At 37.9% G+C, this 72,089-nt stretch overlaps 4 protein-coding genes across 4 annotated transcripts; 3 read left to right on the forward strand and 1 right to left on the reverse strand.

Moving 5' to 3' along the window:
- Window positions 1-5,355: 5,355 nt before the first annotated feature.
- On the reverse strand, window positions 5,356-7,421 carry LOC143543803 (geraniol 8-hydroxylase-like). Its single transcript, XM_077036041.1, has 2 exons — window positions 6,536-7,421; window positions 5,356-5,977 (listed from the first exon to the last, which is right to left on the reverse strand). The coding sequence occupies exons 1-2, from the start codon at window positions 7,409-7,411 to the stop codon at window positions 5,375-5,377; spliced, it is 1,479 nt and encodes a 492-aa protein (XP_076892156.1). The 5' UTR covers window positions 7,412-7,421; the 3' UTR covers window positions 5,356-5,374.
- Window positions 7,422-21,828: 14,407 nt separating this feature from the next.
- On the forward strand, window positions 21,829-24,195 carry LOC143543804 (glyoxylate/hydroxypyruvate reductase HPR3-like). Its single transcript, XM_077036042.1, has 2 exons — window positions 21,829-22,260; window positions 23,576-24,195. Exons 1-2 carry the CDS (start codon window positions 21,829-21,831, stop codon window positions 24,092-24,094), a joined length of 951 nt encoding a protein of 316 aa, XP_076892157.1. The 3' UTR covers window positions 24,095-24,195.
- An 8,814-nt stretch (window positions 24,196-33,009) lies between these two features.
- On the forward strand, window positions 33,010-34,478 carry LOC143543805 (expansin-A7-like). The gene is made up of 3 exons (XM_077036043.1): window positions 33,010-33,277; window positions 33,375-33,684; window positions 34,166-34,478. Exons 1-3 carry the CDS (start codon window positions 33,082-33,084, stop codon window positions 34,476-34,478), a joined length of 819 nt encoding a protein of 272 aa, XP_076892158.1. The 5' UTR covers window positions 33,010-33,081.
- Window positions 34,479-59,246: 24,768 nt separating this feature from the next.
- Window positions 59,247-60,221, forward strand: LOC143543822 (uncharacterized). Its single transcript, XM_077036058.1, has one exon. It carries the CDS (start codon window positions 59,247-59,249, stop codon window positions 60,219-60,221), a length of 975 nt encoding a protein of 324 aa, XP_076892173.1.
- The last annotated feature ends 11,868 nt before the right edge of the window (window positions 60,222-72,089 follow it).

Below are 72,089 nucleotides of genomic sequence, written 5' to 3' on the forward strand. Positions count from 1 at the left end.
GAAAACCATTTATTTCTTGTTGGAGCCTCACTTGATGAAGAACGGTCCTTAGGAATCCAAGTAAAAACTTGTTCCTTGGTTTTTGCAATTTTGGACTTTTCTTTTGTTTTTGGTGAATCCTCAGACTTTACAGTCTTAGGACCCTTTTTGATTTTGAATCTATTTTCCAAAAAGGTGTCTTTTTGCGTTTTACTTTATTTAGTTTGGATCTCACATCCATTTCACTTGGTTCACTATCAGCTTGACCAGTCCTTGAATCAGGGCTACTAAAAGCTCCTTTTGGGGGACTGACTAAGCTGCCTTTGAATATCAAGCTGTTGCTTGAACCAGTGCTTTCAATGTCTTGCAAGGTGAGAAGAGTGACCACACACAAAACAACACTTTCTCCTAGGAGCGCCATAGAACTCATCTGAATTATAATGTGGTTGGTGTGGTGGGAAAGATGATCCTTGGAAAGGAACATGATTATAAAACACATTTGTGTAATATGGATCAACAAATTTTGTTGATAATGACCATAGTAGTTGTTATCACAGGAGTTGTATAACTGAGGATTTCTTAATTGATTGGTAGTTTGAGAAAATGATCGATTATTTGGTGGAACTTATTTACACGAAGTGCTTGCCTTTTCATTTTCAAAAACTTTACTTTCACTTGAATTACCCTCAGTCTCACAACTTGATGATGAACAACTTGATATGTTCACCTCAACAGGTCTACTTTCATTAACACATTTTTCAACAAAAGTTTCATCACAAACGGTTTCATAATCACAACTCTTGTTCGTTTCCATCGACCCACTTTCTTCAACACAACCTGCTGAACATGATGAATCACCACTAGAATCAATAATTGCAGGTATTGGAGCAGTTGCTTTAGAAGCTGGAGGAATAAATTTTACTGGTTTTGGTACATGACCAATTCCATATACCATCTCTTCCTCGGGAAGAGTGTTATGACTAAAATGGGGCAGGCTAGTGTAATTATCATTCATGGGAGGGGGTACAGTTGAATAGTCATAGCCTAGACCCAACTTTTGTTTAGCACTCCTCTGTGCTCCAAGAATCTCATCTAACTGACCAGATGTTATTTCAAATCTTTCAACTGCTTTTTCGTGTTTCTCAGAAATTGCTTTGTAAACTGAAATTTCATTTTTCAAATTTTCATTTTCATCTTTCAACTTTGAAACTATGTCTTTGTAGTATACAACTTCCTGTTGTGTTTGAAAGATTTTTAGTTTGAGATTTGCAACATCATCATAGTGTGTTTTGATCTTAGTTGTGTAAATCTCATCAGCTTTAACATATTGTTTTTTCAGACTTTTCAACTGTGAGTCCTCTTTTAAAACAACATCATAGTTTTGTCTATAGAACTCAACTTTATGAATGCAAGCTTGTGTTCACGGATTTGTGTGTACCTCGGGAAGGATATGACATGCATGACTGCTTTCACCTGCAGCACTTGTCCCAACTTTATTACTTGTCCCAACTTTATTTTCTTTGGACTGATTGTTCATTTGGAGCTTATCTTCCATTATTTCAAAAGACTTGATGGTAGAAGCCAACTCTGAGAGTGTTATGGTGTTCAGGTTTGTGGTTCTTTTGATGGTAACCACATTGATGTTCCATGTATAAGGCAGTGAATTCAACAGCTTCATGTTGATCTCAGACAAACCATTGATGATACCGACACTTCTCATTTTAGTGACGAGTGACTCAAATCTGTTGATGAGAGAGACAACCGATTCTCTTTTAATATGTGTAAACATGTCGGATTCTCCTTTTAACATTTTCTTTCGGCTTTCTCCCATATCCAGATTTCCATCAAGCTTAGGGTCGTAAGACATTTTTTTTAAATTATTATTATTATTATTTATTTATTTTTTAATTTGACACGACCCGACCGACTCGACTCAAATGACTCGACTCAAAAATTGACTTGAAAAACTTGAAACTCGACTTGAAAAACTTGGCTCAAAAAACTCGAGTCGACTCAATACTTGACTTGAAAGACTCGACTCAAAAAACCTCAACAAAAAAAACTTAAATTTGAGTTGATTTGCATACTAGATCTGCAAATCTCAATTTCTTTTTTGTTTCTAAACACCTCTAATATACCATCATCGTCCCCTTTGACTTCGAGCTTTTCGCAGCCGCCTTCTTCGGAGCCTTTTTACTCGGAGTAGTCCTTGAAATACCAGATCTCAACTCCGGTCACCCATTATGCAGATGGGGATTTGCGATTAGTTTGGATAGTGGATGGTGTTTGGTTTGAGTTGGTGGTGTTTGGAAGTTGCGGCGAAGAGTGGGTGGTGGTGGCGGAGGTGTTCTTGAAGGGAAGGATAATGAGAAAGAATGCGAGATGGAAAGTTGCGAGTTGCGAAACGGGGTTGCAGGACGGATGCGAGAGGGACAGTGGTTGTGAGATGGGTCGGAAGATGGATGCGATTGAACTGGAATGTGGATCCGATCGTATAGGAAAAAGGCGTTCGATTGGTTTTGAAGGTGGATGGATGCGAATTGTTTTGAAGGGAGGATGCAAATTGTTTTCTTTTTTTTTCTGTTTTTTTTTTTTGCGAATTGTTTTGTGTGATGAAAACTTTGCTGATGCCACTTTCCACTTATCCCTTCCATTGACCCATAAATATGTTGACCGCTCAAAATATTGTAGATCTAGTATCCGTTGGACGTATCAAGCTTAGATTTGAATATTTTCGAACCAAGGTTAAACCATACAAAAAACACGATTTTAGATCTCACTGTTTTCGAACAGATTTAAGATCCAACAAACTCCTTCCGGTTAGGCTTTTCTAACCGGTAATACTGTTATTTAATTAAAGTTGTTGGTAAAAAAAAGATCCAACAAACTCCTAAACCAAGTCCAAGCTCAAATCCAACAAAAAACTAAGATCAAAATCCGAAAAGTTTGACCCAAAAACCACAAAAAGTTGAGCCGAAAGCTCTGATACCACGTGTAGGTCCTCTAGATGGATCTCACAACTTTACTCTGATCAATCCGTGTTGTTGGTTAGCGGAAATCACCGACAACACTCGGATCTCGGATCTTAGTTTGTTATTCTAAAAGAGAGGAGATGAGATGAGAGGTTTTGGAGAGAGAAACTTTATTTCAAATCTTTTAAGTTGTGTTGGAGTTATGTTTGGAGAAATGGGTAACTGACCATTTTATAGGGTACTTATTTTTTCAATACTACAAAATAAACGTACCGAGTATATACTACTATAACAACTAAAAACAAATTAAAACAACATATACAATTCTAAAAACAATATAGAATATTGACCCTACACTAGTTAAATTTGATTAAGATTATAAATTAAATGATTGCAATAATTCAATAAATACTTTAAATAAATAAAAGTACACAAGGACAATAAGGTCATAAAATAAGTTCTCATTCCTACCATTTTTTTTAAAGTCATGTCATATAATTACCAAATTATGTGGAATATTATATGTAACAAATTTTTATTTTTACATTCCGGAATTATATAACTATATAATTTCTCGAGCGGGGTCTTGTCTATAGATGCCACCACCTCAGCGAGGCTGCCGAATCAAATGGTCACAAGGACCATGTTTAAGTGCGAGCTTGGCTAGGGATTCATGTGGTTTTGGTCCAAGTTCAATGAGGCTGCCGTTGATGGGAAGGCTGACAGTGCTAGGAGGGAATCTCCTTTTCCCGTTAAGGTTGATCCCATGTAGCTAGGAAGAGTACAAGAATGATTGTGGGAAGTGTTATGACCTTCATAGTCTCATTGACGATTTGATTGTTGTTATTTAATTAAGTTTTTTTAGCAAGTAAGTGTAGTTAGGAAAAATAATTATCAAATAGGGGTACTTTGAAAAATAATTCCTAAAATGAGTGTTTTCTAATTTAATGTTCAAAAACAGTTAAAAAAGAAAATTCAAGCATCTCCCATTACTTCATCTTCTCCGGCTATAACCCTAACGATCGAAATTAAGAACTACATGCAGTTGAAATAATAATTAGTCGGAAAAGACTTATTACCCAACAAATTGTTTCACATGAAGACATCTAATAATCAAACATTCAAATTAATTAAAACCAAATATGCATACATTCAAATATTTTTGTGAATCCCGCAATTGGCATTGACACGGCCGTGAATAGCCGGAAGAACACAAACTTGTCGCCACCGTGAACCGCCATTGACATCCGTCTAACCGCCGGAATCGAAATCGACGTTTGCAGAGGCGCGGCGGTGAACACTCTAAAGAACACAAACTTGTCACCGCCATGAACCGCCTTGACAGCCGCCTAAACTGCCAGAATTAGTATCGAGGTTTGCAGTAACGTCGCCGTGAACTGCCGGGTTCTACATCGGAGATGATGAAGTAATGGGAGTTGCTTGAGTTTTTTTCTTTTAATTGTTTTTGAACATTAAATTAGAAAACACCCATTTTGAAAATTACTTTTAAAAGTACCCATATTTAGTAAATATTTTTCCTAACTACACTTGGTAAAAAAAACTCTCTATCATTAACTCTTTAGTTTTCCTCATTTATTGTGTATTATTGAAACTTCTTGTAATGAGAAGTATACTCTATACACACAACCTTTCTCACTTAATTCACATGGTATCAGGACTTGTCCTCCCCTTCTTTCCCTCTAACTCCCACCACTGGTTATCTGCTGCCAATTATTTGGCATGGAAAAATCAGATGGTGCCCATTCTTACTTTCCAGAACTTGCTTTCTCATGGTGACGGCTTAACCATCCCAAACGCTTTCTATACTTCATGGACTGCTGATGATTAGAAAACGCACTGTTCTGATTCTTCATGCTGCTTTATCCGAGGAAGCCATCTCTGAAATTCTGGAACTCACATCGGGTCGTCCCATTTGACTAATTCTTGAAAATGCTTATGCCAATGCTTCTATTTAAAGGATTCAAAACCTCCTGGACTAACTTAATTAGACAAACTATAGGCTAGTCCACTTTTCTATAACAAAAATATATAAATGCATTCAATAATTCAATTTTTGTCTTTTTTTTAGACAAGATGAATGCAAATTTTTTTTCACATAAATGTACGGGGTCCTTTAAGATACTTAGAAAAAAAATATATATGCATTCCATATTACAAGATTTTCCAATATATTATATTGCGTTTTGTATTACATAATAGCTCATGGCATCTTGATATATATTTATAAATTATGAACATAAATGCTAATGCGAATAATAGAATTGCAACACCCAACATACACTTTTACACATGCTAGCCAACATACAACATACAACTTTACTTGTTATAGCAAACAAGTAAAAACTAGGTTGAACTGAACCTTGTTTGTCACAACTGAATGTCCATTTCACCTTATCTAGTCACTAGATTAGGGGTATAGGGGTAGCAACAAGTGGTGTTGCTTTAAGCAATGCAAGGCCATAAGTATCACTCATGTCCATTTCTTCTGTAGCATGAGGAAGCTCCCAATCAAAATGATACACAAATGCAGCCACAATTAAACTTAACATCCTCTCAGCCAAAGGCATGCCCGGACACTTTCTTCGACCCGATCCAAATGGTATGAACTCAAAATGTTGCCCCTTATAGTCACGCTTATCTTCCAAGAATCTTTCCGGCACAAACGCGGTTGGATTCTCCCAATATCTAGGGTCCCGCGCCATCGCCCATACGTTCACCACAAGTTGCGTGTTTTTTGGTATAACATAACTGCCTATTTTAACTTCAGTTTGAGTTATGTGAGGCGCTAGTATAGGTGACCCTGCATGAAGTCTCATGGTTTCCTTGATTACGGCTTGCAAGTAAGGCAAGTTAAGAGTTTTGGCTTCTTTAATCTTTCCATCTTCTTCCACTATTTGGCTCACTTCTTCACGAACTCTTAAAAACATATGAGGGTTGAGTAACAATTCAGACATAATCCATGTTGTAGTGCTTGCAATCGTGTCCGTTCCTGCTACTAACACATCCTGTAATTTAGGCAAATAGAAAATAAATAATCTCACATTTTGTGTATTGGCCGATAATAATCTCACCTTTAAAAATCACTAGCTACCAACAGTCCAACCTTTCAAGTATTTTTGTCTCAATGGTCTTCCGTTAAAATACAGTTAACGTCATTACGTTTTTTTTTTTGAGTTTCAAACCAATGTTTTACGAATTTTGATCGGAAGAAGGATATGGGTCAACTAATGTAAAACTTATCTCGAAACAGTGATTCAAATGGATTGATTTTTGTTAACTGGAAATTCAAACACGTAAAGTCATCTCTTTTAGGGGAAAAGTTAACCTAGGGTTTGCAACGATGCATAAGAGAGCAGACGGCTTTACGTGTTACCAATTTTAGTTTTTATGAATTTTTTTAAATTAAAACTACGTAGTTTTAATGAGTTTACTGTGTAAAGTTAAGCTTCTCACAGCACCGTATCTGGTTTTCCTTGGTCGAAGAATTTAGTAGGTCAATAGATCATTTTGATCATTTTCTCTTTTTTATAATATAACTTTTTAGATGAATAGATCATATTTACCACAGTTAAAGCCTTTATGTGCTTGACATTGAAATCAGCTTCAATATGATCATCACAGTAGTCCAACATTGAATCAAACACATCGCCAAGCCTCGGCAACTTCGAATCTCGGTGCTTTACTCTCTCATCCACATACCCTTCTACCATATCTTCCAACCAGACAAACGCCTCCTTCGCCTGCCGCCTTATATTCTGCGGATCAAACGATTTCAGCACGGGAAATACGTCTGCTATGTTGGACTTCCCTTGCACCTCCATCGCGGTCTCCACGGCCGTCTTAAACTCGTGAATATTGTCATGCTCGTAGGTAGAGATAACATTCCGAGAAAAAAACTTTCTCGAAAACTGGTTAAGTGCGACCGCAAACGCCAGCTCTCCTACGTCTACACCCGCTCTTTTTTGGCCCCGAAGGAATACCAACACTTCCTCCATCACACTTTCCCTAAGGTCCATGAGTGTGTCTAGTTTATGTTGGCTAGTGAGACACATTCTAATGACTTTTCTAATGGTCTGCCATGTTTCATTTGTTGGTATCCATAAAACCGCCATATCGGGGTGTTTTAGAGCGGTAACTGCGTGTGGGACAGGACGACCAGCGCAAGCCTCGTCATTGCGTAGGAGGATCTCTCTGGCGGCATCGGGTGTGGATGCTACCACAGTGGTGATACTGCCTAATTGGATGGTCATAAGTGGACCGTGTTTCTTGGCGAGCTTGGCAAGTGATTCATGGGGTTTGGGTCCAATATCGAGTAGGTTTCCGATGATCAGGAAGCCGATAGGGCCGGGAGGAAGTCTTCTTTTACGGTAAAGGTCGATAGCATGAAGGAGAAAGAAGAAGCAAATTATGGAAGAGAGAGTGAGATATAAGAAATCCATTTGTTTCTTGTTAAAATGTAGTTTGTGTCTAGACTATACTTAACTATTTATAGAGGTCGCTATAGTAACTAGAAGCTATTTCTAAAAGGATATCAAAACTTATTTTATTTTATTTTATTTAACAGCCAAATATATTATATATAAACCATTTTAAATGGAGATCAAACCCTAACCATTAATTTGAAGATAAACTGCCTTTAGATCATTCTCAACATATTCTCTACAAATATCCAAAGGAAAAAATTTGTAAAGTATATGATATGATTATAAGTAGTTATGAGTATAGAAGAGGGAAAATGTTATACGAGAAAGTTAAATTTATGGTTTTACTGTTCACATCATATAATATTTTAATATTTTCCAAAAGTGATTGTGAATGAAGGGGAGAAAAAATGATGATAAAAGTATAAAAGTGTATTATTTAATTGATTTAACTATAGTGATAGTGATTTTTAATGTAATTCTATAATATATATATATATATAGGGTAAGGTTAAAATGAAAATCTACTTGAGTTGTGAAAACCCACGAAAACCCTATGTAACATAGTTTTTTTTTTGTTACATGTAATATATGTTGTAACATTTAATACAAAACATCGAAACATCAAAAAAAAATGTTTTGCTATTTTTTAACATTTTTTTACTAATTTTTATATATGTTTTCAGGAGAGAGAAAAAGTTATATTTATATTTACATTTTTTATTCACTTTAACTGTGTACCACAAGATTTAAACATTAATTAAAAACATGTGGTTGAGAATGAGTTTCTAGAGTTTTCACAACTCAAATGAGTTTTAATTTTATACTTAGCCTATATATATATATTGAGAACCATGTTGAGTTGTAAGAACTTAAGAACTCTATTCTAGGCCCACATTTAATTAAATAGATTGGAATATGTGGTTGAGATTAAATCTGGCAAAAAAGTCAAAGTATAAGAGGGAATAAAAATGTAATTGGTTATACTAACTTTTACGTCCGTTACACATTTATAAAAAGTCGACTCGGTGCGTAAATAATTTTTACACATGTGTAATTTTTTTTGTGTAAATATTACGCATGTGTAAAAAAAAATTCGTCACATTGAGTTCTTAAAACTCAAAGGAGTTCTCATTTGAAATCTCCCTTATATATATATATATATGATAGGGAATGGATATATGGTAGGGAACTGAATGTGAATACTCTTACAATTTTTCTTTTATCTTCTCACAATTTTATTAATTATTATTGATAAAAAGAGAGAGAGAGAGAGAATTAATTGAGGCGTAGAGAACAATAATTTAATTTTTATATATTTTTTGAGTTGGTTTTTCTTGACCAAAAAAAAAGTTGTTGATTAAGAGCATTCTCAAACGATCCTCTATCCTCATCTTTATAATTACACTAAAAAACACTATATTTCTCTCTTCTGTTTAATTAAATAATATTTTTTTGTACTTTAATCAAAACAGTTTTTTCTCTCCACCCTATAATTTACAAAAAATCACTACCTTTTCCCCAAATTTACAAAAAATCACTATCTTTTCTCTCACCACCCTATAATTTACACTCAAAACTCCATCCTATAATTTACAAACTCCCCTCACAAAATTTTGAGGGATCAGATGAGAATGCTCTAAGACATATATATTTGGAGATTATATTTTTACATAAGATTATACGAGACCATCCACTATAGTTGGTCATGAGGTTGAGAAAGTGAAAGTTGTTTTCCATCTTAAATCGAGCAATGTTAGGGCTGTCAATTTATGGCATGAACCTGTTAACACAACATGACAAGATACTACACGACACGGATTTTAGCAGGTTTGAGTTTGAGCTTAACAGGTTTCGTGTCTTAAACAGGTCGACATGTTTATATTTGTGTCCTAACAGGTTAAAGACCTGTTAACCTGCTAGTAACCTGTGTAGATTTTTATTTTAACACACGCACACACATTCCTAAAGTCTTAAACCTAAAGTCATACTTACAAACGACATTTCACTAATGCCTGTTAGAACCCAATATTATATTTTTTATGGATGTTGTAATTTGCTTTTAAGGTTTTTTGTCTCAAGTATGATATGGATTTGTCATCTTTTGTTTCAAGTATGTTAAAGATTTGTGGTTTTTTGTTTCAAATATGTTATTGATTATCTATTAGTTGAGACTTTTATGCTCGTTTTGAAATTTTTGGTTTCGTTGCACACGTATTATTCATTGTGTCTTTAAACAGGTCTCTTAACAGGTTAACCTGCTGCTAAACAGGTTCGTGTTCGTGTTTGGAAAAAATGGCACAATTAGTTATCGTGCCGTGCTCGTGTTTAGCGTAACAGGTCATCGTGTTTTATCGTGTTGTGTCTTATCGTGTCGTGTCCGACATGTTATGATAGCCTTAAGCAATGTAGTTCTAAACAGTGGTAACCTCGAAACGAGAACAATTGTAACCGGGAAGAAGAAACCCGCAGGTAGTGTTATGAAGTCAAATCCAAGAATCAAACTCAAAGAGGGGCGCGTGATAAAAGGTGTGAATGATCATGGAGGAACAATGAAAATAGGTATTGAGAGGGAGTGTAAAACTTAGTGCAGTACCAACTTGAAGGACCCGAATGGTTAATACGAAAAATATGAGAGTGATATAGAAGATCTCAAGTGACGGTTTGGTAGAGATTCAAAGTTCAGAGACCAAGTTGAATAACTCTAGTTTGATTATATGTGTTATATAAACTCAACAAAAGTTTTATTTTTAGTTCGTAGTAGTAATTTTCATTCTTGTTTTTTATTAATAAAAAGAGCCGCATAAACGTTTTATGCAAGATCATGTTTGATGTTCTTGATTCACATATGACAAGTTTAACAAACTCAACTCTTTTCATGAAAGTTATAATTTTTATTTATTAAAGTTTTCAAGAACAATTTTTTTAAATTGAAGCCTTAACTCTTATCCAGAAACAATATTATTTTGAGTAATAGCTTCTTTGTGTTTTTTAAATCAAAACTACATGCTTTTTAAAAATAACCTATTAAAATAATTAAATATCTTGTTTTAGTGGAACCGATGAACTAGAAAAAATGCTATTCGAATGTAAAAATTTTACAACATAAAAACAACTCATGATTTGCTTTTTGAATATTAAAATACACGTTTGCTTACTTTTTTCAAAATCAACTATTTATTTTTTTATAAATCTTTAAAATATTAAAAATAGTTTCCTTTTATAAATATAGGTTTTAATAAAAATAAAGGTTATTTAACTCTTGAATGAAATGCTTTATTACAAAACTTTAAAAAATAAACCAATTTCGATAATAAAAAACTTTTTTTTGTTAAAAATATAAACTTTAAAAACACAAATTAATGTGCTTTTTTTTCTTAAAGATAAAACATGTTTTCCAAAATATTAAAACATCAGACGATGTTCCTATCTTTTTTAGAATAGGTTTATTTTATAAAAACTATATGTAGGGCCTGATTATGCGATAAAGTTATTTGTGTTATTTTGTTTTGTTATGGGTTGTATGTCGTTAGCTTTCGCTTTTTAGTTTATGTGTGTTTGGGCCAAAGGCCAGGCAATCAAAAGCCCATTGGACCGTAATAATATAATGATGCATGGCATATATAATGGAGGCATGTCCATGAATACAACCCAACTCTCTTTACCTTATCTTCTTCAATGTTGTAAAAGTAGGTTTACAAGGCCGAGTACTCGCTACAAGGTATGTCGCCGAGGCGAGTTTATTTAAGTCCGCCTAGTTACTAAGAATCGATCAAATGTGGCCAACCTCAGTCAAAATCGCATCTAATCAGTGAACTTGGGCCGATTTTGACCTAAAAAAAATAAAACATTATTTGTATTCCTATAATATTAAAGAGCAGATGTCATTTTTTTTAATTAATGATTAACAATTTTCAGAATTATTTATTATTTTAAAATGTATTTCTGTGATTTATATTGATATTCACCTATTTTGTTATAAATATTAGAAAACTTATGATGTTTGACATATATATAATATTCAAAATTAATTTTCTTTATATTTACCATGTTCTGGTACTCTCCGAGTACTCCCCGAATACTCTGAGTACACCCAACTCCCTAGTCAGCCGCCTAGGGTCCACCTAGCGACTTTTGCAACCTTGATCTTCTTAAGTTTCCATTCTTGGCAAATAACTCAAAGACTTAATAAGATTCGAGATCTTGGTTAGTTGTAGGTGATTTCCGCTCACCTACAACCGAAATTAATTCAAGAACACGTTGTGAGATCCATTCTAGGGGCTTACAATTAGTATCAGAGCTTTCAGCTCTACTAGGTGAGGTTATTGGGTCACAACCTTGGATTTTGGTCTTGTTTTGGCGTTTGAAGTGTGTTTAGTTTACTACCGGTTATTCAGGTTAAGCTTAAAAATTGTCAATAAGAGTGTTTGGTTGAAGATTCGTACAAAAACAATGTGTTTTGCGAGTTTGATTTCATCAGGTGCATAATCATAATCACATTTGGGAACAAATAACAATCGCATTTGTATTTCACTCGCAATCGCATTTATTTCCAAAATCGCAATTGCACATCTGATCGCAACCGCATTGGTATTTAGAATTGCAATCGCATTTGCTTCCAAATTGCAATCACATCTGGACCCCAATCGCATCGCATTACTGTTCACTCCCAGAATCGCATTTCCACCAGAATCGCATTCGCAATCCTTATGCCAATTGCATTCACATTACTGTTTACATGAGATTGCGATTCTCATACTTAGAATTTTCTATGATTTCTACCAATTTCAAGACTGTTTGACCTGGTGTTTTTTTGGTACATTTATAAAGATGTCTTACGATACAGAATTGTTGAAGAGCTACTTGATCATTGAAAATGAAGCCTGAACCGCTAATTTATTGCTATTTTTAGTCCTAATGTCATTGCAGGTACTGAATCGCAGGGTAAAGACACAGGATTGGATTCAGATTATGAGGTTGACTACCTCAATTATTTGCTTGATACAGACGTCAGTGATCCTGTTACTGCTAATGATGATCCAGTCTCATCTGTTGCCGTAAATGTTGTTTCTGTTGCTACTGCTACTGCTGATGTTGCCTAAGTTCCTAAGCTTAGAAAGAGAAAGTGGCATTGTGTTAATAAACGTGCCAGTGTCTGATGCAGGAATTATCTGTATCATGATGAATCACTCATCTTGTAATGCAAATGGCACGCCGACAGTGAAAGTTGGGCTATTCGGCACCAAAATGGAGACCTCGCCACCATGCATTACACTGAAATGCATTCGCTGCCCCATCTCGACATGAACTACTTTGTAAGGGCAGCATGTGATTATATTGGTGAAAAGGGGTTGGAGGGATGGTTCAAGAGATTTGTGCAAAAATAAGCAAAGGATGACTTCCCAAATTTCAAGCTCAATATGGGACGGACCTACAAACATTTAATAGAGATTGATCCAGCAACAGGGAAGAGAAGGAAGGCCTGGAGGAACGAAATGCCAAAAGAAGGGCGCAAAGTTTATCATGGAGAACCTTTTACGCCCAACACGCTTTCAGACTTCATTTGTTGGGACTTCGATGGTGAGACGGGCGAGGCAGTAGTCACTGCAAGCAGATGCACCCAATTCATTTCTTCTATGAGCATGAGCTAATGGGGTTTGATGAGGCAGATATTATGAAGCTATATAAGTCTCCTTTGTGCACTCTTGAAGATCCAGGTTGGCCAAACACCGATCAAATAGTTGAGAAGTTTAACAAGTTTTTTCACTACGTTGTTGAAAATCAACTAATCGATCACCCGACACCTTTGAGTACGAGATTGATTAGAGACGGGAGCTGCATATAATACTAAAGACTAGAGGGAGATTATGGAGCCTAATTATGTAAAAAAGCCTTTTGTATTATTTTGTTTTGTCATCGGTTGTATGTCGTTAACTTTCACTTCTTTGTTTATGTATTTTTGAGCCCGAGACCATGTAATCAAAAGCCCATTGGACCGTAATAATTGAATGATGCATGGCATACACTCCACCATAGATAGTGGAGGTAGCACATGCATACAACAACCGTTGCAAAAACCCACTCCCACCAACCCTCCATATCTCTCTCTCTCTTATCTTCTTAAGTTTTTATTCTTGGGAAATAACTCAACCACTTAACAAGATCCGAGATCTTGGTTAGTTGTAGGTGATTTCTACTTGTATACAATTGAGATTGATTCAAGAACATGTTTTGAGATTCATTTTGGGGACCTACACTATTGAAGTTATTTTTTTTAAATAGATTTTATATTATTAAAGGTACAGGTTTTATTTTAAAATATTTTTATGTCAACTCGAAGTTTAAACGTACTTAGCTGCCTGTTAAAAGAAAGTTCAAATGTTGAAACTTCCATTTTTAAAATGCTAGTTATTTAAAACTAATAAACAGAAAGCTAATACTTTCATCAAATCTAACTTTACTAATAAAAAAAGATAATGAGGATGATGTGGCAATCTCACATTCATTCTTGATCTAATCTTTCTTCTTATTCATTCTATCTATTTATGGGTTATGGGCAAAACCATTTTGTTAAATGGGTCATAATTTTCTTTCTAATTTTTCATCTCATTTATCATATCTATCCATGGGTCATGAGTCTAAATAATTTTGGCAAAAGGGTTATAATTTCCTTTATAATTCTCTAATTTATCATCTTCTTTATCCTACATATCCATGGGCCATTTAGGGATGACAATGAAACCAGAACCCGATGGGAAAACCCGAAATCCGACATAAATTGGGCGGGTAATACCCGACCCGTTAGGGTTTGGAATTATTTTGAAATTTTTCGCGGGTTTAGGATAGGTTCGGGATTTCTAATATACCCGATTACCCGATAACATAGACCCATTTATCCGGTTATATAACCGATGTACCCAATATAGCTTATTATATTATATATACTATATTCCAAATATATTATTTGTCAAAACTTGTTTATGTCAATTATTTAAGATATTTTACCTACATGGTAACCATCTTTGTAATCGATTAGTTATATTTTGTTAAAACCGCAGTAGAAACCCGACGGGTTTTGAGCCGGGTATACCCAACAGGTATTTTGTCAAAACCTGATAGGAAACCCGAAACCCGATGGGAAAACCCGAAACCCGACGAGTAATTACCCGATTAAAACCCGACGGGTTTGGGACGGTTTTGGATGGACTTTTATAACCGGTTATGGGTTTGGGAATACCTAAACCCGACCCATTGCCATCCCTAGGGCCATTGGTTAAAACAATTTTAACAAATGGGTTATAATTTCCCTTCTAATTTTCTAATATCTCATCTCATTATAATTATCCATGGGTAATAAGTCAAAACAATTTTAACAAATTTTGTATATTATTGTAAAATTTGCAAATTTTGTATATTATTGCAAATTTTAGCAATTTTAGCAAACTTCTAATTTCTAAATTTGAGTAATAAGTCAAAAGATTGGGTTTTGTAATTCAAAAAAGGGTAGCGGCGCAGCTTATTGCCCGCTTGCCTTCTGTTTCGATGTAATCTAAACTGTTATATTTGGCACTTTCAATTGAGATTATAGACTTCTTATTTTTTATAGTATATATTTTATTTTTTTTCTTACCTTTAATTTTGTTAATTTCTTTCAAAGAAATGTACCCATTTTATTTTTATTATTTAATAAATCTCGTGTAATATACGGGTCCAAAAGCTAGTAATGAAATATAAAAGACCACCAAGAAATAAAAAATGAAAAGGACGACAATCGTATAATTGTATAAATAATTTTTTTTTATTTTATAAGTTTATTATTTAAAATTAAAAGAAGAAAGACATGGATTTATCTTAGTTTTACCAAAATAAGATTAGGAGTAAGAAAACAAAAGGTTTGTCGATGACACCAGTTTGATATACATTTTTCAATGAATATTATTTTGATAAATATTTATTCATCAACACTCTTTCATAAAAAAATTTCTAAATTTATGTTGATATCTCACGTCTAAAATAATGTAAGCAATTATTGTTCGATGATGGTTATGGTCAAAATAAGTTGATGCTAGGGAAGAAAATGCTAGTAATGATAATTAACATAAATATCTTAGAGGTTGATACTATATACTGTCAAACCATGGTTGCCTTATGGCTATGTGGTGATTGCCTGATTGGTGTGATACAAAGTTATAAAGTGGCTCCCTTGCAACAATTATCCATAGTTGAAAAGCATGGTATAATACTATAATCTTATCTGAAAAATATGGCGGAAATCATATTTTAAATCTTATCTTTAGTACAATCTAGGGATAGTCAATGTCAAGGGATAGTCAATGTGTAATTAGTTTCCACCGACACAACACTGCCAAGTTTGAATTTACGAGGGTCGGAGTTATTCTTTGCAATAGTTATTATTATTATTAAAAGATTATTGATTGACTTACTTTGTTATTACTTATTTCTAGTTTTTTTTAGATCCACCGGTAGTTTCCTACTATGCTATGTACAGTGACCTCATGTTTATTAGTGTAGCTGTTAATATTAAATAAATTTATATTGGTATCTTATATTAAAAATTATGCACCCAGTGACTGTTCTTTTATGATTACAGTTGAAAATTTAGTTTTGATTGTATGGAAGTAAATGTCTTGATTGGTATCAAAATGGTGGTTGTTGATGCTAATGTCAAACCATGTTTGCTCATTAGATATCTAGTAGTGGTTTGTTGAATTGTTGCTCAACATTTGCCCTTTCTTGAATTTCCTCTTCTATTAAATAAAGTTTTTAATATTTTTTCTTGTTATTGACTAGGTTATAATATTAACTTCGAAAGTGTAACCGCTCTCGATAGTAGTGTTGGATCAACAATTTATCGTGTTTTTTTAACAGATATCATAAATCAATGAGATTTTTCATATATTGTTTTGACAAATTCTTCCCGTCTTATTCTGGTATCTGCTTTATGAATCATGGACCATTAACAAACTCGTTTATACATTACTAGGGCTGTTTGGTAGCCTCTTGATGGTTATTAAGAGGTTACCTCTTAATTGTTCATAGTCTCTTAATTGTTAAGAGGTAACTTTAATTAATCTGAATGGTTAAGAGGCTACCTCTTAATGGTTATCTTTAAATCATTCAAACTTAAGGTTATATTTTAACCATTAGAAAGTTATAAACCATTAAGAGATAGCCTTTAAATGATCATTAATAGGCTACCAAACAAATAAGATAAATATTGAATGACGGGGCCACAAAATTTACTTTGAATTTTACATACACTATAAAAGAATTAATACCTGACTATCAACATACAAGATCTGATGCACTGATGGTTAAAGTTAGGGTGGCAAACAATTTTGCCCTTTTAACTTTCTAGGGATCGAGTCTTTTGGTTGTTACTTACTTACTTTTCATTTTTTTAATCTTTCTTAGATATTGGTAAATACTAGCTTGATTATTCCTTGATAATGCATTATAATATATAGAGACGGAATGCAAATCCTAGAGAACTAAGGTGGACCCGTGGGCTCACACTAATAATACATCATAATAATATAATCCAATAATCCCCCGCAGTCGGAACGGAAGGAAACCAGAAGTTCAGACCGGGTAAACATAAGGAAAAAAGGAAAACATAAAACAATAATTAAGATAAGTGTGCTTCGATCGACTCGGAAATCCAAAACTTTTGCCGACGAAACCATTGCTTGATTATATTATCCGTGGGCTTCAATGATACATCCATAATCCTACAAGAAACGTGCAATGCGGCTGGGTAGCGGCTGGATTAAAAAAAAACTAACTCACTAGCAGCAAGCAAAACTACACCACAAATAAATGGTGATTTTGTTCCGTAAGAATCGAAGAGCGGCGGATAGGTGGCTACTTAGATCTGGTACCCAGATGTAGAAATCAATACCGTGCAATCAGAGAAATAGGGCGGCAGGTGGCGTTGTAAGTGGTTGGTTTGGTGGCGGCTGATCGGAGGGAACAACCAAAATCTTGGATTGCCAATGAAGCTTTATTCAAACGGGAAACATAAAATAAAATAAAATAGAAAAGAAATTGAAAACGAATGGCTAGACGGCGGCGGCAGTGGCAACACGCCGCCCTGTCTAGGTTTTTCCGTTGATATGAGTGTGATTGTAAGAGCTGAGTTGAGGTTAGATACTTTCCGTTGATATGAGTGTGATACAACTAGACAAACATTATCCAGGGCAACTGTTTTTGTAAGAGCTGAGTTGAGATTAGATACTTTCCGTTCTTTATTGCTCTACTTGATATATAGCATTCTAGAATTCTTTTTAGCTATCTTGTTGATATGAGTGTGATTGGTTCAAGAATAAAACTAAACCCAAATCAACTTGTTTGCAGGCTTAGAGTGGGACGATACGTTTATGTTTTTAGTGTGTATGAATATGTGAGGTTTTTTAGCGGGTCACCGCCAACTTGCTGTTTTTTTATTTAATGTGGGCAAATAACCTAATTAATTATTGTTGTTCGGGTCCAAAGTGAAATGTTAATGAAATTTGACAGTTTATAGCAGGTCAAAATGAACACAAAACGTGTTGGACTTATTATGGCATATGCTAAATAATGTTATTTTACAAAAGTGTAAAAACAAACATTTTACCCATATGTTGTCCACTAGTACAAAAAAGGCTAGTTAACAACGGTTTTTAGACAAGTAAAAGCGGTTCTTAACCGCTGTTGATGGGGTCGCTGTTTTTGGTTCTGAAAGTCAGATAAACAGCGGTTACTTATAAACAGCGGGTTTTATGTTTCCTTTTACAGCGGTTTCTTTATAAACAGCGGTTTCATATAAACAACGTTTTTCAAACCTTCCTTTTAAAGCGTTTTATGTTTTACAGCGGTTTTTGTACAGCCTTTTTCTAGGTTGGAGCAGTTCTAATACATTTTAATACAGCAAAAATATGCAGCATAATTATAATATAAATTTATCTAGGAACAAAACCATATTCAGCTTTCATATGAAATTGTCCAACAATATTAAAAAACACTTACATCCAAATTTCATACAAATTATCCAGATATGTAAAGTACAAGCACCAAAATACATGCATAAATCCAAGATTATCATGTATGATAATCATTGTGCCCTTACAAACATTCTAGCAAAAAGAACTGGAATTAATCTCATAATCATATCATCGAGTTCCGCCAATGTAGCCACAGTCGAGTCTTGCCAAATCTAAAAAGATAAATACTAGTTAGAATAACCAGAGCAAACCACAACCATAACGCAAATGAAAACAGAACAACCCGACGCGAACTAACCGAAACGAAAACCGAGCACCAACCCGAACTAACCCAAACCCGACAACCCAAAAAATAAAAATAATCCAAGCATTTATCGTCTTACTTTTGAACATCCAAAAAAACAGACATTTTTTATTCATTCACAGGTAAGCCCGAAACCGAACAACCCGCACATTTTTTTAGTAATATCCGAAACGAAAAACCGAACAGCTTGAAAGCTTTTTTTCATAATGGGTTAATGCATTTTCTTTGTCGGGTCATAAGTATAACTTAACTGAAAGCGACGCGTTCTGTTTTTTGTAATGGGTGAAAATGGTTTTGGTTTTGGTTTCGGTTTAGATGAACTTCATGTTTTATTAGATCGAAACGGGTGTTGCCGATTCAGGAATAAAACTAAACCTAAATCAACGAATCTGTGTTTTCAGAACGAGTCAGCATTTCTGTTTTAGCGTGTAAGAATTTTCGTTCTCTTTCGGGTCAAAAGGGGTCCTGCTGGTCCAGAAATAAAACCAAACCGAAATACCCAAACGACCCATTTGCTGTTTTACAACAAGTCAAAAAGTTTTTGAATTTAGTGTTGCAAATAACCTAATTATTCATTAAACAAAAAGGGATTACACCATAGAATAGTAACTAAGTTTCAAATTTGTACCAATTAGATCAATGATATAAACTTTTGTTCTATTTAGGTTACTTAACATTTATTTAGTGTTTCTGTCCTAGATATTTGACCTGGATAACAGGTTATCTAGGTTTTTTTTCCAAATATTTTTACATTGCATACTAAACACCTGTTAACTTAAGAGGAGTGCAAAGTAAGCACCTCTTAACTTAAGAGAAGTGCATAGTAAATACATCTTAACTTAAGAGGAGTGCATAATAAACACATGTTAACTTAAGAAGAGTGTTAAGTAAACACCTGGTAACTTAATAAGAGTGCATGTGCTTACCTCTTACTTAAGAGGAGTGCATAATAAACCTAGATAACTTGCTATCCATGTTATATATTTAGGATTGAAACACTAAATAAAGGTTAAGTGATCTAAATAGAATAAAACTTTACACCGGTGACCTGATTGACACAAAGCTAAAACTAGATTACTATTCTATGAAGTAATCCCTAAAAACAATAATAAAATTGGACCATTTGCATTTTTATGGCGGGTCAAAATGTACCCAAAATGTGTTCGGACTTATTATGACCGATATACCAAAACATGAACCGACAACACCCGTTACTCATAACAATGCAAAAATCTCTATTATCTGACATGCATATTAATTACATACTGAAGAGTGATCGACAAATAACTTATTGAACATGTACTACACTTTATGTCATTCATGACCCTATACTTATAAACGAACTGAATGAACACGAACAAGGGCATGTTGGTGTTTGCTCATTTAATTTTAAACGTACATGAACATGAACACTTAATTGGACAAATATTTATGTTAATGCTCGTTTGTTTAAAAAAATAAACATGTTCATGTTCGTTTATTTAAAATATAAACGAACAGTTCGTGAACAAAATAAACAAAAATAAATTAAACAAGCATACAGAAATGAATAAATTTAAATGAACACAAACGAACAAATATAAATAAAACCATAAAGTAGATAACTTTTCAGATAATAATTCCATTATTTTCTAATTAATGTGTAAACGAACACAAATGAGCACAAATTTTTTGTTCATGTTTGTTCGCTTATTAAATGAACGAATGGTAAGTGGTCTTATATATGATTATATGAAAAGGTAATTGGAGTTCATTTCAATAATTGCTTTAAAACATACATGAATTATCAGCATTGTCAGGTGCGTGACAAATAGCTTAGAGCATGGAAACATAAGATTTTAACATGTTTGCATTTAATATGTATGAATTAGTAGGTGTACTTGCAGATTTAAGTGATGATATGATTGTGATTTGTAGATGGCTTATACTATGGGGAGGCTAATGGGGTGAGGTATAACAAGAACAATGGCAAATGGTCAAAGAAATGTAAAGGCTAAGAAAACAAAAGGTTCAATTAAGCGGGAAAGGATGGTTAGCTTTCGTGGTTGATGGTTCTTAAATTTAACCATAATTTAAGTATAATTTAAGTATATAGTTTCTTTTCCTTTGTTTGATGGCTCACTTGTATTTTAATCTTTCATTGCATTTATTTGACTCTTCAATTTATTGAAAGGGGGAAACAGCAAATTACTCTTATATATATATATATATTTATTGATGTAGGTTGCTTAACAAAAGAAAAGTGTGAATCATGTCTATATTCTCCTATGTCCTAAGTGTATAGTTGTTTAATTTGTGTTGCAAACCCTAACACACAAAGAAATATAAAAAAAAAATTACACAAGATTTCGTCGCATCACGATGGGTTAAACAACCCCCCCCCCCCCCCACACCCACACACACATATATATATATATATAATGTGTTATTGGTATTTATTTATGAATACCATCAAGATGGTTGTGAAAGCTCCGAATGAACCCAAAATAAGCCATGGACTTGTATCTACCCCACTATATAAGGACCCATTTGGTGTGAAACCACAGTAGGGATACCTCGGTCCTAGTTGGCATCGTGGTCAGGAGGAACATCGTGCCCACCCTCGTCCACGAAAATTGTTTATGAACATATATATATGTGCACATAACTTGTTTTTCCTAAACTAACGGCTAATTTAGTGTAAACAAGCATGTCCAAGTTTTAAAACCTTGAAACCCCAGGTAAACCGGAATGACCAACCGACCAGTTTCATTGATATAATCAATTTGGTTGATTTTACTTATGAACACATTTTGGTCTAATGACATGGGTATGATAGTTAAGACCTGGTTCGAAAACTAACTTAAGAGGGTTTTTCGTAATGGTAAGTTTCATCCATGATAGTGTTCCTGGATGAGTCAGACCTTTCAAAATCAGTACGAAAAATTCACATTACGTCTCAGAAATACTGACTCGGGTATTAAGATAGTTTGAAACGCGGTTAAAAAGACTCCTTTTAAATCGAGGTAAAACGAACTTTTGCATGACCACTGGCTTAGGATTGATCAGACAACCTTATCCAAGTCTTAGGATTGACAAATTACGTGTGGAGCTTCCTATACCACACACACACGTACAACACTACACCAATGGAGGCCACCACGGACACCAGCCTCCCGGCCGCAATCGTTCACCGTCTCCCTCATTTCAAATTCTCTTTCACAGGTGCTGAACACATCTTCCACCAGATCGAATCTTCGGATCCTTTATACCCGGTCCACCGTCTATCAGCTCGGGTCGTCATTGTCATTGGTCCTAGCCCACTCAACTCCGAGCACTTGGACCAGTATCCGTCAGTTGAATTCGTCATAGGAACGTCAGCCGGGGTTGATCATATTGATTTAGCGGAGTGTCTACGACGTAATATTCGGGTTACTAGCGCTGGACTGGCTTTCTCTGAAGATGTAGCAGATTATGCTATAGGGCTTTTGTTGGACATTCTTCGACGTGTTTCGGCTGCTGATAGGTTTGTTCGGGCCAGCTTGTGGCCGGCCAAAGGCATTTATCCTCTTGGAAACAAGGTATATATACTCTATATTCTATTGACGTAATTTTTATTACCGTTGATCGGACAAAGCTGCATCTATGGTTAAGTGAGTGTGATTAACCTATCATTCAGTTATGGTTATGGTTAATGTGTCTCCGTTAATCGACTTTAGCTGAGCTGAACCTTGTAGTTTTATGTTTTTCCAAAATTTATGCCTCCATTTCAATCTTTTATATATTTTTATCCAACTTCGAACATTTAAATTTAATTATGTTGCAACTATATATAGCATGGCTTGGAACTAACGTATTTTAGCTTCGAAACTTTATGAGCTTGGAACACCATAACCAAACCACTTTCAACTAGAACAAAGGAAGAAAAAGCATATAAAATGCAATTGACAATTAAGCGAAAATTAACTGGAACCAACCTATGGCGGACGGTTAACCGACCTACGGTTAACTGACCATTCAGTTTATGGTTATGGTTAACCGAACCGAACCAACTTGGGACACCCGTACCTCAATGTTGGATATGATCCTAAATATAGAATTAAGAAATTGAATGATTTCTTTTCTATATACTGTGTAAACTACATACACGAAAATCTTTCTTTACAATACTGCCAGAATTTGTTTTCTTTTACTGAAAACTTACTTCATTGAGTGAACATAAAATTAAGGGAATGGCTTTGTAAACATCAACACTCTTATCATTTGTTGATATACACCGCAAGATAAGCCAGCAGTTACGTTGCATTGTATATTGATTGTGTTGTAATATAGATTTTTGTTTTTGAAATTATTTTAGAGGGCTCATTAAATCTTTATTCGAACCAAAGTTTTTACTAATTTTCTGAGTATACTTTATTTTGTAAAACACATACAATATATGTAATTAATCCATAATTTCATATTTGGAATTTATGTAGAACCCAATTCTATTTCTTTGATCTCACACTCTTTTGATCTCGCGCTCCTTGCTCCCGGAGAGGCATGCCCAAAAAAGTTAAGGGGAGGTAAGATACATTTTTATAGATGAACAAGAACAAGTAAAAACATGTAGCAACATTAAAGAACAAAAATATTATTGCCACTTGGCAGCGAAGAAGAAAAAATTTAAATAAAATATGAAGACTATATTCTTTGGTTTTATGTTTCTTTGGGACTGCATGGTAACTACTTCGTGATTGCTACTTAATTCAATAATACAATCTTTGGGATTGCTACTAAGATTAAAAAACAATAACTGCTTGCTCATTATTTTTGTTGTTTAGTGACAAAATATTTGGTTCATAGAAACGTTCAAACTGATTATAAAATATGAACCAATTTCCATTGTTTAATTAGTTAGGAGGCAAACGAGTTGGGATTGTTGGGCTTGGAAGCATCGGCTCGATAGTCGCTAAACGGCTCGAACCATTTGGTTGCACCATTGCCTACACCGCAAGAAACAAGAAGTCCCAAGTTCCTTATGCATTCTACCCCAATGTTCTAGATCTTGCAACCAACGGTGATTCTCTAATTATTTGCTGCGCGTTGACCAACACAACTCGCCACATTATCAATCGTGATGTCATGACTGCCCTCGGGAAGAAGGGCATTATCGTCAATATTGGGCGTGGGGTCCTTGTGGATGAGAAGGAACTAGTGAAGCTCTTGGTTGGAGGCGAGCTTGGAGGAGCGGGTCTTGATGTGTTTGAGAATGAACCCGGAGTACCAAAAGAGCTAGTTACGCTTGTTGTTTTGTCTCCACACAAAGCTTTTCTAACACCAGAGGCGTTTGATAATGTTAGAGGGATAGTGATCGCGAACGTAGCGGCTTTTTTCTCGAATAAGCCATTGTTGTCAATTAATCTTAGTGATTAATATTGAAATTGATGAATGCCACATTTGTATTGTTATATCAGTTTGGTCATAGTATTGTTATGCATGTTAAACTATTAATAAGCAAGAACAACTAGATATATGTTTGCAGGTTTAAGATTTTTCAGGAAAAACAATTGAAATTAAATACCTTTATTGGGTTTAACATTTTGTGATTTCAAACCATTTTCTAAATATAAGAAACTTTGCCAAATATAAATCATTTGGATTAACATATTACCAACTACTTTTCGAACCCGTGTTACACACGTGATAATTCTAATTATAAAATTATAAGTAAAACAAATAATTACGTAGCGTATATGAAAAAAAAATGTATTACATATATGCATGTATCTATAAAGTGTACATAAATTGACTATTTATATCACATTATTTATATCACAAAATGATTTTTTTAAATGAACTTAATAAAAAAATGCTCGTGAAAATCGTATCCGAGAATGTTTATTTCTATTGAAAAATTCATTCTCGGTGTCATATATGTATAATTAAAAGAATTTTGGTTATGAACCAATTTCGAAAATAAGACTTCTCATACGATAGTAATTCTAACCACTCAGCTTAAATACAAAAGAGGCGTTACCTTTATTGATATATTTATCAATTTACCACCCATCGAAAGAAAGTAGGATATTAAATTGTAGCAATGGATATTCTTCAAGAACTATGTTTTTCTGAGCTACACCATAAAAATAATTTTGATAAGTTTCAGAAGACTTCTCGATTTTGTCATAATGACAACATAAAAAATAACATGTTAACCCATTCAATTTTGTGAATATTTTGTTTTATTTTAGCATAGTTTTGCATGACGTGCTTCTCATATAACGTTCTAATCACCATTGAATGAAAAATTAATGTTGACATAAATATTTCAAATTTGATAAAAGTTAGAAGCATGGGGGTGGCATGTCGAAAGTGTTTGCAATTTTTTCTTAAATTTTAATAGTTGAGGGAAGAATAGTTAATTTGCCAAATCCCGAACCTTTTGATTATTTAAAAAAATGCCCTTAAAAATAAACTTGAAACCCGAATCATGTTTAAAATTCTAACTTTCATACTTTTGACATTTTAAAATCAACACTTTGAACCCATAACAAAATTGACGATAAATCTATTTGCATTCTCAAACTTTTAAAAATACTCAAAATTTTTATTTTTGACCCGTAACAAATTTTGACCTAAATATAGTTAACTTGTACCAAACAATCTATTTACCAACTTTTGACCCATAAAATCAAATTTAACTTCCACAAAAAACCCGAAACAATTTTCATTTGAGAAACATGATTTGTTATTGATTTTTGGAATTCACCAAGTATTTTAAAATATATAGTAAAATAGTATGTTAATATTTATATTTATAAATATATATATATATTAAATAAATATAGTGTAAAGGGAAAATGAATAATTATTGATTTATTACATATATTAGGGTACATTAGTTTTGGAGGGAAAAAAATTATAAGAATTAACCAAAACATGATAAGTGTTCATATTTATTTTACTTTATTATAATAGGTAGATTTTCTTACAACCGAACAGTAACCACCAACGCAACCAGTCCGACTATCGATTTCTGGGGTTAACTAATTGGAGAAAATATGGGTTGGTGGGTTGAATAGGTAAACCCGAACCCTAGCTATTTATTTATTTGTGTTGCGTTGGTCACTCATAAATTGGGCAAGGCTTGAGCCATGGTTTAGCGTAGTAAAATGTTTGTAGGTTTAAGATAGTTCATAACAATACCGGAAATTAGATTTTAATAATCACGGCTTTAACCTGTTTGTCGAGATTAATCTCAACTCAAAAAATGTTTACAGACAGTGCTAATTCTAAACAGATTTTCCTGCAACGATCTCATATCAACTGAAAGTTAACCGTATATTAGTTCTTTTTATCACATGAACAACTTTCGTGGCAGAAAAAAAAATACAATTAAAATCCAATTTCACAAAAAAAATATCTTTATTGTTTTTTTTCCCTTTTTTAATGGAAAATTTAACTCAATTTCTAAATTAAAACACATGTTTTTATGACGGGATTTGAACCATCACCCATTTAAAAGAAATCCCTTTGATGTGTGGGTGAACGAATGTGTTTTAAGTAAGTTATATCATGTATTTTATGTGTTTATATGCCTTGGACACGATTACTTTGAGTGGTTTTACATTTACAGGTGAGTGGGGCTTAAAGGAGCTTAAATGAGCTAAATTGGCGCATATGAGATGGAATAGAAATGAAGATTTTATTGCATGGAATGATAGAGAATTTAAAGGCGAAGAAGTAGCCGAAAACGGTGCGTAAAACGGAGCTATAACGAAGAAGTTATGGGAAAAACAGTGCAAGGGGGCTATCACCGCAAGCAGGGGCGCTGATCAGGCAATTTTGGAAGAGAGGCCGCAAGTTGCGGCCATATGAGCACAAATTGCGGCCTAGTTTGTAAAAAGACGCGAATTTTAGGTTTTTGCCTTCATATATAAATATAATCTTAGGGTTACGAAGAGAAGACCTTTCCCAGCCTTTTTGGGGTACTAGGAAGCCATTTTCCACCATCCTAACACCTACCAATCACCACAATCTTCCATGGTTTCATCCTTTCAACCCATAATCGAGCTCATCATGATGCAGAGGCAAGGCTCAACCACTCGTGACCACTTCAGGTGTAGGGTTTGCATATGAATTGATTATTTTTATGAACATTACATGTATTGGGATTTAGTTTTGATTAATCTTTTCGTTGATTGAATCTATATGTTTATTGGAATTAATTAAACAGTTTTGTTTCTGGAACTTTCGTTTATCATCAATTATTTGGTTTGTGTTCATCAACATTTAGGATTAAGTTCTTATCGTCACTGAACCGTTTATCATTAATCATTGATAGATGCTAAGTTTCGTATTAATGAACTAGTAATTAGATAGACCGTGTTCAGTTGTGTCAATTCTTCGGATTAAGTTCTGTGAATCATCATAACCAAATTATTGGGTCTAGTAATTATTTTCTTATTCTAATAAATGAATTATGTCTATGTGATTCGCCAATTGGTATAAGTTTAATCAGTCAGTTCATTGCATTACCTGAACCTGAAGTGTGTCACTGTTTTCTCTAATTGTTTTACAACTAAATCAATATTTAATTTGCTTGACATCGTCTGTCCACCTAGCATAGTTAGTTACTAAGTATTGATCTTGATTAGCACTTTCCACTGATTCCCTGTGGATTCGACACCTTACTTGCCGTAGCTAGTAAAGGTAATTTTTATAAATGTTTTTGATTGACCTTTCGAAATCGATCAAATCCAACACTTTGATACAACTAGTCCAAAGCTCTGTACATTTGGTATCTTTATTGGGTTACTTTTGTGCTTTCAAACCAACTTTAGCAAGTAAGAAAATTTACAAAACATATATGATTTGCATCAACATATTACCGATGTTCTAAAATCTGGACAGGAACCACCAACGCAACTAGTTCGATTAAGTATTTTTGAGTCGTCTAATAAGGTATAAATCTGGCTCATATATATTTATTGTGTTGTGCTGGACACACTTAAAGTCGTGTCATGTTTTTTTTCAGCATTTTAATGCTTGTTTGCGTGAATGAGTAAAGGTTAGTAATTTAGTAACAATTTAAACAAATAATAAATCAAAGCTCAAATGATAATTTTTTTATTTTGTACTTTTTTAGTTATTTTGGTTTTCTCATCTTTTAAAACATCTAACTCTAAATTTTAACACTTTTTAAAAGTCCTAATACCGGATCTTACAGCAAGTTTTTGATTCAATCTCGGTCGTAAACTTAACGGAAATCATTTACAACTAAGATCTTGGATCTTGTGTGTTTGAGTTATTTTCTAAATAAGGAAAGGTTGGAGTAGTTGGATGGATACGGTTAGTGTGTGCATGAACATACCTCCACTATTTATACTATTTATAGTGGAGGGTATGCCATGCAACCTTTCATTATTTTCGGCCCATTGAACTTTGATTACATATGGCCTTGGGCCCAAACTTACACTTGACAAAATAAACGAAAGCTAACAAATTACAACCGTGAAATAAGATAAAAAAATACAAAAGTCTTAATCATCGAAATGGGCTCCGCACTTTTCATATTTAAAATCAAAGTATGAACGAAAAAAATACTATTAAAATTGGTTAATAGGTCCGCTAAACCATTTAGTAAAAGATATTTGATTTATATAATCTCAACTATTGACTATTGGCAAATAACAACCTTAATTAATGAAATGTCGGCTGATGGTAACATATTGCTCTTAACTGTCTGCGACTAACAAAATCCTTGACATTTTTCGCCAGAAAACTGATGTGTGGGTGAAATAATGTGTGTTAAGTGAGTTATATTGTGTGTTTTGTGCCTTTATATGTCTTGGACACGATTACTTTGAATGGTTTACGTTTACATGTGAGCAAAATTGGCGTATATGAGCAAAACAGTACAGTGGGGCAGTCACTGTAAGGCAGTGGGTGATGATCGTAGGCTACGGTCCCACCATAGCTTACGGTGGGGAGACCGTAGGCTACGGTCTTCTGGGCAGAAAAACGCGATTTTTAGGTTTTATATTCCATATTTAAGCTCGGTTCAACCCTATGCCGCCTATGCTTGATATCCTAACATACCTGGACGATTTTGGGGCTCTTTCGACCATTCTAACACATCTCAATCATCATAATCCTCCATGCCATCATCCATTGAAGAATCAAGAGAGCTAATGAAGACAACTATGCAAGGCTAATCCGCTTGTGACCGTCTTCGGGTGTAGGGTTGAGTTGTTTGTTGGATTGTTGGTATTCTAAACCTAACTTTTGTATTTTGTTTGTGTGCTTGAAAGTGTTTTTGGTTATTGATTGATTTACAGTTTATCAGTCAAACGATTTGTGGTCATCAACAATTAGGATTAAGTTCTTAGTGTCATTGACCTAACTATCTTTAGCTATAGAACTAATAAGTCATCAATACCTAAAATTAACAATCAATTAAATTATTGTTTAGTCGTGTCAATCATTCGGATTGAGTTCTGATAATCAACATAGTCAAGCATTTAGTCTTTTGGTTTATGGATTCAAACATTTAGCCGTGTCAATCAATCGAAAGGTTTGACTATGTTGATTATCAGAACTCAATCCGAAAGACTAAATGTTTGACTATGTTGATTATCAGAACTCAATCCGAATGATTGACACGGCTAAACAATAATCTAATTGATTGTTTAATCGGTCGTCTTCGTACCGGTCAGAGATAAAGAAGAATGTGTTCCTAATCACTTAAACTAGTTAGGGTAAGAAGGGTGTCGAACCACAAAGAGGTTGTGGTCGGTGATCTAAATTTAATTGAGTAATAATTATGAAAATTTTTTAAGTAGTCGTGTAGACCAAATATGATTTAGATTTGAAATAATTATATTTTTAAGTTTAAAAGAAAACAAATAATCAAGAAATATAATTGAGTTGTAAACAATGATTATGAAACGTATCAAAACTGGGTTTCAAGTTCTACAAGCAATTCGGACAAAACATGCTATAAAATGAGTTCATGTAATCACAATGGTTATTTAGGTAGCAAATAATTCATAACAAAAGGCATCAATATTCGTCTATCACAAGTAAATGGTGCAAGGAAAACCTTCACAATATGAATTATTGATAAATATATGCTATATAGATTAAGAACATTCACAACCTTAAACACAAATAATGAACCATAGCAATTATCATCTTACGAGGTCAATGATGCAAGGAAATCTTAACAACGCAAATTCATAATAATATAATATTACTTAATTCATGTCATTCAAACCAAATGATTACATAAAATATTAATTGTCTCAAATCATAGATGTAAAAAAAACCCCTAAACTTACAAAACCCTACACCCGGGAATGATTACGGGTGGATTAGCCGCTCATGGTTGTGGAGACCATCTTCACTTTTGTCTTGAAATCTTCAAGAATGATGTCAAGTGGTGATCTCCAATGGTGTTTTGTCCTCCTTTTATTATTGTTCTCCTCTCTTGGTGTAAAAACCTTCTTTAAAATAGTTCTCTTATTTCTTTCATAACTCATGTTGTCCCCCTTTTAACGCCTCCCAAATAATTAGAGTTAAAATCATCCATCATGCTACCCATTTCTTTTTTTGCGTAGCTGTAACATTTCGGATTTTCCAAAACCCGTATTCGTTTACGAATGTCACCTTTTTAGAACTTTATTATTATTGAAAATCAAGTGTTTATAAATAATTAAGTTTATAATGTTCACTTTAGGCCCCTTATACTTTATATGTTGTTCAAATCTTAAACTATGCATAAAAAGTTTGTTAAATGACCTAAATTCAAACTATAGGGACTAAAGTTGACAAATGATGATGTTTTCCTCCTTTTGGCCGGAAAACCACGTGGTGGGGTGGCCTAGGCCCACCAGCGGCGCTATGGGCTACCTTCACAGCTCGTTTCGTTTATTATTGTTTCCTAGTTCGTTTTTGGCTCGAAATCGCTTATTTTCGGACATAATCGAGTGTTTTAAGACCCAAGAAGACTAATATAGCTTAGATACATGTCCATACTCATTAACCCTTGATCAAGAACGAAATTTACTGGTTATAATGTTAATTTGATCATTAAAGGCCCATCTAGTTCTAAAACGAGTAAGTTACCATATTTAGTTCGATTTAGTGTATCCTATATAAACATATCATATTTCTCTACCACAAATCCTCCCTAAACCCTAATTCACAATTCCTACCCGTTATCTACCTCCAACCTTCATCATCTTCTTCGGTTTTTGCATTATTGTTGAAGATACACTCATAAACAGTTGACTTTGCTTATGCACCGACCTTTGACTTCCGTTTCTCATCGATCCTTTCAGTTTTCGGGTAAGTTGTAAACATAGGAAACATTCATATATATTCCCTAGTCAATAACCTTCAATCAATTTCGGTGGTTGAAGGGTATTGATTGGTCAATTCGTTTAAAACTCGTTAAAGGGCAAAATAGTCAACAAGTTTGACTATCCGTTTTCTCATACTTCTGGTCGGATTCAACGTTTGGTCCAGAAGACTTTTATTCTCGTAACGTGATTTTAAGGCTACTGACCAAAACCCGACTTCCAACTCGCTGTTCGGCTTCTGGTCAGTACCATCTCGCTTAAACGTTTAATTCAACATAACTAGAGTTCTACTCATCCGTTTGGATTGATTCCAGTGGCATTAAGTTTGTTTTTATTTATAGTTTCATATCACAAAGTTTCAGGTTCTGATTAGTTATCTCGTTTGACTCTTATTGGACGACTCGCTTATCCATTTACTCGTTTATTCTTAATTATATTCACTTGCCTTCTATCTAAGGTGAGTTTTATCATTCCCCTATTTTACTCAGTTTTCTAAAACGTTTGAGGTACATATGCGTATATCATACTATATATATATACATACATACATATTTATACATACATATCAACAAATAGCAAACGTGTAATTGTGTGTGATTAATCAAATCTACTTGTTATGTGCTTATTTGTTTTTGTATGCAATCGTTTGACATATCCCCTTGGAGAGGGTTCTCATTCTTATTGACCATCGCCCGATTCGCTTGGCAATGGTTTAAATCGACAACTTACTTGCTTATGGTTTGATTTCATTACCGCACTTATTACGTTTTGCTTATTTATCATATTAACATAATTTTGGTGTCAAAACTTGGTGGTAAACTCACTCAACATATTTGTTGAAAAAAACTCCATTTTCTACGCATATGCAGGTTGCCTGAAGATTAAAGTTGGAAACGTAGACAAGACCTTAGGATATAATCAAGATAATTGTTATATGAACTCATATTTGTGTATTTGAATTGTTTGTATATTTGGATAATGTGTGTAATATTTGTAAATAATTAATTAGATATTGTCATTTATATTTATGATAGTATCTTCGAGTTGTGAGCAATCAGATCATGTCCCGGCATTTCCGCCTTAGGTTGGGGTGTGATAGAGGAGGAGTTTGATTGAACAGTGAGAAGGTTATGGTTGTACAATAGTATGAATGGGAGGATCAGGGCCATCTCATGAACTCCTACCACTACTTTGTACAAGTATTGATACTAATCATGTTCCATACTGGGCCAAGTATATACCCATCGGGTATGCATCGAGTAATTATACATTCGGTATCGATCTACCCGTTAGTTCATTAAAAATTACCTATTGAGATTCCCAAATACATTTTTTACTATATATTTTAAATTATATATATATTTATTTCACAAGGAGCATAGAAATGAATAAAAGTTAAAATTAAAAAAGAGAAAATGTTTACATGCATGATTCGGATAATAAGCATGTGGGAATCACATAATACTAACTTGACCCATGCCACAAAATTTTTTTTTTTTTTTTGAAACAAATCATAAATTACATAATATTCTAGATTTTTTCTGGTTACTACAAGTTTGTCCGTCATGTTTGGGTTCGTTTGCCATCCCTAGGTCTGACCAGCTTAACAGACAAACCTAATTGACTGTCGAACCGAATTTTTGTATTTGATATTACTTTCTTTTAAATTCTTGTTTTCTAACCTATTGTTTTATTCAAGACTGAATATAGCAAGGCAGTTGAATGAATAACTAGTCGGGTTATAAAAAGAATGTTATTTAAATATTAACATTAGCGAATTGTGGAAAAACTATATTGCCGCCCTAAAACCCATGCTTATAAGTTATAACAGAAAAACCTGCTCGCACGTTGTTACTAAATGCCAGTTAGTACAAACCCGTATTGCCTACATGTACAAGGCCTAAACATTTTTTTAATAAAAATAAATCAGTCAAAGTTGACTTAGAAATCACAACTCTTCGTGAGGGTCACAAACCCACTCTTCTCTAGCATTGTTTTAGGTCCTATAATATCTCTTTTTAACGTTTTTAAACTCAATGCAATAAGCTTCAAACAATGGCTTCAATTCATACTCTATGCCTCTTCGTTATCATCGCGATATTCGCCTCGTTCGGTTTGCATCTGGCCGAAGCCGCATATTCTGTCCCTCGGCCACATTCTGTCCCTCGGGCACCAACCGTATATCACCCGAGTACATGGACTCTTGCTCATGCCACATTTTACGGAGATGAGTCCGCATCTTCAACCATGGGTACCAATTTCCTTATAACATTTATTTTTCGTGTGTGACAAATAGTCATCAATTTTTATAAAATTATAATTTTGTGACGGTTTTCGGGTTATAACAGGAGGCGCGTGCGGGTATGGAAATGTGGTGACAAACGGGTACGGCACGAACACAGCCGCATTGAGCACAACAATCTTTAGCAACGGGTATGCTTGCGGGCAATGTTACCAAATACGATGTGTCCAATCTCCATGGTGCTTAACAGGCGTTGCCACCATCACCGCCACCAACCTCTGCCCCCCAAACTGGTCACAAGATTCAAACAATGGCGGATGGTGCAACCCGCCCCGAACCCATTTTGACATGGCAAAACCCGCATTTATGCAAATAGCACAGTGGAAAGCAGGCATCGTTCCAGTAATGTACCGCAGGTATTTTCTTAAACGAGCTCAAGTCTTAAACGAGCTTATTTTGGTTGTTAAATAAACCCGAGCTTAAGCTTTACTTATCGAGCTTGAGCTGGCTTACGAGCCTAAACGAGCATATTGTTTATAAAATTATAAATGTAAATAAATTAGATAATAAGTAATATAAACAAGCAGAACTCGAAAAACTACTCACTAGCCAAGCTTAAGCCTTACAAAAAGGAAACCTCGAAACAAGCCGACTTCGAGCTTGAATTCGGCTCGAAATGCATGTTTAATCTGATTTGAAAGAAAACTTTTATTATACAAAGAAAAATAAAAGGATCTAATTACAATAGGGAGGCAGGTAAGCGGGCAACAAGCTACGCCGCTACCCTCTTTTGAATAACAAAACCGATCGGTGTCGTTGAGTTTCTGTGCATGACTTGCTGAACTCTTGTCAGAAACGTAGCAGCATCTTATTGATCTAACATTTCATTTATTGTAGGGTACCCTGCGTGAAGAAAGGTGGCCTAAGATTTTCATTCCAGGGCAATGGCTACTGGCTACTAGTGTATGTGATGAACGTTGGTGGTGCTGGTGACATCAAAAGCATGTGGGTCAAAGGAACCAAGACGGCTTGGATAAGCATGAGCCATAACTGGGGAGCTTCGTATCAAGCTTTCACAACCCTTAAAGGTCAAGCTTTGTCGTTTAGGCTAACCTCATACACAACCAAACAGACCATAACGGCTTATAATGTCGCCCCAGCTAATTGGAACCTTGGGTTAACTTACGAAGCAAATTGTAACTTTCATTAATTAATCGAAAGAGAATGGTGATCGACACGATCTTCTTGCCACTTAAGTTTGTTGTATCGTTTACGTTATTGGCTTTCATTTGAGAATGAGAAAACCTTGTTTTGGTTCATTTTACCTTCTCTCTCTTTTGTTTGTATTCAAGTAAATGTAGTGTTTTGTTTTTCCTATGAACTAATTGAGGTAGTTCTTTGTGACGATAAGCACACAATCTAATGGTAGTTTAGTCACAAAAGGTGAAATATTTGAGCTGTCAAACTTAACAAAATACCCAAAAATATTTTTAGTTTTAGTTTATAAATACTTTTTGCCGTTTATCAGGGCCGTCTCCGAGGATTTAAATACCTCGGACGAGCCGGAAAAAAAAGGCCCATAGCCTTAACGAATAACGAAATATATAAGCTAATTTTTTTAAACGAGGTTTAATGCTATAACAATAACATAGAAAAATATATTATTAAAATCAATACCTTAATAATTAACGATTAACCAATGATTCGTGAAACTCTACTAAGTCCTAACATTGGAAAAAAAATAGCTTGGTCCTTGGTGGCTAGCTTGGTCAACCGTGGCGGAGCCTGGTGGTTAACAACAAACCAACGGTGATGGTTGGCTGGGTTGGTCGTGCATTTGCAAAGAAGGAAGGAACCAAAGAGAAATTTCAATCGACCGCTATTTTTTTTATTTTGCATCGGATTTTTATTTAATCTCTTAGTTTTTAGTTTTAGTTTGGGCCCAATAATTTAAACTTAATTAAATGGATTATGGATAAAAAATAATTTCGGGCCCAATAATTATAAGATGGTAAAGAGCAATTAATATTTTATAAGTTTTATATTTTTAAATGTATACTAAAAAATATAAATACAAAAAAATTTGGCGCCTAAAAATTACGTGCCCCGGCCGACGGTCCAACCGGCGCCACCCTCCAGCCGGCCTTGCTCGTTAAGTTATCGAGCCGAGCTTGCGGGGAGCTCATTTAGGCTCGTTGAGCCTTAACGAGCTTTGTGTATTTTTAAGTTTTACCTCTTTTAGACTTCTATGTATTAGTTTTACACTGCACAGTCGAGCTCTAGCCAAGCTAAGGCTCGTTTAAGGGTTTTACATATATAAAAATAACTAAAAGCGTATATAAATTAATTAATAAACAATAAACGGGCTGAGCCCAAGCTTCAAAAAACAACTTGCAAGCCGAGCTCGAGCTCTCATAAGTCAAAACGAGCCGAGCTCGAGCCTTGTCGAGCTCGGTCTTGGCTCGTTTACACCCCTATAACATGGAAACCTGGAATGTGAAATCTGAATTTTTGTATGTATTTTTGACAGAATTATAATTTGAAATTAAGATATATTACATGTCTTGCAGTACCAGGGTATATCCGAAAACGAAACTGTTAAAGAATGCTCTGCTTGTAGCAATCTTGACAAAGAAATATAGGCCACAGTTAATGGTAAATTATTTTTGTAAGCAGGGTCATCTGTAAAAATTTATATGCCTCGGTCGAGCCGAAATAAAAGGGCCCGTAGACCCTAACGAGTAACGAAATATAAGCAAAAAAAAAATAGGCCTTATGTAATTGGTTTTTTGTTTGGTTTAAACAATTAATTTTTAAATTGACTTACTTTGTTATGATTTTGGTTGTGTAAAAAACTTTTTGTATAAAAATAAGCTTAAAAATGTCTCAAGTGAGAATATTCGTTTCATGTAACATTCGTTAATTTATGTTTTTATTCGAATTTGAATTTGCATTTGCATTCGTTAAATAGACCCGATTTGTCATTTCAATGTATTCCTGTTTATCGTGCATCATTAATATTTCAATCTTGATGATTTACGTTTATCGATAGTTCATTTTCTATTCGTTTGTCCAATTCATGAAACTCCGGGATTTAATTTCTTAATCAAACGATCTTCAAACAATACGAGTATAATATAATAAAATATCCAAGTTTATAACTTATTATTACATTTTATTTCAAAGTGCAAGGTTCAAATTATAATTTTACTTTAATTTTCTTTCTTAAAACAACTTGATTTTACAAGGACCTTAAGTGTAAAATATTTAAAATAATATATAATATTCGTTTTTTACCCAGCCCAAACCCACCCCGTCACCCCCCTACCTCCATTTTCCGGCGACAGCCGGAATCCGGCGAGAAAAATCCGGCGAACATCAAAAACGCCTTAAAACATACGTTACAAATCAATTAAATCTCGTAAAACACTTAGACTATACCGGAGAAACATTAATTATCGTTCATTATACGTTATAACTATCAATAATACAACCGATATCCCGCCAAACGATTAAGGAAACCGATATCCTGTCAAACGATTAAGGATTCAAACTTTGTCATTATATTTAGATAGTATTTGCAATTATTGTTTTCCATATTTATTGTGATTCTTTTCTTGTAAAGTTGGTTTGTTATTGTATTTAATCCATTTGATTGTAAATGAAAAGTATTATCGGTTGATTATACCTTCCATATGGTATCAGCCAGGAGCACATAAACCCTACCCTACAGCCGCCACCTTCTTCCCAAACACCTCCTAACCAGCGCCATATTTCTGTTACCAGCATCATGACCACCACAAACTCCACTTCCTCCTCCACCATCGGTACCATCCCCCTAAACAACACCACCTCTCTCAAACTTACAGAAACCAACTATCTTAGTTGGAAAACTCATATTGAGGCTTTACTATATGGCCTTGATCTTTACAAATATATTGATACTCCGGAACAAGTTACCGACAAAGACGGGAAGACCACACCACATCCTGATCACTGTGCTTGGTTTCGCCAAGACCGTCTTTTGTTCGGCGCATTAGTCAGTAGTTTATCCCCGTCTCTAGTCCCGTTAATCACCAACGCCAAAACCTCCCTCGAGGCATGGAACATCCTTTCTAGCACCTACGCCTCCACCTCACGTTGTCACCTCAAACAATTGAATTACCGCCTAAAACAGTCCTCAAAAGGTCCTACCCAAACCATTACCAACTTCATGCAATCCGTTAAATCTATCGCAGATGAACATGCCATCCTCGGTAAACAATTGGATCCGGAGGATATTACTGATGCTGTTTTAAATGGTCTAGACCCTATTGCTTATAAATCTGTTATTGAGTCCGTGCATGCTCGGGACACCCCTATCACCTTTCATGAACTTCATGAGAAACTTATTAATCATGAGTTAACCCTAGCACAACAAAACCCTACAACCCAAACTCTACATCAACCCACCACCGCTTTTGCGGCCCACACTCGCACAACACATAAACCGTGGAACACCCGAAACACCTCCCAACATGCGGGTCTGTTACCTACCGTACCCCAAATAAACAGCCGACAAATACATCCTCACACACCAACAACCGTCCGTTTTTGGGTAAATGTCAATTCTGTTTCAACAAAGGGCACTCCCTCACTTCTTGCCATGCCTTTAAGAAAATGTATCCTCACATTGGGCTACCCTCCTTACCACGTGGACAACAAAACAATCACACCCAAGCAAATATGATGCATGTTCCAGGTACAAATACTAATGACAACTGCCCGTGGCTTTTTGATAGTGGTGCTTCTCACCATATTGCAAATGATTTAAATGCTCTATCGCTTCATGCTCCATACGATGCACCCAAGAACTCGTCATTGGCGATGGTTCGTCCCTTACCATTTCTCATGTTGGCTCTTTAACACTTCACTTTGATACCGTCTCTTTAACCCTTCATAATGTTCTATGCATCTCTTCCATATCTCGTAACATTATTTCTATATCCCGTTTATGTCTTGACAATAACATAATAATCCAATTTTTTTCTCTTAATTTTGTTATCAAGGATTGCCACTCCCACCTACCCCTCCTTCGGGGAACAGCTAAACTCGGAATCTATGAGCTTCGCCCAAAAGCACCGCCTTATGTTTTTCATGTTGAGAAAAATAAATCACTGTTGTGGCATCATCGTCTTGGACACCCACACGGACAAATGATAAGCATTTATCTTCTATTGTTTCGTCTATTTCTTCGTTTAACAAATCGTGTAATTCTTGTTGCATAAACAAGAGCCACAAGTTACCTTTTCATGTTTCTTCAATTACTTCTAATGAACCTTTGCAAATTTTATTTTCCGATGTATGGTCTTCTCCCGTAATTTCTTACAATGGTTACAAATATTATATCATCTTTTTTTATCACTACACAAAATACACATGGATTTACCCCATAAAGAAGAAATTCGACTCCCTTAATATATTTATTAGCTTTCAAAAACTTGTCGAGAATTATTTTCAATGTAAAATTAAACAATTATTTTCTAACAATGGAGGTGAATATATCAAATTGGCATCCCACCTTGCATCATTTGGCATTTCTCATCTCACCTCCCCTCCTCACACTCCCGAAAACAATGGCTATGCCGAACGCCGACACCGCCATATAGTTGAAACGGACCTTACTCTTCTATCTCATGCCAAAATGCCATTAAAATTTTGGCCATTTGTGTTTACCACCGCTACTTATTTAATAAACCGTCTACCTACCTTGACACTAAAAAATGATTCCCCTTATTTTTGTCTATTTCAAAAACTCCCAAACTATGAAAATCTTCGAAGTTTCGGATGCCTATCTTATCCTTGGCGTATGCATCACATAAACTATAACCAAAATCCTTACCTTGTGTTTTTGTAGGGTACTCATCTACTCAAAGTGCATATTATCTCCTAGAACCTCAAACCAACAAGGTTTACATCTCTCGTCACGTACACTTTGTTGAAAATAAATTTCTGTATGAAATTTTTTCTCAATCCACTACAAATCCTTCCCCTAACCTGGATGATTGGCTTCCCTTTACTGTTCATATCACTCCTTCCCCACCCTCTCAACACCCTTCCGAACCAATCCCACCTTCAACACTTAACATAGCTAGCCAATCTACAACTCCCAATCCCCTCACCACTCAAAATAATCTCATGACCCATCTCCCCAACACTCCCTCCACACAATCAACCCCCTCTACTTCCCAATTCCCACCCACCCTAACCGAAAACTCCACTTCTGTACCCACAATTCAGCCTAACTCAACTCCAAATATCTCCACAAATAACCAGATTTCTCCTCCACATACCCGTCTTACACGCAAACCCAACCCCAAATATCACAATGAAAACTTTATTCATTATAACACCACATCTTCTCATTCTAAAGAACCGACCACAATCATCCAAGCTCTCAAAAGTCCACTTTGGCGTAAATCCATGCAAGATGAGTTTGATGCTGAAGAAACACTAACCGGACCCCGGACAGATTACAGGTAACCTGGGGGCTAGATAGATGTTTCCCACGAGGGGTTAGACCCTTGGAAGATGGTTCTTCTGATAACCTGCAAAACAGACACCGTGAGCTCGTCACTGAGAAGGGGGGGTTCCTCCTTGTGACCACCCTCCGGTGTGAGAATCAGACTAGATTGCTCTTTAAATATAAAAGTATATTAAGAGGTTGCTAGAGCAGATATCAGGTATAATATGATGATAATGTGATAAGATATGATAGGATGAGATGGTCATACCATTTGTGGTATTTATAGCCGAAGGTAGGTTTCCAAGGAGGTATGGCCGGCTGCAACAGTGTTCCTGTTCCACCAACAGTGGCTTACGCACGTGCCCTGCTGGTAGTTGGTGGGTAGGCAGCGGCTGATAGTGACCAGGCCTGCTATGTACTATTCCTTTTCCACCAACTGGCGGCTACGCACGTGGTATGGCAGTAGTTGGTGAGTAGGCAGCGGCCAATAGTGACACAGTACAGGAGCATGCTGCTCGCCATACTGTTGTCAATAAGCTGTCGTATCTTTAGTCAGATCTTTTTCCCATACCTCGTCAGGTACAGTACAGAAGATCTTCCCGTATCGTACGGACTGGCTTATTTGGGCGGGAGTATTCCCCCTCCCGCCCTTGTGCGGGATTGTTCCCGGCTTCGCTCATTCCTTCAGGTGACACTGAGTGATTGAGAGCTAAGTGCCTTGTGCGTGTAGCCTTGCTGCGCGGGTGGCCTTCCCTGATGGCTTGTATCCGAGGCTGCGGGGACAGGCGGAGTCCTTCACTATCGGGAGGCATTTCCTGCGGGACCAGCTTGCGTACTGCGCGTAAGGACGTCACGTCTCTGAGCATGGTTGGTCCTGCGGATCCAGTTGGTTTCTGCGCAGACGTCCCTCTTTAAGGTGAGTCTTGCGGGTCCAACTGGGCTCTGCTGGGACCTACCTCTTCAAGTCCCCCCAGTCCAATGTTCTTCTCATGCGTGTTTAATAAAGTGAGGTGAACTTTTGGACTTAAGCAGAGGGTTTTGAAAAAGGGTTTTTCTAAGGTTTTCCATGGGGATTCTTCCCGCGGAAGTCCTTGTCACTTGCAGAAATGCCCGAGTTTCCTGCTTGGTCTTTGGGTATGATGCGGGTAGGCTGTAATCTCTTCGCACGTCAGGAGCGTTGAGTCCCACTTGTGTGGATTCTCCATGAGGTTTTGGTGGTTTTGAACATAGTGATCAATTATGTTAAGACCACCAATTCCATCCTGGAGCTTCGAACAACGTAGTTCTCGACGTTCCCGCTATGCGGGGATGTTATTTCCGTTTCCGCAAGCATTGCCCAGAAGATCCTTCTTGGTTTCAATTCCCAGCGGAGCGCTAGGTATGTGAAGGGTTTTGCCTTAACACTGTACCTGTGCTCGTCTTACGGTTATTTTACTTCCAAGGTATTCCTGGCGTCAATTCCCTGCGGGTGCTAGGTTTGTGAAGGGTTTTTCCTTTACACTGTACCCGCACCCGTCTTATAGTTACTTGGTTGCCGAGGTACTTGGCTTCAATTCCCTGCGGGTGCTAGGTATGTGAAGGGTTTTGCCTTTACACTATACCCGCATCCGTCTTACGGTTACTTGTTCGCCAAGGTTTTCTTGGCTTCAATTCCCTGCGGGTGCTAGGTATGTGAAGGGTTTTGCCTTTACACTGTACCCGCATCCGTCTTACGGTTACTTGTTCGCCAAGGTAAGGGGGGTATTTTCCCGCCTACTTTATGATCTTTTTGAATTTTGAATTTTGAAATTCGAAAGGTTGGTGAGGATAAGAACAGTCCAAACATCTGAAACGTCGTGCGACGGTTTCTTCTGACTGTGTCAGATCGTGCAGGAAGTTATGGTGACGTGACAGTACATGGTCATTCCAGACGCTTTTTCAGGCGCGTGGGCGCGATTTTTCGGGCGCGTGGCCGCGAAATTAATGGTACGCGTCCTGTCAACAGCTGTTGCCAGCCTGCTATTTGCCACGTGTCATAGTTTCATTGCACCTTCGATTTCTCTCTCCTTCGCATTAAATTCACCGCATTAATTGCGATCACTATATAAAGGGGAAGAGGGTCATTTGTAATTCACATCTTCACTTCTCTTTCATCTCTAAGGCGATTTCTGGTGAATACTCTTATTCAGTTGAGCATTCCTCCGTAATCGTTTCTTCTTCCTCTGCAATATGTCTTCACATGATACTGAAGCTGTAGTCGATGATAAGAGTACTGCTGGTGAGTGCCAGTGTGCTCTGCCCGGCGATCAGTACCGGTATGTTGTTAGGAAGTTCATGCTCGATCCTCTCGAGCCTGAGTTTCCTGAACCCCATCAGACCGTGTACGATGCCCCCAGTAGCAAGATCGGGGTATATGCTGCATTCTTTGTTTATGGGAACCTTAGGTTCCCATTGACAAAGTTTGTTTACCGTGTCCTCGAAAGGCACGGTGTTCATCTGACCGAGCTGCACCCAATGGCGATCGCGAAGATTCGCCACTTCGAGTGGGTGTGCCGGATTTTGGGTGTTGAGCCCTATGTGGACCGCCTGATGACCTTCTATACTTGGAGGTGCATCCAGGGGTGGTACACCCTGACAACCCGGATCAAGGGTTTGAAGATTTGCGCGACCGAGCGCAGTCTCCGATCGTGGAAGCGGGAGTTCTTCTACATTTCTGCCCGCGCCGTCCCCATTGCCATGAAGTTTAAAAATGGCCAAGCCATTCCGAGCCACCACGCCACCAACTACCAGGAGGCGGAATGGTTTGCGAAGATATCCCGGGTCCAATCTCCGGTTTACCGGTTTGCGGAGTCCGGGATGGTGATGCTGGGGATGAGCCGGGTATGGAAGGAGGCGTCTCAGGTTCCCATCCTTCTCGAATACGGTTTGAACTCTACTCCTTATGGTATGTCTTGTCTTTCTTTCTGATATGAGTTTGTCTTCTAACTGTTTCTTTTCTTTCAGAGGGGAACAATTTGGAGTCGCTCCTGTACCCGCGGGAAGCTGACGATCCCGTGCGGGTGGGTACTCGTGCTCTTGACGAGAACGAGTTGCCCATCCTGGAGCAAACAGCGGATCGGTTTGTGGAGGTCTATCCGCTGGGCCACGAGATCCTGAGCCACCGCCGGCCAGGTAAGGCGTTATTCTCTCCTACACCCCTCAGTGCTGTACCCGCTGCTGGAATTCCTGACATCCTGTCTTCTTCTGAGGAATCCGCAGATGGTCCTCCGTTAGTGCGGAAGAAGAGGGCTGCTGGCGGGAAAGGGAAGGAGAAGGCGGCCTCCACAGCCGATCCAGTGCTCCTATCTGACACTGAGTCAGATAGTGAAGAGTTGGCGGGGAACCCCGGTGGTGGAAAGACCACTGTTCCGGAGGCTACGACTGTTACCTCCGGAGAACCAACGACGACGACGGTGACCGGCATCAAGAGACCGGCTCCATCGGGTTCGTCCCCGCCCGTCCGTACGTTCAAGCTCAAGAAAACCCGTAAGTACAATTCTTAGCTTTTATCTTCGTAGTTTAATCCTCAAGTCTTTTAACACTTTTCTTCTTTACGCAGGCGTGGATGTTGGCGCATTCCAGGGTGAGGGGCCGAGTACTACCTCTCCGCCAATGACGGTGGGCTTGGTCAGCCTACCTGAGGCGTCGACCCAGGCGCCTGCGCCTGCTACCGCTGGTTCAGTTGCTCATTCTGAGCCGACTGTTCCAGCCGAGATGACGTCACCGCCGGCTGTGAGTGCGATTTTTACAGCATCTTTCACCGAGCCGGCGGTTACGATTGCTGCGGATTCTGCGGCAGCGACTGCGGCGGCTGCCACCATGCCCCCGCCACCGGCACCGACGGCCGGCCCATCAGGTACGCATGGGAGTACTCGCCAATCTTTGCCACCTTCCCATCTGCCTGACCTTTTGGATGGGTTTCCTTTGGGTTCAGGTGATGGGTTCGGCGGCTATCGGCCTGTTATAGACCCTACAGGTGCGTAGGGTTCCTTTGGCCCTTTTTCACTTTTATTTTTTATCATCTTTTCCTAACTGTTTTTTTGTTTTTTGCAGTGTCGGATTCCAATGAAGTGTATGTTCCGCGATGGAACATACGCCGAGGAACAACCCTTCGTACCCCTGTGGAGTGCGTGGAATGGGCTCGCCACGCTGCTCCCCATAGTGCGTTGGGGGAAGCCATGGCTAGCTACCAGGAGGGTAGGCTAACCAATGAGCTTTGGGTTCTCCAGGCCCGGATGCAGCCGCGCGTCGAGCTGCTTTGTCGTGAAAACGACAAGTTAAAAGCAGCTCGCGCCAAGGAAGTATCTCAAGCGCGGGCTCTTCGGGAGGAGAACCAAAAGTTGGCCGCAGCTGCTGCGGAGAAGGAGAAGGCCTTCAAGGCCCTCGAGGTTGAGGTTCAAGCGCGACTCGAGGCCCGCTCTAAGGCTGCCCAAGCTGTTAACGAACAGCTTCGGCTGGCTAAGGAGACTGCGAGGAACGCAACCGAGAGGGCCACCAAGGCTGAAGCCGTTGCTGAGCCTTTACGCGTGGAGAACGAGGAGCTCAAGGCCCAATTGGAGGCTCTCCAACGTGCTCATGATGCCTTGGCGATGGAGGATGCCAAGAAACTTCAAGAGATCCTGGACCAGAGGGGCGTGCTTGATCACACCGAGCGGAAGCTTAAGGGCATCGAAGAGGCTGCCGCAAAGGAAGTGCTACTTGCCAACCTTAACAAAAGCGAAGCCGAACGCGCCTGTACCCAAGCTCAAGCCGCCCTCAAAGAAGCTCTGGTTGCCAAGGAATGGCTTCTTCGAGAAGCGTTGTCTCAGGTATGTCTATCTTCATGTCTTCACGCTTTTCTTTGTAAATAGGGTGCTGACTTGTATATTTTCTTATGTAGGTTGTGCATCGGGTCTTCTCAGAGACATCCTACGACGATGCTATGAGCGCAGCCCTCAACGCTTCTCACGAGGATGGGGAACGGGTCGGCTTCCTGCTTGGTCTAGGGTTTGTTGAGAAAGGCATCCCGCCATCCAACTTCCCTTTGTACAATGTTGATACTGAAGCCATATATGACCAAGCAGTAAATCAATACGCCGCCTTCCCGCATCCAGTGGTGGAGAAGGTGAACCAAGTAGCTGCTGCTGATGATGGGTTAGCTATCCTTAAAGCCTTCCTCGAACCGCCCCGCTCTTCTGATGGAGCGGGTCCAAGTGGAAGCGGCCCTGAAGCTTGATCCTAAAGATCCCTTCCCATTGCTAGGATAGTCTTGTACAGATGTATTTATTTTCTTTTCGTAGGCGGGTAGTTACCCGGCCATTCTTGTAATAATTCGTTTGTGAAATATTAATCTTTTTGCGTATAAGATTGTTATTTCCTTCTTTGGGTTTCTTGCTTTATAAACTTATGACTTGCATACTTAGTTTAAATTAGCAATTTTCCAAGTGTGGAATAAGTTAACCTGTTGAACGTGGTTGATAATGGGTTAAAGTTTTGCTTCCTCTTTCGTGATTGTGCGGGTAGAACCGTCACTTGCACTTAGTAGGATGGCTAAACTTAAACCTTCATCTGACCTGCGTGTAGGTTTTCCTCATCTTTTGAGGATAAGTTAACCTTTGAACGTGGTTGATAATAGGTGTGAAGTTTTGCTTCCTCTTTCGTGATTGTGCGGGTAGTACCGTCACTTGCACTTAGTAGGATGGCAAAACTTTACCCTTATCTGACCTGCGTGTAGGTTTTCCTCATCCTTTTAAGAATTTTGTTTTGAACCGTTCGACGCGCGGTTGTCAATAGGTTAGTGTTCAGTTTCCTTTCATGATTCGTGCGGATAGACCGGCACTTTTATTTTTGGGTGCTGAACTTCTTCAACTGACCTGCGTGAAGGTTTTGTCCTGTTATTGGGTTTGTGCGGGTAGGACCGCCTTCCCACGCAACGACTTCACGTAATTATGCGGTGAAAGCCGGCATATTAGTGTTCAGAAAAGTAAAATCATCAGCTTCGATGTTCTAAAATCATTTCCATTAGAAGTGGCTCTTGGCCTTTTCTTTACAAATTGGAATTGATTTACATGCAAATTGTGTAAATAAGCTCCCTTCCATGTTGGGATGGGAGTGCCATCGAGCCGATACGCACCTGGTTCGGGATCTCGTTGTTTACGCAGCATGTAGTCTCGACATTGAAGCTGGAACTTTTATTCGTGTTTTCCCCAGCTGAGGTTCTACACGCACCCGCCTGCTCAGCCTTTATTGCACCACGAGGTGCGCGAGCGTCCCATCTCTGACAAATGCTTCGACCATGTCTTTTACGTCTATGCATTCTTCAGTGTTGTGGCCTTTTGTCTTGTGAAAGTCACAGTATTTGCTCCGATCAGCATCATGACGATGTCGGATTATTGGAGGCTTTGGCCACGGGAGCTCTTCAGTAGCGAATATCTCAGTGACGCTCTTGGTGAGTGGCGTCCATCTGGAGTTCCGGTGCGGATGTACATTATCCCTTCCGCCCAATCGATGTTGCAAGCCGGATGAGGTGTCAAAGTTTACCCTTGACTGCCAAATGCCTAGCTTCCGCTTTTTATTTAATCGGGCGGTGAGGACGTTGTCTTCTCTCGTCTTCTGAGTGTAGAGTTTTGTGCTCTGGGGGAGATCTCTACCCAGTTGCTTCTCCGTTTCCGCATAGCGTTTTGCTGCTGTCATGATGGCATCCCATGTGGATGGCATGCCATCTTTACCCGTTAGGGTGCGGATGAGCTCTGGGTCATGCGCGCCCTGGATGAAGGCAGCGCGAACAAGATCTTCGCTGATATTGCCCAAACTTAGCTTCTTTGAGTTGAAGCGAGTGATGAAGTTTGGCAGAGATTCATCTTCTTCTCGTATGCATTTGAGGATTGTCCATTGCTCCTCGGTATACTTCCGTTGCTGGCTGAAGTGTTGGCTAAACTTCTGCTGGAAGTCTGCCCAGTCGTAGATGTGGTTGACCGGTAGACGATCAAACCAAGCTCTAGCAGCCCCAACAAGCGTCATTTGGAACATGTAGCACCACGTGGGTTCCGTCCAATTGCTGACGGTTGCCCCCGCTATGAACCTGTTCAAATGATCGTCTGGATCAGATATACCGTCATATGTGCCTATGTTAGGCATTTGTTTGGCACTCTTTGGGGCGATTGCTTCCGCAATGTCCCTTGCAAACTTGGACGTTCCTGCAATTGCAATGTTTGGTCTGAACGTTTTGGAGAAGTCTCATGGACTTCCACCTGTGCGTTTTGGTTTGAAGGCTTGTCCAAAATGCCTTTTCGGTTGGGATTCCATTTCCTTACGCTTCCCTTTTGCCCTATGGCGAGGGTTCGCGTCGGAGTCGGATTCCTCCGAGTCATCCTCCCAGTATTCGAATTCGTCGGCCTGTTGTACGGAACGCAAGCGTTCGTTCAACTCGGCCTGGAATTCCTTTTGTCGTGCCTCCGCCCATGCCTTGACTTCATCGAGAGTTTGGCTGGGGAGTCTTCGTTTCTCAACCTGGGTATCAGTGGATCCCAGTAGGCGATCATTTACTGCACTTGCCCCAGCATGAGTAACTGGGGTAGTGTTCGTAAAATTTACTTCACTTGCCCCGGCTTGGGTAACCGGGGTAGTGTTTGTAAAAACTGTGTTACCGGTATTCCCCCCAGTAGCTGGGGTTGTGGTTACCGGAATTTCTCTAACCATCTTTGTAGAAGTTTGAAAAAACTGGAGAAAAATGAAGTTCTAGCTTTATGCACGGATGGCGCCAATGAAGAAACACTAACCGGACCCCGGACAGATTACAGGTAACCTGGGGCTAGATAGATGTTTCCCACGAGGGGTTAGACCCTTGGAAGATGGTTCTTCTGATAACCTGCAAAACAGACACCGTGAGCTCGTCACTGAGAAGGGGGGGGTTCCTCCTTGTGACCACCCTCCGGTGTGAGAATCAGACTAGATTGCTCTTTAAATATAAAAGTATATTAAGAGGTTGCTAGAGCAGATATCAGGTATAATATGATGATAATGTGATAAGATATGATAGGATGAGATGGTCATACCATTTGTGGTATTTATAGCCGAAGGTAGGTTTCCAAGGAGGTATGGCCGGCTGCAACAGTGTTCCTGTTCCACCAACAGTGGCTTACGCACGTGCCCTGCTGGTAGTTGGTGGGTAGGCAGCGGCTGATAGTGACCAGGCCTGCTGTGTACTATTCCTTTTCCACCAACTGGCGGCTACGCATGTGGTATGGCAGTAGTTGGTGAGTAGGCAGCGGCCAATAGTGACACAGTACAGGAGCATACTGCTCGCCATACTGTTGTCAATAAGCTGTCGTATCTTTAGTCAGATCTTTTTCCCATACCTCGTCAGGTACAGTACAGAAGATCTTCCCGTATCGTACGGACTGGCTTATTTGGGCGGGAGTATTCCCCCTCCCGCCCTTGTGCGGGATTGTTCCCGGCTTCGCTCATTCCTTCAGGAGACACTGAGTGATTGAGAGCTAAGTGCCTTGTGCGTGTAGCCTTGCTGCGCGGGTGGCCTTCCCTGATGGCTTGTATCCGAGGCTGCGGGGACAGGCGGAGTCCTTCACTATCGGGAGGCATTTCCTGCGGGACCAGCTTGCGTACTGCGCGTAAGGACGTCACGTCTCTGAGCATGGTTGGTCCTGCGGATCCAGTTGGTTTCTGCGCAGACGTCCCTCTTTAAGGTGAGTCTTGCGGGTCCAACTGGGCTCTGCTGGGACCTACCTCTTCAGATGCCCTTCAACAAAACGACACTTGGTCTCTTGTCCCACCCGAACTAGCTCCCAACCTTGTTGGTTGCAAATGGGTTTTTCGAACTAAATTCAAACCCGATGGAACCGTTGACCGCTTAAAAGCTCGTCTAGTAGCCAAAGGTTTCCATCAACGCCCGGGTTTGGATTATGTTGAGACGTTTAGTCCTGTCATTAAACCTGCCACTCTTCGCCTTGTTCTTTCCCTTGCTACCTCCCAAAATTGGTGTCTTCGTCAACTCGACATTAATAATGCTTTCCTACAAGGAACTTTAACCAAGGACGTTTTTATGTCTCAACCACCCGGTTTCGCGGATCCTTCTCTCCCGAATCATGTTTGCAAACTCAATAAGGCTATTAACGGCCTTCGGCAAGCATCACGGGCTTGGTATGATGAATTAAAATCATATCTCTTATCAGTTGGTTTCAAACCAACAGTTTCTGACACATCTCTTTTTGTCAATCATGTAACCAAATCCCCTATATACCTTCTTGTCTATGTTGATGACATAATTCTGACGGGCCCCAATTCAGACCTTATAAACTGTTTTATCAATTCCTTTGCCACTCGTTTCTCACTCAAATATCTCGGGTCTCTTTCTTATTTCTTAGGTGTCGAAGTTATTCCCCATACTAATGGTCTCTTTCTCTCCCAATCTAAATACATTCTTGATTTGTTAAATCGAGCCAACATGAGTGACTGTAAGCCGGCTGCCACCCCAATGTCTTTTTCGGACCGTCTTACACTCAACGATGGTACCTCATTACCCTCACCGACCGAATACCGTGCTTTCGTTGGAGCCCTACAATATTTATCTCTCACCAGACCAGATGTTGCGTTCACAGTTAACAAATTCTCTCAATTCATGCATCGACCCACCAACATACACTGGGTTGCCCTAAAGAGATTACTCCGCTATCTACACGGTACATTTCATCACGGATTATTTTTTAAACATAATTCTCCTTTACAGCTTCATGCATTCACTGATGCGGATTGGGCTAGCGATAGAACTACTTATCAGAACACCACAGGCTATGTTGTTTATTTAGGCTCCAACCCCATTTCATGGAACTCGAAACGGCAGCCGACTTTGGCATGATCATCCACCGAAGCTGAATTTCGAGCCGTTGCCACTACTACAACCGAAGTCCAATGGATTATATCCCTCATTTCTGAGCTCGGTTACAAGTCTACGGTTACACCCACTATTTACTGTGAAAATTTAAGTGCTACGCACTACTCCGCTAATCCGGTCTTTCATTCACGCATGAAACATCTTGCTCTTGACTTTCACTTTGTAGGAGAAAAGGTGCACCAACGCACTATTCGGGTAGTTCACATTTCCGTCGACGATCAACTCGCAGATGCTCTCACCAAACCACTATTAAAACCACGTTTCCATAACCTTTTGTCTAAGATTGGCCTCATATGTTGATCGTCCATCTTGCGGGGGCATAGCAATAATACAACCGATATCCCGCCAAACGATTAAGGGTTCAAACTTTGTCATTATATTTAGATAGTATTTGCAATTATTGTTTTCCATATTTATTGTGATTCTTTTCTTGTAAAGTTGGTTTGTTATTGTATTTAATCCCTTTGATTGTAAATGAAAAGTATTATCGGTTGATTATACCTTCCATAATAACAACATATTATATGCGTTTCGATCCCGAACCCATCGGAATTTTTATAAAATCGCAATAATGATTTTTAAGCCTTATACGTTTCAATTAATTTTGTGCCCTTGAAAATCAAGTGCCCCGGCCGGTCGCCTGCATTGCCCTATGCCCCGGCGGGCCCTGCCGTTCATATTAACTAAACAAGCCACTAAGATCTTAACAATGAGTTCTTATTTTGATGGGCTATAAGATGGTTTGCATGTGAATATGTGAATTTGATGGTTAATGGTTCAATCCTGTAACGTGTAATATTTAGTTGTTAAATGAAAAACTAAGATCTTAACTAGTACCATAAATGAGCACAAGAAGATATAAATGACCATTAGAAATGAGCCACATAAGCAATTAATTACACCGTTAGGTGATTGTCAAGTATTTCTAAATGTTTGATGTGTTTAATCTGACGTTATTGTATTTAGTTATAGAATATCTTTACTTTTCATATGTCTATCTTTTAAAGGTCTAACCGTGCAAAGGATGTGTTTTGGGATGTTATGGATGCTTTGGATGGAAACCAAAGGCAAACAACGCAACATGAGTAAAAGAAAGAAATAAAATAACAGGACCCGAAGTTCTGGATGCTAGTTATGGCCTCCTCGACACCGATTATGGCTAAGCACAGTTCGGTTCGGTTATTAGGCAAAACCAAAACCAAAGTACGTCATCGTTTTTATGTATATAGGTTGAAAGTTAGTGTTTAGTTAACGAAAGATCGTCGGAGGAAAATAGGTTGAAATGTTGGGACTGTCAGAAATTATTTTTTAAGTTGGGCTTAACGCTGGCCAATGTGTCAAAGTTAGGATTATTAAAATTCAATATTCGATAAAAGATTATACGTAAGTAAGAATGTCTTTTGTAACCAAGTACCAAAAAATTAAGAATGGTTAGCGTAACCTAATCGTTAATTTCACAAGGTAGCGAAAAGCACAACGATCTAAAACACCTTCAACACCCCTTAAAAAAAGTAAACAAATCATCCTATATAAAATAATTAGAATCATATAAAATCAATATATAAAAGTGTATGCGCTCCGCTCACACTCAAATAAAAGTGATCCGTCACGTAGGGTTACCGCCGTCAACTCCAACGGTTCCGCCGTCAAAGGGTTCCGCCGTCTTCACGGAGCCTCGTCACTGTCAAAATCCACCGGCGTCTCCGTCTCCATCTCCGTCTCCGAAGAGACGGATCTGGACGTGACTGAATCAAGCGGCTGTACTCATGGGAGATTGGCGGCAGTTTATACCGGAGGAAATTCAACGGCGACTTACAAAAATTTTCGTCACAAACCTACCGGATTGGTTTAGCGGCAATGATTTGGCCAGAGTCTTACGAGAACACGGTATTATTTACGATATTTGCATAGCGAATAAGAGAGACAAAGGCGGCAAACGCTTTGGGTTTGTTTCGTTTCTGGATGTCAAAAATAAGATTGAATTGGTCAGGAGCATGTCTAACATCCGGCTGGGAGATTTTAAGCTATCGATCAACATTGCACGGTTTGTTTTAGAAGGTGCGGAGATCAACGATAGACGGATGCCGGAAGCACCAAAGAAAACGAAGTTACCATCTTCACATGGTTATGGTGGACAGTTGACAAATTTTACCGGGATGGGTTCCATGTCCTTCAAAGATGTGGTAACCGAAGATAGAGATAGAGGCGTGGATAAGGTGATAAAGAAAACTTTGGTACTTGATGATAAACTTTCTGGTTTTGAGAACCTTCATGGTAGGACTCTTGTTCTTAGGGCAGCCTCTTTTGAAGTTCTTAAGAACATCAAGACTATTGTGAAAGATATGGGATTGTCGATAGGAGGGCTGAGGTATTTAGGAGGAATGAAATTCTTATTATCGTATAAGACAAACGAACAGGCTATGATGGCAAGAGATGAGTTCGTGGGTAAAGGCGAGGATTTTGAATCTGTGATGATTTGGAATGGACAGGAACTTGCATTCGAAAGGATCGCTTGGGTCAAAGTTCAAGGGGTGCCGATACATGTGTTGTCGAACGAGGTCATTAACAATGTAGCCAACTTGTTTGGGAAGGTAGTCCATAAAGCGCAGCATGCAACCGACGATGCAGATGTATCTTACTATTATGTGGGGCTGGCGGTCAATGACGGTTATCCTATTGTTGGTGAGGTTGCCATGACATGGAGAAAAAAGGAGTTTATGGTGTGGGTTTCAGAGGACGTCGGCGATTGGGTGCCGGATTTTTTGCGAGCTGGAAAAAAAGATACTCATTCGTCGACGGAGGAAGAAGACGTGACAGAAACAGGTTCTCGGGTTGCTACCAACGCTTCGCCAGAAAATAGTCAGGATGCCGGAATTGTGTCGCCGGTAAAAAACACGGAAGGTAGTAATTCCATGGGTAATATGGAGAGTAATAATGACAGAGTTTTGAATGATAATTGTCAATTTTCTAATTTGGAGGAGTTTCCATTATCTCATGAGGGAGGGCGTAGTGGGGTTGACTTAAATGTTGAAAAAAACAACAAAAACAAAAGAAAAAAGAATAAAAAACATGTTGACGTGGGGCAGGATTTGTTGGAAACTTACAAAAGTAGTAATGATAGAGCTCATAAAGAAACAAGACTAAACATGGACCTGGATGACCCTTTTGGGTTGGACCCTTTCATTTTGGGCTCCAAGGTTACTACAAGAGGGGTTAAAGAAATTGATATTGGGCATGTTGACTTTAATGATTTGGAAGCTGAGGATCCATATTGCTAGCGATAACGAGGTGGAAAATAATTTTGAGTTGGGAATAAATAATTCAAGAAGGATTGAGAGTAATGGTTCAGGCGAAAGCATTGATGCAAGTTTGGATTTAAATTGTGAACCTGTTCTAGTGGGTGATCGTGCTCAGTCGGAAGAGGAGAGGCAAGTTTGTCTAGATAAAAATCAGTCCTTGATGGTTGGGTAAAAGTTAGTTAATTTTATATATTAATTAGTTATATTTAGGTAAATAAATGAATGAACATTGGTACTTCAAGCATTGCTATGTGTTTTCAGGACATTGGAAGTTATGGAGCTTAAACAAGCTAATTCAGAGCCATCCAAATGAAGATTAAGCAACCCTCGAGAAGATGGAAGTATGGGGAAACATATATTGAGGGTTAAGAAGGATTCGGGAGAGGATTGGATGAGAAACCTGAAGCCGAAGTGAAAACTGAACAACATGGATTACCAGGAAAGTGTGTTTTAGTAAAACGGGCATATCTTGGCCTAGAAAATGAGTTACGGAATCTATAATATATGAATTTCATGTTTCTAGATGAGTCAAATTCGAATATGAAGTCAGTTTCATCTTCTCGTATCGTGAAGATGCAGGACATGCAACTTCGCGATACGCGAAGATGCTCAAAGTCGGCTAAAGTTAGGTTTTACACTATATAAATGATTTTTCGATCCTATTCGGCATAGAACGACTTCCAGAGGCAGAATAGGTGTTCTAGGGCGTTTTTCATCCATCCCGAGGCTTCCGGTTTGTCCTACAATCGTATGTTCATCAAGATAAGTGCTTTAACGATTATGTCGATGCCCGGCTAGTCGTGTGTGTTTGTTCTAGGCTAAGGTTTTGTGTAATATACTGTTATGATGAGATTCTTGTGCTTCATGAATATAGCTTGATTAATTTTATATGATTTGTCTTGCTTAATTAGTATTTGGTTGCTTAAAGCTTGAGTTTGCGATTATTGATTTGTGTAACGTTTGTTTGGTTGTTCATCAATACTTAGGGTTAAGCTCTTGTGTCATTGGACTAGAATCATCAAACCTTATCATTGAGTTAATCATCTTAGACATAGAATTGGTAATTGTGGTGTTCAGGTGCATTTGTGTCAACAATTCGATTAGGGTATTGTTTGTCATCATAAATCAAATAGGACTAGCAATTATTATAATACCAAAGACTAAAGAATCTGTGATTAACGTATGGAACACATAACCCAAACCTAGAATGAATACTTTTAATTAATATTGTTTACAAATCGTTTTAAGTAATCATTAGTTTTAATTAAATCTTTTTCTAAAAACCGTTTGACATCGTCTGTCCGCTTAGTTTAAATAATTAGTTATAAATTAAACAAACTTGCACTTTCCTTGAGTCCCTGAGGAGACGACCTTACTTACCCGTACTTATTAAAGGAATTTAAGTCTTAAAACTAATTGTTTGAGTAAACAGCGACAACCTACGTCAGTCCTCGAAGTCGGTTGGCAGTGAATCAGAAACATGTGAAGTAGAAGCCACAAAAAATCTTGGTGACAAAGTAGGTGCGAGATTGGCAAACTTCGATTACATGATTGCGGACTCAATTGTTCATGAAAGGGTACAATTATGTAAGTCATGAATTTTATTTCAATTAACATCCGTGGGCTTGGGGTTGTTGGAAAGGCGGGTTGGATAAAGAGGATTAAGTCGGATTTTGGAGTTTCGTTCTTGTCGCTCCAAGAGATGTTGTGTTCGGATACTAAAGTATAGGTGTTGGCAGATTTTTGGGGTGATTTTGGGTTTGAGTTTGACTGGGTTAACGCGGATGGTAGATCAGGGGGGTGGTCAGTATGTGGGATTCAAAGGTGTTTCAAAAGGAAAGTTCGATTAAGCATGATAATTTTTTGGTTACATCGGGCTGGCTTAGGGATGGGAATCACAGGTTGAACATAATGAATTTTTATGCCCCTCAGAATAATACAGTTAAAAGGGTTCTATGGCAGGAGATTATTCAGGTGATTCAATCCGGGCAGGGGTGGTGGGTTGTTTTGGGGGATTTTAATTCAGTTCGCTTTCCCGAAGATAGGAAAAATACTTTGTTTGATCCGGTGGGGGCCATGGATTTTAATGATTTTATTTTTGAAGCAGAACTCAGGGAGTATAACATGAAAGGTATGAAATATACCTACTTAGCTAGCAGGGAAGGTTGCACATTAAGTAAAATAGACAGGGTGTTTGTTTGCTCAGGGATTTTCAACAAATGGCCAAATGCTTGTTTAAGAGCCCTTCCTAGAGAATGGTCGGATCATTCGCCTTTGGTTCTTTCTTTAGTTGATAATAATTTTGGTCCAAAACCTTTTCGTTGGTTCAATTCTTGGCTGGGTAGGCCTGATTGTGAAGAGGTTGTTAGTAAGGCATTGGACGGGTATACTTGTGATGGTTCTCCGGATGTGGTTCTTTTAAAAAAATTCAAGAGGCTGAGAGACAGGCTTAGGAAATGGTCGAAAGACTGTTATGCTAAGGAAAAGGAAGAGATGGTGATTCTTAAAGCGGAAAAACAAGATCTTGAGTTGCGTATGGAAGAGAGAGATTTATTAGAGGAGGAATTATGGGTGTGGATGGAATGTAGAAAAAGTATCGAAGAGATTGAAATTTTTAGATGTAAAGATATGAAGCAAAAGTCTCGGGTCAGATGAGCTTCTTTTGGATATGACAACTCAGCTTACTTTCATAGTATGGTTAATGGGAGAAAGGCTAGGAATGTGATTCCTGGCTTGGATATTGATGGGGAATGGGTTTCTAAACCGTCACTAGTTAAGAAACATGTATTAAAATTTTTTAGAGATCATTTCAAAGAAAAGTTTAAAGTGCGACCGCCTTTGGAATGTGATGGTATTAATAAGGTGCCGATGGAGTATAAGGAGAGTCTGATCGAGCCGTTTTCTAGAAAGGAGATTAAGGACGTAGTTTTTTATTGTGGAGCCTGTCTGCCCCGGGGCCGGATGGTTTTAATTTCAAGTTCGTGAAGAGATTTTGGAGTTTCTTTGAGGATGACTTCTTTAATATTTTTTCCAACTTTCATGAGGCAGGTTTGATTAGTTTTGGTTGTGGGTCGGATTTTATAACTTTGATTCCTAAAGTTTGACCCCTTTGGGTCTCAAAGGTTATAGACCTATTACCCTTATAGGGATTATTAGTAAAGTGATTTCTAAGGTCCTTGCTAATCGTCTCAAAAAGGTTTTAGGGTTCGTGATCTCGGAGAATCAATCGGCGTTTTTAGGTGACCGTTTCATTTTAGATGGGCCTTTAATTGTGAACGAGCTTTTGGGATGGTTTAAGAATAAAAACAAAAAGGCATTTTTATAGAAGATCGTCTTTGAGAAAGCATATGATAATGTGAATTGGAATTTTCTTTTATCTATAATGTTGCAAATGGGTTTTCTGGATCGGTGGGTTCTATGGATTAGAGGTATTTTGGAGTCGGCTCGATCGGCAGTTCTAGTAAATGGTTCACCGACTTTTAAGTTCAACTGTGAGAAAGGCCTCCGACAAGGAGACCTGATTTCCCCGTTTCTCTTCTTGATTGTCATGGAAGCACTTTCGTGGGTTCTAAAAAAAAGCAAAGTTGATTGATGAGCTTTCAGGAGTTCAACTTTCGGAGAATGAACAAGATATTACTCATTTATTTGGGGGAATGGTCGAGAGAAAACTTGGAAAAGACTGCTAAATTCTTCGGGTTTTTTACTTATGTTCGGGGCTGCGAATCAATCTTCATAAATCTAACCTTTTTGGTGTAGGGACAAATGATACCGAGGTGGAAAATATGCTTGGCGTGTTGGGATGCAGAAGAGGTATTTTTTTCTTTTAATTATCTCGGTATAAAAGTGGGTGCGAACATGAATCGCATCACCAATTGGTTGCCGCTGATTAATGTGATGGAGACGCGTCTGGCATCTTGGAAATCCAAACTTTTGTCTATCGGGGGGAGGGTTACACTTATTAGATCAGTGTTAGAAAATCTCCCCACATATTATTTCTCGCTTTTTAAAGCCCCCGTGACTATGATTAATAAATTGGAAGGTATTATGAGGAGGTTTCTTTGGGGTGGCACGAGTGAAGACAAAAAAATTAATTGGGTTGCGTGGGATAGAGTTGCAAGACCTAAAAAGGTGGGTGGTTTGGGAATTAGCCGTCTTAAAGAAATTAACGAAGCCTTGCTTCTTAAATGGCATTGGAGATTCAAAAAAGAAGCAAACATTTTGTGGAAGCGGGTCATTGTAGAATGTCACAGGAGTAAAAACAATTGGTCGTCGCTTCCTCTCGCCTCCAATTCTTCTGGATGTTGGAAAGAGATTGTGAAGGTGGGAGAAAGATATATTTCTGATGGTAGGAAGCTGAATTCTCTCTTCTATGGTTCAGTTGGAGATGGCAAGTCTATAAGGTTCTGGTGCGATTTGTGGATTGGAGAAACGCCTCTTCGAGAATCATATCCTAATCTATTTCGATTAGAAAATGTAAAGATTGTATGGTTGAAAGCAGAATCACCCTTGGAAGCACCGTTAAAAATTTGAAATGGAATTGGAAAAGAGAACCGACGACAGTTGACGAGGTTGGAGAACTTTTTGGCCTTTTGGAGCAGATCCATGATTATGGTTGGGCTCAGGGAGTGGATTCGTGGAGATGGGTAGGTGGTGGCCCATCTAATTTTACCGTATATGCGGCTAAACAACTATTTATTTCGAATCAGAATTATAGCAATTTTTATAAAATAAGATGGAATGGATGGATCCCTTTGAAGTGCAATGTCTTGGCATGGCGAGCGGAACTAGATAGACTCCCAACTAGGGCGGAATTGACGAAGAGAGGTATGATTTTACAAGATATAAATTGCCCGTTGTGTGGCGATTCTACAGAATCATCGGCCCATTTATTTACTGGTTGCATCTTTTCATTGGAGATGTGAGATCGGGTTGCGAGCTGGTGTAGGTTGCCTCCTCTCTATGCGTTTGAGGTTAGAGATTTACTCTCTTTAACAACCGGTTTGAAGTTGCAGAAACATGAGACGAGGACGGTTCACGGGATTGTGTTAACGACTTTATGGTGTATTTGGATTGCCAGAAATGAGATGGTTTTTCAAAGGAAGAAAGTTAAAGTGGTGAATGTTATCGCGAAGATTAAAGGTAGTTCGTTTTTTTGGATTAAAAATAGATCTAAATTCAAATGTATAGAATGGAAGGGCTGGTACGATTACCCTCTTATATTGTTGTAATTTTTGGTTTTCCATGCAGTTCTTGATTTGAGGACTGGCATGTGGCTTGTTCTGTTGAATGAAGTTTAATTTTCAAAACAAAAAAAATGCGCTCCGCTCCAATCGATCATTGAAAAAATCTACCGATCATGACAATAACGGTGCCTTAATCACACTGGCGCCTTCCATCATGAAACTGTGTCCGGTTTCTTTTCACTCTACTATATAAAAATTTAAAACCAATTTACATGCCTAATATAAATCCATTTTTATGTATGGAGATATGCTCACGTAAAAGAACATAATAAAGATAGTGATGACTTGTAATATTGAATTTAGTTTGTTAATTTCCATAAAATAAAGAACATAGATGAATTTAGAAATCTAAACAATACCTCATTCATGGATAATAACTCCCTATTAACTTAATATTCACACTCGTCACTTTAACTCCTTGCTATATGCTTCACTCAATTTTACTCACAAGAAAGGAAAGATACGATTCCCCATTTCCTTTAAAATCATTTTTGTTGTAGACGAAATCAAGTAGGAAATAAATATAGAAAGATTATGCGAGTAAGATTATTAACACTTTGAAGTATTATTGGTTAAATTATCAGTATGAATTATTTATACCAACTCATAGATTTATTATAAACTAGTTACTAATAAAGACTTTCTATGCAAAAGAAGCCTTTAACTAGGTGACTATCATCATCCCAACACCCTTCAAAGCAACCATCTTTTACAAACAATCATCACCCCACCACCCTACAATATACCCCTCACCCCCACCCACTTTCTCTATAACTCTTATCTTCAATTCCACAAACACCATTGCATGAAACCCCTTTAACCATCCAAGACACTTCAAAAACCATAAAGTTTCCCCAAACAAACCCAAACCAAGAACAACTTTCAAGATTTGTTTTCTAGATCCAACCCTTTTGAAGAAACCAATAATATCTCAAAATTTGCTTGAAAGAAACCAAGAAAATATATATCTCAATAAGATTTGCTTCCTTAGTCCAACCTCATATGGTTCCTTACCCAAACCACACAAATGTTAAAGAAAGACTTGGCAACCCTAAGATTAATGGGATCTAATCATCTTTCTCTCACTTGGATGATCCTTGTGTTCGTAACATTACTATGCATATCAGTACTTACCGAAGGTCAGGGGATCAAATCCACAAGACTCCTCGATCTCGTGATCCGAGATTACACATTCAAGTCATTCAACAAGTACTTCAAAACAGGCAGACCCTACAACATCAATCTTCCATCAAATCTCTCAGGCATCACGGTTTACACATCAAGATACCGATGTGGGAGCCTCAAGAGGTATGGCGCAACGATCAACGAATTTTACTTGAAAGTTGGTGTGGATGCCCATCCTTGTATAGAAAGAATCCTTCTAGTAACACAAAACCTAGGTAACAATTGGTCAAATATTTACTATGATAACTATGATGCACTACTAGGTTATCAACTTGTGTCACCCGTACTAAGTTTACTAGCTTATAACTCGGGTGACAACACGAATTTTAACACACAATTTGAGGTTAAAATTCGGTCTCCGAATAAGGCTGGAATTAAGATAGATTTTAGTAATTATACGAAGAATGGAAGTTCGGCATTAGACGGCAGGATAAAGATGTGTGCAACATTTGAAGGGGATGGAAAGGTGAGACTAGACAAAGAGGTTGCACCCAATATTTGTGGTGCCACAAGCCATGGGCATTTTGGTTTAGTGGTGCAGTCACCTTTGTTGCCGGTGAGGAAAAAGATAAGGCGGTGGACGGTGGCTTTCGCGTGCTCGGTTGGTGCCGCAATTGCGATTTTTCTAGTGGGATTGCTTTTGATTGCCATGTTTGTGAAGGTAAAGAAGAAAGAAAGATTAGAGGAAATGGAGAGAAGAGCTTATGAAGAAGAAGCACTTCAGGTTTCAATGGTGGGACATGTGATTAGGGTTCATACTGCTTCTGCTACAAGAACATCTCCAAGAATTGAGCAAAATCTTAGACCTCCTCGGTGAGTTTTACTTGGTCAATGTTTATACTAAATCAGTAAATCCTGTATTGATAATTTTTTATTGTAATATGTACCATTAGTTACAAGTTGAAACTTGAAAAGGGTAATATTCTTGAATATATATGTTTTCTTTGTAAATCTCGGATATGATACCTTTTCTTAAACTTTCTGAATATGGTACAAATTGGAATTAGTTGTGAACAACGAGGTCAGAGGCATGCATCAAAGACAGCATGATGATACAATGTCTTTGTGAACACTCAAAAGACAACTAAAAGCAACACATGTTCTTTATTTTTTTTTCCCTTCGCATAATGATCAATGGATCAAGCATGCCGTTTTTGAACTTTTTTCAGCCTTGTTTCATCATAAGCCTAATATAATAAACTAGCAAATGAGGCTCACTTTTCGCGGCAGGCTAAAATTCATAAAAAAGAACCGTACGAAATTTTAGCTGCTTACTTTTTTCTTTTTAACAGCCAACAAACATAGAATGCTTAGGCACTCCGTACGGGGTTACCCAATGGTAAAAGATCACCGCTAGCTAGCCCAACCCAGCCGTACGAAGCCCTTAAGCGCCTCTAAGTTAGCGGCTTTGCTTTAGTTATCGAAAAAAAGCTTTGCGACCATATATTGGAAACCAATAAATCAAAAGTACTTAGTGGTTATATTAAAGTAAAATAAATTTTAAGTGGGCGTGGGAGTGAAGACAGTTTCTTAAAAGTTGTCAGTGACATTTTGTTATTGGATCATCCCGTACGGAGTATCTAGGCATTCTATGTTTACTAGCCGTTAAAAAAGAAAAGAAATAGGGGTGGAGGCGGCATAATTGCATCTCTATTCCAGATGGTTCAAAGAATAAAGAGTCATGGGTTTGGGCTTTCGAGGAACAAAAGGAGTTTGTGGTTAAACAAATTAGTAATTCGAGTGAAAAGAAAATCCTTCCGGAAGTGGCATGGCAACCTAAATGAAATAAATGTGTTTTCAAAAAAGTAAACATTTTAATTATTTTTTAATAGAGTTCGCACCAGTGGAATGCCATGGCAACTTGGAATTCGGTTTGTGCTTGGCTTCAACTAACAAATCCGAATTCAATGGATCGTAATACATTTTATAATTGGTTTGATCAATGTCAATCTTTCTAAACAAAAGAAAGATACTATGGAAGGAATCATGTTTACTATAGTGTTTTCACCTAAACTTTATTTATGATACTTTGAAAACATAAACATAGTGAAAATCACTAAAGGACATTTGCCAAATACTGGATAATCGAAAATTATTAAAAGTGACATGGTACTTTTATAAATTTCAATTATAAAAGCATTTGCTGTCATTAACTACAAATTTCCTTTTCTAAAGTAGACTAATTAGATTTCTTTTTCAAAATTCATAAAACAAAGATCAAATTTAAATTTGGAGACTACGTAACCTAAAAGAATACCAAAAACAAAGTTAAGAGACTAGACCTTTACGACTTTTCATAGCAAATTAAAAGATATTGATGATCATAGTGTGACGCCAAAATGTGACTTGCGATATCAAAGTACGAAACCAGTTATATATTTATGGTCAAGATAATATTTAATGTCGGCGAGCACAACCGGACACGAAACGAGAGCTTCGGGACGCGCGTTTAGCTTCACCGGAGAAATGCTTCTAGAATGTTTTTTTTTTGGCTATATATAGGATTTTGTTGGTTTTATTTGTGTGTGTTTGTAAGGTGAAATCACCCATCCACAGGGAGCTTACCTTGGGTGGGGTCGGTTCGTTCATTTATTATAAATCTTTTAAACAGATAACGAGATCATTCCTATACTTTATATTATCTTTATATTATGTTCGGTCGTTTGATTTACCGCACCCGTCTCGAGCGTTTATCAAGAACAAAGCCGTTCGTTGTCAGATCCGGTTTCGGAACCTACAATTGGTATCAGAGCGGGTTTGAATTAATTGATTCAACGTTGTTCTTGATATTCGGGTTCTGTTTCCGCGATTATCCGAACCGAGACGTTAAAGACCCGTTGAAGTTTAAAAATAAGTTTGAAGATCTTGAAAATAAAGTTGGAAATAAGCGTGTTTGAAGCTTCTCCTTGTAGATCCGGATGTTCGGGATCTACAAGTGCCAGATCCGGACGTTTCGGGAACCGTTCCGCCATACGCCAAAAATCCGGCGACTCTACGGTCCTTCCCGGCAATGACTCCGAGGTTGAAGATGTAAAAATCAAACTCCGATTTTCGGTGAGTGTCGGTTATCTCTGATTGTTGTGGGAGGTCGGTATTCCGGTGAGTTAGCCGGTAACAGTTGATGACGATGGTTGTGAACGGCCTTGAATGGTGGTGGCCGGAACAAGTTTCTCCGGTGAACGGCTTTCCGGCTAAAGGGTCGCCGGTTGGTGTTTGGCGTTGGTGATTGTCGGAATACGGTTTTATGACAGAGGCTGCCCGGTCACACATAATTGTAACGGTGGTTCATGGTGGGGTATGATGTTGAATCTGGGCGGTAGTGATTTGATGGTGGCCGGAATTCATATTCCGGCAGATTGTGGCCGGCGTGTCTCTTGTGAGTTAACTAGCGGCTGACCTTGTGTCTAGGGTTTGCTTCCCTACTATGAGAAATCAAAAGGAAAAGAACATCTTGGTAGCCAAACGATATGCAGCCATCATCTCCAGGCCCATTCATCTCTAGGCCCATTCATCTCTAGGCCCAACAAGGTAGAATGTTTATGTTGGGCTTTCTTTAGGATTCATGTTTGTTTGGGCTGGTTCATGTTCCAATTTTAACTTGGGCTATTTAATGTGGGCTGCTGGGTTTTATCTATTATGGGCCAGCTGGGTTTATTTTTAGATTTGGGCTGTTTAAAATATTTTTGGGCCGAGTAAGTCGTTTACTTATGCTCGGGTTGACCAAACCGAAGAAAGTCAAATTTTTTCGGGTTTCGTCTTGTTTAACCGTGTTCAAAGCTCGTTATTTCTAAGGCGTTCGAGAAGTTGGATCCGAAATGTGAACTTCGAACGAAATAATAAGTTTTGTTCATTTGATCGATGAAGCCGGTAATTCGAGATTGATTTGTGGAAATTCGAGCTCATCTCATGCCTATATACAAGCGAGAACTACTTCAACATTAAATATAGGTGGGTCATACCTTGAGAGGGTGAATTGAAACGAAGAGGCTTCGATTTATCGGATGATTTGTGAAGATGCGAGACACGGTTTGACAAAGTTTTGATATCACAAGTCAAGGGGGTGATTGTAAGGCCAAAATGTGACTTGCGATATCAAAGTACGAAGCCGGTTATATATTTATGGTCAAGATAATATTTAATGTCGGCGAGCACAACCGGACACGAAACGAGAGCTTCGGGACGCGCGTTTAGCTTCAACGGAGGAATGCATCTAGAATGTTTTTTTTTTGCTATATTTAGGATTTTGTTGGTTTTATTTGTGTGTGTTTGTAAGGTGAAATCACCCACCCACGGCGAGCTTACCTTGGGTGGGGTCGGTTCGTTTGTTTATTATAAATCTTTTAAACCGATAACGAGATTGTTCCTATACTTTATATTATCTTTATATTATGTTTGGTCGTTTGATTACCGCACCCGTCTCGAGCATTTATCAAAAACAAAGCCGTTCGTTGTCGGATCTGGTTTCGAGACCTACACATAGCTATCTAGGGGTTGGAGCGCCTAACCCTTGTTGAAGTGGAGGCCACAATTTCAGTTGATTCTTCAAATATCATTTGTTTTGAATATTGTATATATTTTAAATTTAAAGTTTTTTTTTGTTTTGTAAAATTTGTTGAAATCGGAATCTAAAATTTATTTGTTGTAAAAGGCCAATAGGTTGTGACTTGTGATATCAATATGGCCAAATTCGTAATATATTTATGGTCAAGCTAATAATTAAAGTGGACGAGAAATCTGGATACGAGACGAGACTTTCGGTGCACGCGTTTGGTTTCAACAGGGAGAAGATCTTCTAGAATATTTGACTTTCGCTATAAATAGGACTTTGCTGGTTCTATTTATGTGTGTGTTCTTATGGTGTAAAGTGGAGCTCACCTTGGGTGAGGTCGGTTCGTTTATTATATATTTAATCTTTTGCAACCAATAATGAGATCGTTTATTATTATATTATCCGTTTATTATTTACTCGATCGTTTGATTTACCGCACCCGTCTTAATGGTTTTATCAAGAATAAAATCTGTTTGTTTGTTGGATCCGACGATAGGGGACCTACAAATGGTATCAGAGCGTGTCGAATCAACTGATTCAACTTTATTCTTGATATTTTGGTTCTAATTCCGTGAGTAACCGAACCGAGACGTTAATTTCTTGAAGACCCGTTGAAGTTTAGAAAATAAAGTTTCTTGGAAATAAAGTTGGAAATAATCGTGCTAGAAGTTCGTCTTTGTAGATCCGGCGTTTGTAACACCGTGAAAATACCCCATCTAATTTTGAAGATCCGGCATTTCACTTCCATTTTCACATAGTTAACCTAAGAATTCATGCCAAGGGTTTTCCAACGTTACGAGGGTTTTTTTTTCACGAGTTTTATTCAAGAAACGAGGATCCGAAGTGCTGCTAACAACCTGCTGCCTTATTAAGCGAAGCACTAGCTGACGAGCTACTGATATTTTCTAGTTCTTATTCTCGAGTAGCCGATTAAGGTAGGATATTACTTTAAGTTATTTAATTTCATAGTTATTTAGAACCTAGCTAAGGGTATAGTCGTTAAATGTAACTGATTTTCCAAATAATGTTTATAAAAGTAATAAGAAGTAATGTTATCAAAATTATATATTTTGACAGACATGTATTAACTGGAATGTGGATATCATTAGTAAACTCTTCTTGCCTAAAGTAACTAATTCGTGTAAATCTCAATCAACCGCGGGACCCGTTTACTTACCTAGAGAAGTTTGCCGACATGATAGACTTTATTAGGCCAAAGCGTGCCATCCCAAATGTCATATGTAAATACAAAGTATATTTTTATAAAACTACTATGACTATACTAAGGTTAGGTCAGACTTAAGGTCTGCTAAATATATAAGACTTAAAGTCTGCTGACTAATCAAGAAACACCATCAAGGTACTTATGCAAGCCTATTACAAATATAGGTTAGTAGCATACTGAAAGAAAAGGTTCTGAACATCACCGAACTAACAACAATAGGTGAACACGTTAAACATTTTACCAACTGAACTGATTTTACTCTTGTAATAAACAGGCTGTTTATTGCAAAGAGTCTGATAAATGTTTGCATGAGATTATTTGTCTCTAAAATTGCTACAATACAAAATAGATAATAAAAAGCAACTCAGACCGAATACACATGTGTCTAGATCCATACATAACTGATTATTGGCATACAAAACCAAGTCAATCATAACCAGTTCTCTAACAGGTCACATAGCCTAAGGGAATACTGTCTCCGAACAGGGGGTATGTACTCGGGGAACATTTGAATTATGTGTGTAGGGCAGTGGTACAAATCCCGGGAATGACAGGTGTTCCTGCTAAGATTGTGAAACAGAAAACTATGATTGTATTTAACGACTGTTATAAACTGTTTTATCGACTTAACGTTTCACCAGCATATAGTTGACGTATTTTTCCAACCCATGCAGGTAACTAAGTGCTGATAATGATAGACAAGGATTAGGAGTCATGAAGATAGAAGATCGCTCAGTATGGCACAATTTTCATTATAGTCTTTGTAATAATAATACAACAATGTTTTGAAACCGAAAACTCGGGTATTTAAATCCCGAGTAATTTTGCAATGTAAATTAATATTTTACGTAAAAGACTTCCGCTAAAATGAACCCGCTACTATGATATATTTTCAAAACAGGTACCAATTGGGTAGTCACGCCTAGGCCCTGGATCGGCGTGTGACAGCGTTTCGGGACCATTCCGCCATGCGCCAAAATTCCGGCGAGTCTACAGTTCTACTCCGGCGACTATTCCAGTATTGGAGATGTACAAATCAAACTCCAATATTCAGTTTGTATCAAGTGAGTGTCAGCTATCTCTAATTGTTATGGGAGGTAAGTATTTCGGTAAATGGTGAGCCAGAGGCTACGGCTCCAGAATGGTTGTGGGCAGTAGACTACGGCTCCGGAGAGGCTGCGGGTGGTGTTATGGAGTTCGGCTATGTGGCCGGAAATGGGTGTCGGAGCTCCGGAGATCGATTTTCCGATAGAAGGTCACCGGTAATCGTTTTTCCGGTGGAGCACACAATGGGTGGAGGCATTTAACATTGAAAGGGGGTGCAGCCGCTGTTTGCTCGATGTCTTGTAACGGCGGTGTTGGAGGATGGATATTCCAGTGGATGTGGCCGGCGGCGGTGATGATACCAAAGTAATGTTTTCCGATGAACAGTGATTTGTGACCTCAAGTGTATATGAAGGGTAACAACTAGTGGTTAGGCCAGAATTTTCCATGCTGGACTGCATAATGGGCTGAATTGGGCCTATGTTTGGATATGAATTTGCAAAACTTGTTCTAGTAGTGGCTTGGGTCCGTGCTTATTTTATATTTCCACCGGGCTTTTATGTTGGGCTGCATATTGTTAACAGGTCAGAATTTCCTCTAATTTAGGCTTGTGACGATATGAACCTGCTATAGTCTTGCATGGTATTTTAACCAAGTTACTTGCTAACTTTCAACCGCAATGGGCTCTGATCTTATTTGTGTGGTTTGGTTTTATTAAGCTTATGGGTTGGTTTATTGACCGGTTTAAGGGGTATTTTTTGGAAGATTGATAATTGAGTCAACTAAAGGAATAATGATTGATCAGGTTGACCAAGGTAAGTTAAAATGAATTGGGGTTTCGTCATTTTTTGTCCGTGTTCAAAGCTTTTATTTCTAACAAATTAATAAGATGTCAAAGCTCAACCTAAGGCAGAAATGCTGGGGGGCGAACCCTGGTTCACAGCTCACAAGGTACTATCATACAATATAAAATATGACAATATCTAATTAATTTACTTATTTCAAAATTCAAATAAAGTGCCCAAGTCTCAAGATATAACAATTCTAAACAAATAAATAATCCCAAACTAAATGATAGAGCAAATATTCTTTATTATATTTTCTAAGGTCTTTCTATGCGTTCTTCACTTAGCTTCAAATCAATTGATAACCTGCATATGCGTAGAAAATAAAAAGAGATTTGCCAACAACACATGTTGCGTGAGATGATCATCAGTTTTGACACTAATAATAATATGTAATAAATGATAAATAATAACTGCGCAAACAAAATAATGTGAGTAATAATCAATCAAACCGTGAGCGAATAGTGTGTCAGTTGACCATGCCTCACGAACACGGGCTATGGCTACTATGACTAGCATACAAATGTTATTGTAGTTTGACCATGCCTCAAGAACACGAGCTATGGCTACTAGGACAATGCATGATCATACTATAATGTGATTATGATTGACCTCTCCGAATATGATAGAATGTAAGCACATAAGCAAGTAACAAATAACATTTGATTGAACACACACATAAAAGGAAGTATTAGTACGCTTATGCCCCCAAAAAATTTGAAAACAGTAAAATAAAACGGGGAATGATATCTCACCTTGACGATTAAGCGAATAAACAAAGAGATAGAATAAACGACATGACAAGTTTTCTGATCCAACCAAACCTGAGACTTATACAAAATAAAATAGAGTCAAAACCGAGACCATAGCCGCTGGAATCAATCCAAATAGATGTATAGAATTCCGGTTATGAGGTTTTCAGTAAATAAGCGAGCTAGGACTGACAAGAATCCGAACAGCGAGTCGGGATTCGGGTTTTGGTCAGTAGACTTAAAATCTCAAGATAAAACTAAAAGTCTTCTATACTGAAAACTAATTCCGATCAGAAGATATAGTAATTGAAAAATCATTAAAATTGACTTTTATTCCTCTAAACGGGTCAGAAAGAAATTGACCGGCAAAACCCCATCACTCAGTAAACTTGACTGAGAGCTTTTGTTCTATAGATAAAAACCTACAATTTTGAAGAATACAACCTTCCCCGGAGATGAATAGAAGAATGGGAAAATCATGGTCATAGAAACCTTGAACACCAAAGTCAACTAGTCTTGAAAGAATTTGATTAAACTTGAAGAATATGATAATGGGGAAGAAGAATTTGGTGGGTTTGATGTTACGAACAACCAAGGACCGTAGTTTTAGGGTTTTAAGTTATGTTAGTTTAAATAATAAAGTCCATAAATTCGTTTATTTGGTAAATGAACTCGTTTAGGAAACAAAATAATCAATAAATGACAAAATCATGTCCAATATCTTAAAGATCTTGTCTTAAGCATCAAGAAAACGACTTTTGATATTTTAAAACATTAATTGACATAACTTGGAGCTTAAGTTTTGTTAATTTAGTCGTAAATATGAAAGAATTGGCAAAAGTAGTCCATGTAGTTCCCCAAAATGCGTTTTTAGCCATTTTAAGCGAGTTTAAGAGTTTCTAAGGCTATTTGGCATAATTGAAAGTTATGAAATTATAAAATAAGTTAAATAAAAGTTTTAAATAGTTCGAAAGATCCGAATTACATTCTCGAATTGGTTTAAACATAAACGAATACAAATACGAAAAGTTCGAGATGTTGCATAAGATTTCTCATTCGATTGTTGAATCCGGTAATTCGAAATCGATTTGTGGATATATAAGCTCATCTCATGCCTATATAGCTTAAAAACCAAAATGGATAAAGAAGCGAGAACTCCTTCATGAATGAAATTAGGTGGGTCATACCTTGAGAGGATAAATTGTAACAAAGAGGCTTTCGGTTTATCAAGTGATTTGTGAAGATACGAGGCACAGTTTGACAAAGTTTTGATATCGCAAGTCAAGGGAGTGATTGTAAGGCCAATAATTTGTGACTTGCAATATCAATATGGCGAAACTCATAATATATTTATGGTCAAGTTAATAATTAAAGTGGGCGAGAAATCTGGATACGAGACGAGAGTTTCGGTGCACACGTTTAGCTTCAATGGGGAGGAGATCTTCTAGAATATTTGTCTTTTGCTATAAATATGACTTTGTTGGTTTTATTCATGTGTGTGCTCTTATGGTGTAAATCACCAACCCAAGGGGATCTCACCTTGGGTGGGGTCGGTTCGTTTATTATATATTTAATATTTTACAACCGATAACGAGATCGTTAATTATTATATTATTTGTTTATTATTTATTCAATCTTTTGATTTTCCGCACCCGTCTCAATCGTTTATCAAGAATAAAATTTGTTCGTTTATCGGATCCGACGATACGAGACCTCCATTGTAAAGCTGGAATTTGAATTAATTCACTTAAATTCCTTGACGAATAGAAATCTCTTACCACTCACCGCTATATAAGCATATTTACATAATGCCAATAATCATTTATAACAAGAATCAAGGTTTATTTTACCATTTTATACAAAGATACTAAATAGATAAGAATTGATTAACCTCAAGAAAATCTAGGCACTTGTGTGTAGTACTCTTATGACACTACTAATTCATCAACGACTAGTTACAACGATAATCCCTTGGTGAAAGTGGTTACATATGAGAACCATCAGCGAAGGAGTGCCGGTAATACAGGCCTAGGTAATTTGTTTACATACGGAACATCTTTTTGGTTAGACTATTGGATCAGAGGGGAGCCTTTATTTACCCAACTTATATTACTATTTTCTTTATAGAGCTCAAAATTTGTGTTCGGTGGAAGATCATTTTGTAATGGTGGATGGCATAACTTGTAGCAAGTGGGGATGGTTAAGAACACCGGTCTCGTGTGTTGGTTGAGGCCCGGATTAACACACACTATGGGACAAGTATTCTGTGTATAATTAAATTGAATAATAAAGAACGTTAAACACTCTAAAACTAGGAAATGGAATCTCTACTTATACTATCTAACCTTGGCCAACAAGGAAACAAAATAAGCGTGCAAAACAAAGCATCATCATCGTAATCAGTAAATCTCACCAATAGCAAAGCTATGGTCGGGTCTAACGAGGATAAGATGTAGACAGTCTTACCTTCACCCCGTAGGAATAGGAAGGTTGTTTCCGATGAGACCCCCAACTCGATAGAAGTTTTGCATCGAGCCTTCAATATAAGACACATAGTACTCAGCCCTCGAGACACTGACCGGTTGGTGCATGTACCTTTCGTATCAACCATCAACTAGACACCCGCCACTAGTTGTACCATCTTCGAGTCGCTAAACTAATATTTCAGCCACCCAGCAGTTTCGCTTCTTCCACGCTACACCCGTTGATTTTTCTGGCGTACCTTGCGATTCTTCTCCTGAGAGAGAAAGAACATTCGTCAAATGAAAGGCACAATTTAACCTCTTTAGTCTTTTACTCTTTTCATGTTTGGAACTTACTGAAGACAAGCAAAACCCATATAGTAAACGGTGCCTTCAAAAGTTTTGATATTCAGTTTCAAACAAAAAACTAATTAAAAGAGCCCAAACTTTTACGATCACACTTATTCAAAGGGGCAACTTACACGACCAAGAAAACTAAGTTGCATGCTTCTACTTTTTCTTTCAACCGCCAAACGAACCGAATTCAAAGCCGCCTACTTCGATGGACCCTTTCTGCCCTTTGACGCACATGGTTGTCCCTTTTCGCAACACATGCCATCAACTGCTCCGGTTTTTTTTTTCACCCCTTAACAGCCATTGAATACCGCTCATCACCAGTCACCCCATCACCCCAAACGATACTACCCTTTCGACAACGGCTGACCCGAAACACCTCTTTCACTACAAGAAAAAGGAGTATTAGCGGCGACACATGTCGCCACTAATGATTTGTCGCTAATAATCATTTGTCGCCGCTGATAGTTCGCCGGCGAAAAAGTTGCAGGTGGCCGGAAATATAAAAGTTTGCCGGAGATCATTTTTCATTCAAAAACACACTATTATTAATCAAACTGAGCTCGAAAATGAATAGAAGACGCGTAGTTTCTCATTAAATTGGTTAAATTACATGATTTTTACATAATTTTTACATCAAATTACAAGATGCCAGAGCGGTCTTGACAGCGGATGAAGTTCGCGGGTGGCCGGAGCAGGTGGCTGAAGTTCGCGGGTGGCCGGAAACATGATATTTGCCGGAGCTTCAAAGCTTGACAGTGGTTGAAGGTGGTTGGTGGCGGAGATGTTGAAGCTTGACGGTGGCTTGCAGCTTGAAGAAGATGGGTGGTGAGGGTGTGGTTGAGTGGTGGTGTCTAGATCTAGATTTCAATAAGTATGTGTAGGGTGTGGTTGGGTTTTGTTGAAGAAGGTGGGTATGGAGATGGGTTTGTAGCCATTAGATCAAATCTTAATCAACGATCAGAAGCGCGTGAAAACAAAGCACACGGATCAAGCTATTAGTGGCGACACTATTAGCGGCGACACGGACTATTAGCGGCGAATTTTCACCTGTCACCACTAATAGTGTCGCCACTAATGCCTCTTTTTCTTGTAGTGTTTGTCTCCATCTTCTGCTGTCGTTGGTCTCTTGGTTGCAATAACAACCTTTCTTTCATGCTTGCCCTCTATCGACCGACACCCCCACCGACGTTCTGCATCTGATCTTTAAACCCGCGATACGAGCCCCGGGCTCTTATACAAATTGTTGGTTCATGCTCGGACTAACACACACCATGGGACGAGTTTTCTATGCATAAACTGAATAATAAAGAACGTACGATACACACACAAAAAGAGCTTGTATAAAAACATCAAAAAGAGCTTGGTAATGGCAGGGATGAAGATACTCGAGTATTCGTAATTAGCACCTAAAAAGTTAATTAGTTACATGGCGGGCCGAGTTAGACGAGCTG

Source organism: Bidens hawaiensis, unplaced genomic scaffold (genome assembly GCF_021521415.1).
Source record: "Bidens hawaiensis isolate Kalapana, Puna unplaced genomic scaffold, B.hawaiensis_p1.1 tig00013302_1, whole genome shotgun sequence".
In the NCBI taxonomy this organism is placed as follows: domain Eukaryota; kingdom Viridiplantae; phylum Streptophyta; class Magnoliopsida; order Asterales; family Asteraceae; genus Bidens; species Bidens hawaiensis.

What these genes read in the sequence shown, in the direction of transcription:
- LOC143543803 (XM_077036041.1), bottom strand. Translation starts at nt 7,411, where the DNA reads ATGGATTTCTTATATCTCACTCTCTCTTCCATAATTTGCTTCTTCTTT. An exon ending in ACATAAAGGCTTTAACTGTG is followed by an intron (nt 5,978 to 6,535) that starts GTAAATATGATC and finishes CCTAAATTACAG; the next exon opens with GATGTGTTAGTAGCAGGAAC.
- LOC143543804 (XM_077036042.1), top strand. Translation starts at nt 21,829, where the DNA reads ATGGAGGCCACCACGGACACCAGCCTCCCGGCCGCAATCGTTCACCGT. An exon ending in TTTATCCTCTTGGAAACAAG is followed by an intron (nt 22,261 to 23,575) that starts GTATATATACTC and finishes TTGTTTAATTAG; the next exon opens with TTAGGAGGCAAACGAGTTGG.
- LOC143543805 (XM_077036043.1), top strand. Translation starts at nt 33,082, where the DNA reads ATGGCTTCAATTCATACTCTATGCCTCTTCGTTATCATCGCGATATTC. An exon ending in GTCCGCATCTTCAACCATGG is followed by an intron (nt 33,278 to 33,374) that starts GTACCAATTTCC and finishes GGGTTATAACAG; the next exon opens with GAGGCGCGTGCGGGTATGGA. An exon ending in GTTCCAGTAATGTACCGCAG is followed by an intron (nt 33,685 to 34,165) that starts GTATTTTCTTAA and finishes CATTTATTGTAG; the next exon opens with GGTACCCTGCGTGAAGAAAG.
- LOC143543822 (XM_077036058.1), top strand. Translation starts at nt 59,247, where the DNA reads ATGTTAAAGAAAGACTTGGCAACCCTAAGATTAATGGGATCTAATCAT.